We start from the raw sequence: 72,089 nt of genomic DNA on the forward strand, positions 1-72,089 counted from the left end.
CAGACCTCTACCAGAGATACTTCAAACTTGTAACTTCCCAACACATGGTGACGTGCACTAGCTGATGCTACCAGACAAGCTGAGCCCCCGTTGGTACTGGATATATTTTGTATTACATACGTAAAGTACATACTCAAACTGTTTGATTTGCAATAAATAGGTATAAAATTCAAATTTGATTGCTTCCAGCATAGAAAAAATGAATTTTCCCTGTAAATGAATGAGACAGTTTAAGCTTAGCTCAACACGTCTAGAGTTCAAATCCTATAACTTATTTATCACCAACCTTGAAAAAAAGTATTTTTTTATAAGTGCCAGCTCAAACTCAGCTTGGTTGACCCAAGCTTGAATACCTATTGTACAGCTCGTTTAGCAGCCCTAACACTGCCGTCATATCTACTCCTATTTGAATTTAGATGAATCATCCAATTTAGGCATTGATAATGGAAAAATGACTTGTATGGCTAATTTGATGTGTTTTCTTGAAAACCTTACATTTTTTTATATTCTCCCCATATTCAAAATCACAAATATATGAATTTAAAAAGATATTTTTACCCTTCACATATGCAAACTTTCTCCCAAATATGTTATTGTTTTTTGCATAATAGTATTTGTTCTCAAATTTGTATCTCTCTGATCCGACGTCAAAAACTTGTATTTTTACGATCATTGAAAAGCTGCGATGCAACCTTATAACTTTCATGTTTTAAGTCAAAACCGAAAACCTCTCTAGGGTTCCTGTTTTTGAGTTCCAATACAAGAATACAATCATGCTCTAAAGACTTAGTAGTTTAAAAAGACGTTTAACCTAAAAAAATGAAAGATTTTGAAAAAATATAGAAAAAACAAAGAAACTAGACAAAAATACATTTTCAATGACACCTGATTTCTTGAAAAATGATGAATGACCAAAATACAACCTTGACAACATTCTTAAAACTTGAGAAAGTTTGCATAAAATATATGTTGACTTAAGAAAGTCTATATAAAATATATGCAAAATTTCTCAAGTTTGCATATATTTTATGCAGACTTAAGAAAGTTTGAACATATTTTATGCAAACTTTCTCAAGTTCGCATATATTTTATGCAAACTTTCTTAATTTTTAAAAACATTGTCAAGGTTGTATCTCAACATCCATTCATCATTTTTTAACAAATCAAGTGTTGTTGAAAAAATAATTTTTTTTTTATTTTTTCTAAAATCCTTCATTTTTTTGGGTCAAAACGTCATCTAAAGCTACCTATTATTCAATTGTTCTGTTTTGCAAAGCATGTTTTTATTTTGGTTTTGAAACTTAGAAACAAGAACAATAGAAGGGTTTACGATTCTGACTCAAAACATGAAATTTATAAAATTATGTCTCAACTTTTCAATGCCTATAAAAACATAAGTTTTTTATTTTAGACCAGATAGATACAGATCTAAGAACAAAGTTTATTCTGCAAAAAAAGTCATATATTTAAGAGGAAGCACGTCTTTTTAAATCTAGATATTTGTGATTTAGACAGACAGAATATAAAAAATTATAAAATTTTTAGAAAACACATCAAATTAGTTGTGCAATACGGTCATTTTCTACTAGTAATGGTTACTTTAAGGGTGTGTTTTAAATGTGTGTTTGAATCACTCAGATCCAATGGCTGGATTAGAGATCCTCGGTTCTCTAGTCCGATCACCAGAGGATCGCCCTTATTCTAACTTTGTTTCAAGGATCTCAAACCCTGAAATAAAGGGATTTCAGATCCAGCTGATCCCTAGCATGGGTTCCACACAACATCAGCCAGCCCCATGCCAGCTCAGATCCTTGGATCTGAGATCCAGATCCGAGGCATTCAAACACACCCCAAGGGTCATGCAAGTTGATCCAAATACCAATTGGAAAGGCATAGCCAAGTCCGCACCATGTTTTAAAGATAATACAGAGGATGCACAACATTCCGTTTCAGTCCTTCCTAGAAAGCCAGAGTCTTGATCCGCGAGTCCGTTTGCTTTACAAACAAATTAAGCATATAAAACAGGAACATCTAGTATGGAGATACTGGAAATAGAAACGTTGAGCTGCATAAGAAGAAAATATGAGCGCTGAACAAGTAGCATGATTAACCTTGAGGTGATCAACATAACTGTAACCTAAGAATATAAACATTGAGATGGTCATTTCCAAAGCATTGTTTGATTTAACATTTGAATATAGACAACCATCAATAGAGGAGGTCATATGTCACAGAAACTTTGAAATAAAAGATAAAATGAGATGAAGAATTAAATGCACAAGACATCAAACATGCCGGGGAGGACACGGTCTCCACCTATTCTTGTTCTGTGAGAAAGATCAGCTTTAATGGTCCTCACTGCTGTAGATGGAACAAGTTAACTGACCATTTCTATGCGTAGAGGAATCCCTTCTCTTCCAGGTATGCTACCACTTGTTTTGCCATGGAATTAGGAGGACAAAGCCCATCTTTCTGATGTATCACAATCTGGGAAAACAATTACATCTTCAAATAAGAAGAATAAAGAGAGGATTTAGTTGAGATTTTGAATTACTAATGAATTTCGTAACGGCTAATAGCATTATGATTACATGCATGCATGGACATGTGACATGAAGCAAAGCAGTCAATCATGCATTCTTCCACCTATGAACCAATACTAATGTTCAAATGGCAACCAAGTGAATGACAATAAACAAATATCCCCATCGTTTTCTTTAGTGCAAACATGCACAATGTTCAAGCAAACAAATGCAAAAAGCAATCTGCACATCCGTACAGAGATAATGAGCATAGGAGCATCCAGGAGGCAACAGAATAGCAAGCAAAAATAAATGCGAAAGCATCTATACTTCTTGCAAGACACAGATGCACCGACTTAGACACAGAACCAACATTAGAAACTTTAGGAAAAAGGGTAGATCCCCTAGGCTAAAGAATTGAAAAGACAAACTAATTGAGACAACAAATCACGCAGCATACTGGTCCACAAATTTATTGGGAAACATTGTCATAACTAAAGGTTTGGAAAGGCAATTTAGACTTAGAAATGGCAAAAACATCTTAATCAATCTATTCAAATAGTGCAAGATAGATAGTTACACATGAACCGGTGAAGCACCGGGAAGACATGGACTCTACACACTTTGCAATTAGTGATTGTGATAAAATGTCTAAGTCCCGAATGTTTAGCTTCAAGCAACATACGAAACACTATGCAAAGAGGCATCTCACAAGTCTTTTGCCAAGGGTGCATGCCACCGGGTACCAATTTCATCTCAAACCTGCGTCAATATGCATATGCATTTATCTCCATGTAGTACGTACCTCACAATTCAAGGGTGGCTCATATGGGTCATCTATACCAGTAAAACCTGCAAAATAATAGAAAAAAAACTTAAGCAATTGACGAAATGATTCTACATCTTCCAAAAAAGAAGGTTGTGGTTCAAATACTGAAAATCCACTAAAACTCTAGTTGCTGAAATTTTTCCTAGCTGCTGAACCAAACATGACACATTACAGTTTGCTACATGGTGGAAAAGAAATTTCCTCTTTCACTTTTGAACTGATTGATGTAGCAAGGCTACCTCCCTGGTCAATTTTCAGAAAAATTATGCTGCCAGAGGACAGAGAAAAGGCTGATTAGAATATAACAGTAGCATAAACCATGATGCGGATCCAATTTTTGATAATTCGGATCAGGTCAATCTGGATCCAAGACCCATTCAGCAGGAAGCAGCTGGCCTGTGGGGGCCCACCTGTAGATCTCCCCCTCCTGAAGTAGAGCTCAAGGCCAAGTTGGGCCCACCCTAAGGGGCGTCCCCTCCCCTAATTCTGGAATCCTCTAAAAAACGTGTATAGGGCTTTGATGGCTGTCTAAGGAAAATGTGCAATTCAAAGGGAGGAATAATTTTAGAGAAAACCCCCATTTTCTGGCTTGGTCCAGGTAGGGTCAACTAGATTTAGTTTTTGGGTATTTATGTTGTATCTAGTTTTATGTTCCTATTTATTTATGCTTTGTAAATTGGTATGCCAATAAGTGCCCGTATTGGACTATATATAGGCCCTTGTTCTATGCTGGAGATTATCAATGACATGAATGAAAATAAATTATTCTCTCTCTCTCTCTCTCTCTCTCTCAGGGCGTGGCCCACTCTCTCTCTTCTCTCCTCTACCCCCAAGGACGTCTCTCTCTCTAACCAACCTTAGTGAGTTGGCCCTTGTGGTCTAGCCCATTAAGTGGACCAAGGCTGCAGCCAAGGTCCTCCTGCAACCCATGACTATATCGACCCTGCAACTTTTTTTGTTCCCAAGACCAATTTCGTGGAGCTCAGACCTTCCCAAGCTGACCTAGACTATGTAGCAGACCTTAGACGACTCAGTCTAAGTCAAGTAAGTCGAACCAACCGTTTCATTAACCCAAACCCAACCTAAAACCCACCTGACCCAAATCTGCCTAACTTGAAACCTGACAAACCTTGAAAATTAGCCTAACTCCCAAAAATCACCCAACCCAAACCATAAAATATCTCAGTCTACAAATTAGACCTCGTATACTTTAGGATGTCTAGTGTCTACCCTCCAGATCACCAAAAGTGGATACTCAAAAGAGTTTCACCAAAATAACAAAAGTGGATACAAAAAAGAGTTTCACCAAAATAACAAAATGAACATACAAAGAACCACAAATATGTTCACTCACAAACACCCACAAAGGAGGACAAGAACAAAAAATAAATATTTTTATTGATCTCAACACATATAAGTGTTAAAATGTAACATATATAATATATATAATAATAATATAATATAATAATATAATAATATTATTATTTTTATTTTCTTTTTCTTTCTTTTTTATTTTTGATTTATTATCTAGTTCATTTTGAACTAGATATTATAATCTAGTCAAGTCCCAACTAGGACTTGACTAGGATATAGTCGTTGAACCTAGTCCAACGACTCTCTTCATCTCTCTCCAACTTGTATAAATAGGGATGATCCCCCTCAATAATGTATCAATGCTTTTTAAGCATTTCTTGTGAAGAAATAAATATTTTTTATTTTAGTGTATTATTCTATTTTTACCCTTTTATGGGTCGTGTTTGAGGTGTCTCCAATAGACACTCCTTAAGGTTTCTCATGCTTTTGTGGAAGACCACCATTTCATTACATGGTATCAGAGCCTTGAAGACTTTTAGATCTTGAAGATTCTCATCTTGTTTTTCGTGCCTCTTTTGCAAAGAGTGATTTATTCTCTTGTTCGTGACTCAAGAGACCTTTTTTGAAGGAAAGCATTTAGAGGAAGCTTGGCTACAAAATTTTGTGATTGTACTCATTCTTCTTATCTCTTATCTTTTTTCTCTTTTTTTTCCTTCTCTCATCTATTCTCTCTTTTTCTCACCCTTGTAAAAGATGGATGACAATGATAAGATCACCATCATACCCATGAAATTAAATAACACCAACTATATGATGTGGGCTTCAATCATGAAGCACCACATTTGGGAAAAAGGGTTGTGGGGTATAGTGGATGATTCCGATTTGGAACCAAAACTAATTCTCACAAAAGTTGAGAATGACAAAGAAGTACCTCTTACGGATGAAGAGAAGAATAAGGCATTGGTGACCTATGAGAAAAAATTGAAAGAGTGGAGGATAAGGCAGGCCAAAATTATGTCATGGCTAATTAATAGCATTGACATTAAGAAATGTTTTATCCTTGCTAAATTTGATCATGACGATAAAGCTTGGAAATATCTTAGAAATATGTATTCCCTTAAAGATATTGCAAATATGTGCAATTTGCAAGACAAAGTTTGGACGATGACTCAAAAAGACAAAACTATTAGAGAATATTACAATGAGTTATCCGAACTTTGGGAGGAATTGGCTCTTCTTGAGCCAAAATGGCATTGTTCCGAAGATATCGAGCTTCGCCATAAGCAACTCGATATGGAACACTTTTATCAATTTCTAACGGTTTAAGACCGAAATTTGAGTCGACCAAATCGACTCTTTTACATCGAGGAAAGGTTCCATTTATCATTGATACTATAGAAGAACTGACTATGGAAGAAAACAAACTTAAAAAGAATACTCCAAAACCTGAAGATGATTCCATTATAGTTGTGTCTAAACAGGGTAACTATGTGCGCACTTATAGGCTACCTCATTTTGATAGACAAAATGGTGATTTTGACAAAAGAAAAGTCATTTACCAGTATTGTCATGAGCCCACTATAAGCCTCAATGTCCTAAGCTAAAAAGAAAAGAAAAAAAAGTTGCATATGTCGGATCGGAATCAAAAGATCAAGATGCACTAGTATCTATAGCTTAATTAATGGAGATTCTTCAACCTCTTCTAGCCTCAATTGAAGCAGATGTTTCATCATTCTCCGATCCCGGTAACTTTCTTTGGCTTCTTGACTCTAGTGCTTTTTTTAATATGACTCCAAATGTCAATACCTTATCCGAATGTCTTAAAAATAACTCAAATATGGCAAAAGTTTTCACAACTGATGGTACCTCTCTTGAAATAGAAGAAATGAATTTTTTTGAAAAACTTTATAAAATAAAGGAATTTTTTATCGCAAAAGTTAGATATATTCTTAAACTAAATTTAAACCTTTTATCTATTTTTCAAAAAGCTATGAAGGCAAAATTGAACGCATTAGAAAAGGCTAACACTTGAACTATTCAAGATATTCCTCTAGGTAAGAAACCTATAGGTTGTCGATGGGTTTATAAAGTCTAAACCAAGAGTGATGAAACTCTTAAAAAGTATAAAGCTCGATTAGTGGCTAAAGGATATGCCCAAGAGTATGACATCGATTATGAAAAAACTTTTGCCTCAGTTGCTCGTATGACCACTGTTAGAACATTAATAACCTTGACCTTCATTAGAAAATGACTCATATTTCAGATAGATGTCAAAAATGCTTTTTTCAATGAAAATCTAGTTAAAAAAGTATACAAGGAAGCCCCACCTGGTATTAGTATCCCTAAGGGTAAAGCTATTCGTTTAGAAAAAACTCTTTATGGTCTTAAACAGACACCAAAAGCCTGGTATGACAGATTTAGTCATGTTATGCTTGATATTGGTTTTCAAACTTGCTTGACTGACACTGCTTTATTTATTAAGAATTCGGATGCAGAAATTATTGTTCTCATTCTCTTTGTGAATGATATGATCATCACCGGAGGCGACAAACAGAAAGTTGAAAACATAAAAAAACTTCTTAAAACTCATTTTGAAATGATTGACTTAGGTTTATTAAGATATGTTTTTAGAAATTGAAGTTGCTTATTCCCCTCATGGGTATTTAATATCTCAATATAAATTTGCCTTTGATATTGTTTTCATGTCTGAAATTACAAATGATAAGAAAGTGGACACTCCAGAAGTTGTCAACATTAAAATGAGAATTGATGATGGAGAACCTCTTGATGATCCCACTCTTTACAGACAGCTTATCGGAGCACTTTCCTATCTCTCTATTACTAGGCCAGATATATCACACGCTGTACGCACAACTAGCTAATTTCAACATGCTCCCACATCTGTTCATATGTGAGCAGTTTTGTGTATTATTAGATACATAAACTTCTCTCTTTCACGAGGCCTCTTCTTGTCTGATTCATCGTCATTAGATTTAATTGTCGATACTGATGCTGACTGGAAGGTGATCCCAATAATAGACAGTCAACTACTGGTTTTTGTGTTTTCTTAGGTGAATCCTTAATTTCATAGAGATGCAAAAAGAGCAAAAGGTCTCTCTCTCTTCTACCGAAGCTGAATATAAAGTCATGGCCACCACGACAATAAAAGTAGTTTGGCTCAGACGTATGCTAGCTGACATGGGAGCTAAAGCAACAGAAGCTTCAAGAATGTGCTGTGACAACAAGAGTGCGATCTATATTGCTAGCAACTGGATATTTCATGAACGCAACAAACATATTGAGATTGACTGTCACTATGTTAAAGAAGAATATCTACATGGAATCATTGATCTACCATATGTTACATCAGAATATCAATTAGCAGACTTCTTCACCAAACCTTTTGTTGCTCCCAAATTTCACTTTTTCTTAAACAAACTTTCGCTTATTGTACTGTAAGTTTGAGGGAAAGTGTTAAAATGTAAAATGTAACATATATAATATATATAATAATAATATAATATAATATAATTATTATATTTTTATTTTTTTCTTTCCTTTTTATTTTTAATTTATTATCTAGTTCATTTTGAACTAGATATTATAATCTAGTCAAGTCCCAACTAGGACTTGACTAGGATATAGTTGTTGGACCTAGTCCAACAGTTATATTTAGAGCCGTTAGACTAAGTCCAACGACTCTCAAGGAGAGCTCATCTCTCTCCCACTTGTATAAATAGAGGTGATCCCCCTCAATAATGTATCAATGCTTTTTAAGCATTTCTTGTGAAGAAATAAAGATTTATTATTTTAGTGTGTTCTTCCATTTTTACCTTTTTATGGGTTGTGTTTGAGGTGTTTTCAATAGACACTCTTGGAAAGATTCTCATGCTTTTGTGGAAGACCACCATTTTATTATAGTAAGAAGCATACATTTGTAGTGGGGTTGTGCCCCATATTTATACACAAGTGAAGGAGGCCCCATAGGGAGTCGTTGGGACCCCAACAGTTCCTTATGTTGACTAGTTGTTCGTATGGTGTTGGATTTTCAAATGGTTCATCATCATCAATCTTCATTTTGATATTGTCAACTTCAGGAGTGTCAACCTTCTTATCGTCTGAGATACCAGACCCGTCAATAATATCTAAAGCAAATTTAGATTAAGCAGATAACCTCTAGAAGAATGAGCAACTTTTATACCAAGATTTTTTAAAAAAAACCCAAATCAGTCATTTCAAAATGTGTTTTTAAAAGCCTTTTAATGTGTTCAATTCCTTGTTTGTCACTACTAGTGACAATCATATCGTCCACGTAGATGAGAAGGATAATAATACCTGCATCAGAAATCTTAGAAAATAAAGTTGTATCAGTCAGACAATATTGAAATCCAATATCAAGTATAATTTGACTAAACCTGTCATACCAATCCTTTGATGCATGTTTAAGACCATCCAGGGTCTTGTCCAAGCGAAGAGCTTTTCCTTTAAATATAACTATGTCAGGTGGTGTTTCCATATAAACTTCTTCAGCCAAACTTCCATTGAGAAAAACATTTTTAACGTTCATTTGATATATCGGCCATCTTTTCACAGAGGCAAGAGCTACTAAAGTCATAGTTGTGGTCATTCTAGCAACTAGAGCAAAGGTTCTCTCATAATTTATTCCATACTCTTGAGAATATACCTTTGCAACTAATCTGGCTTTGTACCTTTTAAGAGTTCTATCAATCTTGGTTTTAACATTATACACCCATCGACAACCTATAGGTTTCTTTTCTAGAAGAATATCTTGAACAGTCCAAGTATTTGCCTTTTCTAAGGCATTTAATTTTACTCTCATAGCTTCTATCCATTCAGGCTGTTCCTTTGCTTCAACATAATTAGAAGGTTTTATATAGGAATGTATTAATGCAATGTAAGCTTGATACTTAGGTGAAAATGACTCATAGGACACATTTTTCAGGGATTTTTTATACTCTAGATGATTTGGTTTGTATCTCTACTTATTTTTCATTATTGGTATACTTTTCAAGAGCATATGGATGTTCTAAATTACCACGCCTGGAATATTGGATACAATCTTGATCTTTATGAGATTGTTCTTTACTTATCACATCACTTTTAACTTCTTAATTTTCATCAATATCACAATCACCAATCTTTGGAATTAAATCCAACAGAAAAGAATACTCATTTATTTTCTTAGCTTTCTCAATTAAAAAAAAACACTTTCTTTTTCTAAAAATGATACATTCCTTGAAATATATAGCCTTTTAGTTTTAAAGTCAAAACATCTATAGCCTTTTTTATTATTTGTATATCCTAAAAAAATACAAAGAATAGCATGAGAGAGTTTGTCATTTTTGCCAGTAAAAACAAAACACTTACATCCAAAACTCTCAATTTAGAATAATCACAGATTTGTTTGAAAAGTTTTTCAATAGGAGATACATTTTTTAAGGAAGAATATGACATTCCGTTAATAAGATAAACTGTAGTTAATGTGGCTTCAACCAAAAAATCTTTAGGAACTTGGTTTATAATAAATCAAGTCCTTGTTGTTTCTATAATATGCCTGTGCTTCATTTAAGCTAAACCATTTTGTTGAGGGGTATAAGGACAAGATTTTTATGTGTGACACCGTATAGGTCTAGGTAATCTTTAAATTCTTTTGATAAAAAACTCGCCTCCTGAATAAATGCGAAAGATGAAAATATCATTCTTGAATTGATTTTTGACTAAATTGTGAAATATTTGAAAATATGAGAAAACTTCAGACTTGTGTTTAAGAAAATAAATCCAAGTGTGTCTCATAAAATCATCCATAAAAATTACATAATACATAAAACTACCCTTCGATATAACAGGTGCAGGTCCCCACACATCCGAATGTATTAACTCAAGTGGTCGAGAAGAAACAAAGGTTCTTTCTTAAAATGGTAATCTCTTCATTTTACTAAGAATACAATTTTCACATGTAAAATTTTTAAAATTACAAAAAAAATCATCTTTAAAAAAAACTGAATCTTGGATATACTAAGATGGCCAAGTCTCTTATACAATAGATTCAAATCTAATTTCTGAACATTGCAACAAAATGTATTTTTGGGTATTTCCAAAAATTCCATATAATACAAGCCTCTTTCTCTATGGCCTTCCCCAATCAGCTTCTCTGATTGGCGATCTTGCACTCGACAACCACGAGAGGAGAAGAAAACATTATATCCATGGTCAGATAATTAAGAAGCATATAAAAGATTTAAGTTTAGTTCTGTCACATGGGTGCGGGTGCGACACGGGTGCGGCGTAATTTTAAAAATTTTGGACACGAGGACTCGGCTATATATATATATCCAGTGTGTGCATATATCTATATAAATTTTGGACACAGGGACTCTGCTCGTGACTCTTCCGAGTTGTCTCAGATCCTGAACTAACCGAGTTAAAATAGTAGTATAACTGGGTTATAACCAAACTCGACTGAGTTTATCATTGACTCGGCAGAGTCTTAGCTACCATGGGAATAAAACATCAAAGTATTAATTAAAAGCATTAACTAAAAGCATGTTCTGGTAAATACATTAAACATCTTTTGCAGTTTTGCTAAAATTCATAACATTAATTAAAAGCATTAAAAGCTTTTAATTTTTCAAAGCTAGATTTGAAAAAGACAGAGAGAGAGAGAGAGATCTCGGTGGATGAGAAAGTGTTGTTACTCATGGATGAGAATTTATTAGCTTTTATAAGAGAGAAAACGGGGTGGATGAAAAGTGTTGGTAGTCGTGGATGAGAATTTATTAGCTTTTAAGATTGAGAGAGAGAATTAAATGCTAATATTTAAGAATAAAGTTTTTTTTCTGGGGCTTATATTTGAGACTCATGCTATATATATATATATATATTTTAAAAAAATATATAAAAATATCAATTTTTTTTTGTTTTTTGCCCTAAAAATGGATATTTTTGGACTCAGTCAATGTTGACCAAGTCCAAAACAAGGACGGACTCGGCCTCGACTCGTTGACCGAGTCTGACTCGGCGTTGATTGAGTCCGGGCCGTGTCCGAGGCTGCACCCGTGTCCGCACCCGTGTCGGGGCGTGTCGACTCGGGTGCAGCGCCTCTCTAGCCGAGTCCGTGTGACATAGGTTTAGTTTAAGAATATCTCTAATTTTTGGAATACAAAATCTTTTTGAGTTTTGAGAAATGTTTTCAAAATTTCCTATTCCTTTTATCTCAAGAGATGTTCCATCAACAATAAAAACATTTGACCCACTTGAGTTATTGACATTCGGATAACATATCATTATTTGGTGTCATATGAAAAGCGGCACCTGAGTCAAGAAGCCAAAGAGATTTACCCGGAACGAAAAGGCCGAACAAAGATACCACGGCTCCAGTGGATGGTGATGCTCCTTTGAGTAGAGGTTGAAGAGCCTCCATTAATTGTGTTAAGGACATGTTTCCAATAGATAGTTCATTTGACTTTTGTGGAGGTCCAACAGAGGCAACCTTCTTCTCATAAGGTTTTTGCAATTTAGAACAATATGTTCTTATATGTTCCGGTTCATGACAATAGTAGCAAATAATTTTCTTTCTTTCATACTCATTGCCTTGCTTCTCATCATTTGGCTTTCTATAATGTGGGGGTTTGTAGGTACAAACATAGTTTCTCGGTCTAGATACAGCTACAAGCGAGTCATCATCACTCTTAAAGATTCACTTTTTAAGCCTATTTTCCTTCATATTTAATTCTTTTATCGTATCTTCTATCGAAGGGACTTTCCCTCGACAAAGAAGAGTGGATTTGGTGGATTCAAACTCTGATTTCAATCCATTAATAAATTGGTAAAAGTGCTCTGCATCTATTTGATTTTGACAAAGTTCTATGTCCTCCAGACAATACCACTTTGGTTCAAGAAGAGCCAACTCTTCCCATAGTTCGGACAAACCATTATAGTATTCTTTAATGCTTTTATCTCCTTGAACCATATTCTGAATCTTATTTTGCAAGTTGAACACATGTGAAATATCTTTAAGAGAATATATTCTCTTAAGATAATCCCATGAATTATTTTCATGTTCGAATTTAGCAAGACTTGAACACTTCTTAATGTCGACGCTACTAATGAGCCTCCATTTCTTCCAATTTTTCTCATAAGTGGTCATTGTCTTCTATAAGAGGTACCTCTTTCTCACCTTCTAGTTTGATAAGGATTAGTTTGGGTTTCAGATTAGTCCCATCCACTAATCCCCACAACCCTTTTCCCCATATAAGGTGCTTCATAATTGAAGCCTATGTTACATAGTTTGAATCATTGAGCTTAATGGGTTTTATGGAAACATTTTCATTGTCAACCATTTTTACAAGGGTAAGACAAAAGAAAAGAATAGAGAAAGAGGAGAGAAAAGAACGAGAGTAAAGGTAGAAGTTACGAGCACTCTACCACCAAGAAAATGTTACCAATCACGAGCACTTCGAATGAAAATTGCAAGAGAGCTTCGACACTTTCAAATTTGGAGTGGCACGCTTCCCAATGTACCAACAACAATTTCAGCTTGATCAACAAGCTCTAATACCATGTAAGGAAATGAGTTCCTCCAAAAATATTCACTAAATCACCAAAAGTGGATACTCAAAAGAGTTCCACCAAAATACCAAAATGCACACATAAAGAACCACAAATAGGTTCACTCACAAACACCCACAAAGGAGGATAAGAACAAAAAATAAATATTTTTATTGATCTCAACACATGCAAGAAGCATACATTTGTTGTGGGGCTTTGCCCCATATTTATACACAAGTAAAGGAGGCCATAGGGAGTCGTTGGGACCCCAACGGTTCCCTATGTTGACTAGTCAACATGTGTTTGATTAGTTCAAATGCAACAAAAAAAAATCCTAAAGAGACTATTCCTAGTTACATTATATATATATATATGTGTGTGTGTGTGTGTGTGTGTGTGTGTGTACATTTACATTTTTTAACAAAACCCAGTCTGACCTAGTCCTGTTTGTCCGTCCACTACCAAAATTGTACCGCCCTATCCCAGTGTCGCCTGCCCCTGAAATTTTGACCGTACCTAGTCCAAGGTGTCCCAAACCATCCCTTAAAATTTGGGATTTATCTGTGGTGTCGTTTGGGCACACTGAGTTTTCTACTGAAACCAAACCCCCTATTACCCGAATTTGATTGTTGACCTAGACCCTGATCTAACCGAGCCTACCCACTGCCTAAAATCCCTAACTCAGACCCAGGAACGCATCAGACTGTTACCATTTCATGGACATAGACTGTAATCATTCACAAATATCTGTGATATTTTGAAAATATTGCAATAATACTGCTGTATTTGACAAAAGCCACAAAACACTATTAAAGGCAAAGTCGCGATATTTTGAAAACATCAAAATTATATATATATCGCAATATTATCAGTTAGTTTTACTTTTTTACTTATTTTCTATATCTTAAATATGTTTTTTATTCTTTCTTTTATATTTTTACTTATTTCTTTTATTATATGTGTATTTTACTAAGTATGTTATTTTTTACTTATTTATACTATTTTTATGTTCTAAAAAATTGTAAGCACCGAGATTTTTCCAAGATTTTCTTGAGATTTATAAACTAAACCTATATTATTGTGAGAAATTTCCTTGCTGATATTCAGTGACTATGGTTCTAAATTAATGATTCTTTAGTTCAAAGAGCAGTTGAGCTATACCTTCCCTGTTCATTACATCAGAATGTCTATAAAGGCCCTTTTATAATAGTTTGATGTGAATACCCAACAATGGGTTGTGTCTTCATATAATTCACATCCCATGAGATACCTTTAATTTTACCAGCACGAGCAAGCTTGTAAAGGCCTTTCGAATCCCTTGCCTCACATACTCCCAAGGGTACATCCATGTACACCTGTTAAGACATACAATCAATACTAGCTTAGTTTTCAATGTAAATATTAATATAGAGTGCCAACCTCAATGAAATTCGCATCTGGCAGCAGAGCACGACATGCATCCCGGTCTCTCCTATATGGAGATATCAAACTTGCAATACAGATAACACCAGCATCAGCGAAAAGCTTAGCCACTTCCCCTGAAATAAGATATATCGGAATCTAGAAACCATGAATACAAAATATAAGGCGAATATAGTGCAATACAACACCAAGTGTAGTGTGTTGGATTGCCATTTTAGTGCATGCAAGAGCCATGCTAACATGCTGCCAAGTGCATTAAATTCAAAAAACAAACCATCATAACAAATAGGGGCTGAACCATCTAGGAAACTTACCAACTCTGCGTATGTTTTCAGCACGGTCCTCTGCATTAAAACTAAGATCTTTATTCAGACCATGCCGAACATTGTCACCATCAAGTATATAAGTAAGCTTTCCTCTAGCATGCAATTCTAGACTTACAGAGCATGCCAAGGTGCTCTTACCTGAAATTTGTTTAACCAGCAACATGGAAACAAAAATATCAGAACGCTCAATAATGAGAACATGGAGCAAGTCTTATAAGACTTGGTTGACATAGGTGCAAATGTTCTGCATGAATGATCTTTAATGCTCTTGAAAGATGAACTGAAAAAAGAAAAAAGCAGCACACAAACAATTTATATCAACAGTTATAGACTTATAGTCTTATAGACCCGCACTAGAATGCTCTAATGGAAAACATAAATCATCAAGCTCTTTTAAAGTAAAAAGAAAAATGAGAGTAGATTATCATGTGTATGAGGCAAGTTTAAGTCATTAATCTGAATTTTACTATATTATTTTGTGGGAAGACCTTTACCACAGTTTGAACATGTGTTTCTATGTTTAACAAATTTTAGAAACCACAATAACATCTCATTCAAATATAAAATGAGGCAGTGCATCAAAAAACTAGGGCTGCATTCAAGCTTTACTATATGAGAACTAGCCATTTTCGAAGTTTTTTTTTTGGCAAATCTGACCCTGCAGAGATGTGTTCAACATGGTCCATTTGCAAGAAATTGACTGTTGGATCATGCTTTTTTGAAATAAAACATGATTTTGGATGTTTGAATATTTATGAAAATTCTGAGCCATTCATTTTCAAGCCTTAAAAAATCCTATTTATGCATCAAACTTGGATGATTCAAGATCCTGTCCCTCTGCACAGTCAGAATAACAAAAAAAACCATAAAAATCTTGGTTCACACTAGTTCTCATATTCTAGTGCTCATAGATCTAGAGTAGAGCGTAGGTGCTTGTGATACGTGCTCGATGGGTTTTTCTGCTCTTCCGGTGCTTTTTTTCGCAGTTCTGACCCCATAAATGTGTTGGGCATGGTCGATTTATGAGGAATCCACACCTGGATCATGTGTTTTTGATGAAAAAATGATATTTGGAGCCTCAAAATTTTATAAAGATTTTGGACCATTGATTTTTCGAACCTTATAAAAACCCACCCATATGTCGGAATCGAACACTTCAAGAGTTGTTCCCTATAAAATCAAGTACATAGATCACATCTGTACGGTTAGAATTTAAAAATAAAGCGAAAAAACCCTGAAAAACCCATCAAGCACATAGCGCAAGCACCTAATGTTCAAGCACCTACTCTCTCTCTCTCTCTCTCTCTCTATATATATATATATATATATATATATATATATATAGGAGAATGAAAACCTACCCACTAGAAAACCTACCAAACCTACCCACTAAGAAACATTTTATTGGATTTTTGGTGTTTTTTTCGAAATTCTGACCTTACTGATGTGATTTATGTGCTTGTTTTTATAGTAATCAGTTCTTGGAGCATTTGATCTGATGCATGTATAGGTTTTCTATAAGGTTTCAAAAATCAATGGCCTACAATTTTTATAAATTTTTGAGGCTTCAATACCATTTTTTCCATCTAAAATGCATGATTCAAGTGTCCATTTCTAGTAAATCAATCATGTTGAACACATCTGTAAGGTCAGAATTTCGAAAAAAACAACGAAAATCCAATAAAAATATTTCTTAGTGAGTAGGTTTTCATTTCCCTATATATATATAGGTGCTTGTGATACGTGCTTGATGGGTTTTTCAGGTTTTTATTGTTTTCCTTTTAAATTTTGACTGTACAGATGTGATCTATGTACTTGATTTTATAGGGATCAATTCTTGAAGTGTTCGATTCCGACACATGGGGTTTTTATAAGGTTCAAAAAATCAACGGTCCAAAATCTTTGTAAATTGTCGAGGCTCCAAATATAATTTTTTCATCGAAAACACATAATCCAGGTATGAATTCCTTGTAAATTGATCATGCCCAACACATTTATGGGGTCAGAACTGCGAAAAAAATACCAGAAGAGCAGAAAAACCCATCAAGCACGTAATCAAGAACCTACACTGCTATATATATGAATGAAAACCTGCCCACTAAAAAACATGTCAAACCTACCTACTAGAACCTGGACCTACCTGTGATCAAATGCACCTCTTCGCACGGGTCTGCCAGATAGTCTGCTAGTTGACTAGATGAGCGCCTGGAGGATCTGGGCTCACGATACGGTAGGAATGCTAAAGATAGTTAGCGCATCACCAGAGGTTGCTGAACGATGCCGAAAAACAATGACAAAGTTGGCCGGAAAACCAGATCTCTGTAACTACCCACTAAAACCTAGACCCACCTATGATCAAATGCACCATTTCGCATGGGGCTGCGGGATAGTCTTCCGGTTGAATGGACGAGCGCCTGGAGGTTATTGTCTAAATGTGCGTTAGGGATGCCAATGATAGTTGATGTATCACCAGAGGTTGCTGGACGATGCTGGAAAATGGCGACAAAGTCTGCCAAAATATCAGATGTCTATAACTATGCAGGGCTTGAGCACGATAAAACGGATCACATCCCGAAGTATCTCCGATCGTCGATCCGAATCGTCGTTGGAAAGATCTTGACATATAGTATGCCAAAAAGTACTTGGCGTGCCCGGATTTTGTCGGAATCTTCGCCGGAAGTTGCAACTGCACCACTAGTGGGTAGGTTTGGCATGCTTTTTAGTGGCCAGGTTTTTATATATATATAGCAATGAGCTTGATAGTTTCTACAAGCATTTTAGGAAACCACATGTTACACACATTTTGAAGTGCATGTAATGGCTGTTCACATAGTGAACATAGGCCAACTTACTTAATCAGAAGGGGATTTGTACTCAATCATATCTGACTATGTCTAACCAGCATCCAGGTGTGAATCGTATAAGATCCACAAACATCATAATAGATGGGTTGAGTCCTGGTAACAAATTAATTAACAGCATCATGTGCACACACAATGCTAAGGGACAGTTTAACTGAGTTATTCATGTGTCAGCTTGTTTGCTAATGTGCCATCACATTCAATGTTCCAATCCAAGAATGGAAAGCCATAGACTGCATTCTATCAATATCAAAAAGTAAAAATAACAACAAAAAAGTTGTTCCATCATCTAGGCAAAGCATGAACACTGACATGCCATAACTTCAGCATTATATTTTTAAGCACAAAATGCATCGAATGGCAGGAATTTGAAGATTAATGGAGATTTTTCAATAGGCAACAGATGATATCCCACAAACTTTGATTTGGAATGCACATGCCAATTTTGATACTGGAATCCTCTCAGTGTGAAAGTTCAGTCAACGAACCTGAGCCACTCAGGCCTGTAATCCATATCACACACCCTTTTTGATTAAGTAATTGCTGCCTTTCAGATTTGCCAACTGAGCATTCTTGCCAGACAATGTTCCTTGACTTCCCAACAGTAGACATCAAAGGTCTACTATTTCCTGTTAAAGTGGGGAAAAAAATTGTCAGAACTTCAGATATAAATACAGAAAAAGCATAGGAAGCAATTTGCTGAGTAGCTCAATACTCAGTGATGGATAGTACAGTTCCTTGCAGTTATTAGTATAACTGTGCCATCTACCTTACCAAATGAAAGATGCCAACACCCAATATAATAGACCAAGTCGTTCCTTTTATAGATAAGGAAATTACTGATCATATTGTGGTAAATCAAGGTTTCTAAGGTCCACAAACTTTCTGGAAAAGATCACTGTGGCAAAGAACAGATTGAAACAACTAAAAATTGGTAGATTCTTTATGACAGTAAACATGTATTTGGTGGCAGAGAAGCTTGAAAATATCTGATTAATAACGAAGAATTTCAATCATATATGTAGGTTCATTCACTTCTTACTGACTGCTTGAAAAAAGTGATGGCACAAGATGAATGAAATAAATCTTAAGTCTCACCATCAGGAGGTTATGAACCTATAGACTGAACTTTAAAAAAGATTATGCATAAACATTTCTCTGGCGTCGCAGGTAGAACATCTCAGTAGCTTGAATGAGCAGAATGCCTAAGTAAGTTTGGTTCATTAGTTTGCACATTCAATATTTGGATATTTTTCAATTACAATCAACACAATGGACCTAGGAAGCCTTTACCTTTCATAATCCATAGCTTCTATGAAATTTGTCTTTAACCCAGAAAGTTCTTCCTGACAAATTCTGATATAGTGTTGTATCTTGCCCATCCCATCTTCCAATTAGCACTAGTGTTCTGTATAATGATCACATCATATCTACTAGTCTTTGGCATGTCCAACTCATACATGGAGCAAATACATTGATTGTGTGTGTGTGTGTTACATGCTTTAACATTACATCTAATTTAGAACATGTTATTGTTCAAGTATCTATTCCAGATAACCACTAGCATACCATGGCAATTTCACTAGTTTTCTATTTTTTGCCCGTGCTTCAAGGCCAGCAAACTCTCAATATTTGATAAAATGCAACAAAGTTAACGGTTTAGTTTTTCGCATCCAAACACAGATGGCACTAAAATGAATATCCTTGATAAAAAGTTCCGAAATAACTATTTTGTTAACCCTTCAGCATTTTGGGGGACAACCTTCATGTCAGATGAAGTTCCTCCAGATTGAACCCTTTGGCAAAATGAGTCCACCACTTTTGCCACAATCTGCAAGAATTTCTAATAACTGTTATAAAAGCTCGATTTCTGCATATGTCATCATATTCTTGGCCTCTCCAATAAGCCTAGATTAAAAAAGAAAAAAATAGTTATTCTTATTGATTTAAGTGAAGTCCAAGCTTCTATACCAATAATGAAGAGAGCATGCATTAACCATATCATATTGAGGCAAAGAAGCATTGTTAAGGGCTATGTCACATGAGTGCGGGTGAGGGGGTGTGGCACTTTCAAAAAACTTGGGTGCGGGGGTGCGGCAAAAAAAAATTATATATATATATATATATATATATATATATATATATATATATATATATATATATATATATATATATATATATATATATATATATATATAAAATTTGTGCAGAGGAGGGGTCGAGCCCCCTCCCTGTGCTCTCTGTTGGCAGGGGAGGGGCCGAGCCCCTCCCTGCGCTTTCTGTTGGCAGCGGAGGGGCTAAGCCCCTCCCTACGCCCTCTTTGTGCAGGGGAGGGGTCGAAGAGGAGAGCAGAGGGAGTCAGAGAGGAGAGAGCGTACATGAGGAGGAGAGCAAAGGCAGAGCGGTTGGCAACGGCGTCGGGGTCTAGTGGAGGCTTCAGAAGGAGAGGAAGGGAGAATTAGGGCAAAAAAAATTGCCGTAATCCTCCCTCAGCAGCATATTTCATCGGGCGTAAATTTTTGTTTTTCTAAAGTCTAAAAATTAGACACAAATGACCCTAGGTGCGTTGACTGCACCCATTGTCGGGTTGACCACACCGGGTGCCGCACCCGCACGCGCACCCGCATCGAGTCACATCGATGCAGATGCGGCACCCGGTTTGCCGAGTCCCTGCGACATAGGTTAGGGGTGTCCTACCCAATAGAGACATATGTCAATTGATGCTAAGGGTCATCACTAGGTTCAAAGGAAAAATACCCCCGAGTCTCTAAAGTTGGTGGGATCGATTCCAGTCGTTTTGAGTTAGAAAGTGATTGAAATCATCTTGGGTGTGTTTCTTGTGCATTCTGTTGGGTTCTTATTGCATTTGAAAACAGTTCTTGCTGGCGGTAACTTGGTTAGAGTTGTAGAACTCGAGTTCTTTGGTGTTTATGCTCTAGTTTGATTATGCAGTTGGTTGTTACTTCTGGGTTATGAATCTTGCCATTCATTTTCAGTTGTGTGGTGTTTCTTGCATACGTGTAGTGATCTATGAGTGATTGTCTTGGTATACTCCTTGGGATTTTACCGTTGTGGGATTCACATTGTGACTTGTGTAGTTGAGGCCTTGTCATCTAGTATACAACATATTGGAGTTGGTTTTGTTGTGTTGCATATTGTCTCTTGTGCAAGCATTGAATTTGTAGTTTAGGGGTTCAGAGAGTCTAAAGGAGATTATTCAAGCCATTCTCGTGAAATTTGACAAGACTAATTTCACATTTTGGGGCTGATATTGTGCATACCATTGTATTTGGGGTGTATCAAGTGTAGACACAAATCCTTTGGTGTTGATATAGATTTGTGACTTGCATGGTGGCGATTGGTTGTCCCTTGCATTGTTTTTGGCTATTTTGTTGTGTTATTGTCGGTTTTGTGCAAGAAATTTATTGTGTAGTTGGGGGTTGTTGTTGTGATGGAGAAGGAGGAATTGATTTGGTTTGACCCAATGAAGTTTGATGGGATCGGTAGATTCACTAATGAGAGGATTACTATATCAAGAGCATCTAGAGGTGACATGAGTGGTACAAGATGCTACTATTGCAAAGAAATGGGGCATATGAAGTGATCATGCCCTGCATTGAAAAAGAAGAATAGAAGTTCTACGACAGTCCAATGGAAAGAGTTTTAGGGAGAAAAATGGGCAAATGGATGGTATTAAAAATACTCAGCCTTCTGACTTATTTGTGGGAGGTTCTTTTGAGCATTCTAGTGAGAGTCGGCTACGAATTTTGGAGTTGATGCGGTAGATATAACAACAAATTCTCCAGTTGTAGATCTTAACTCAGCCACTCCTTTTTGTTTCTTCTCTTGCAATCTCTTATGTTCCCACTTCTTCTGACATTGCTTGTACAGGTATTTCTGGTAGTCTTCTTGGATGACTGATAGATTTAGGAGCATCATGTCACATGATTGCTCATGAGTCCAACTTAGCTAATTGTCAGACTTGCAGTGGTACCTTTCGCACTGCAGATGACTCCTCCATAGTTGCATCCAAAGTTGGCTCCATTACTCTCAATTCATGTCCCAAGAGTAAGTTGAATATTTCATAAGTTTATCATGTCCCTTTTCTTGCAATGAATTTTATTTTTGTTTGGGAAAATTACCAAGTTTAATTGTATCATTACCTTCTCTTCTATTGATTGTGTTGTGTAGGATCAACTGCCACGAAGAAGGATTGGGGTTAGCCATAGGCGAGGAAACTTGTATTACCTGGTCAGGTTGGATATCAGTTCACAAAGGAGACATGGGGTTAGTCTAAGAGTTGCAGTTGTGGATGAGTGTCTTGTGGCATCAAAGATTAAGTTATATTTCTATCTTTAGGTTGCAATATTTGGTGCTTGTTGGTAGTTTAGGTGGGTCAAAGTTAGTTATGTCAAGGCATGTGCAGGAGTGCAAGAGATATATGTTACTATTCCTTCCCTGTCCACGTCCACCTCGAAAGCCTCCACGTCCTCGTCCTGACATCATCCCTGTAATCGATACATCATGGTGACTGGAGTGCATCTCTTCTCCTCGAATAGTAACTTCATATTGTAATAGCTTCGCGCAAAGATCCTCAAAACTTGGTAAAGAAGGAAGACATAAGAGGGATGTGACCAACATGTGATAATCAAATCCAAGACCATTTAGTGCCTGTTGAACTTTCTCTTTGTCAGGAATTTCACAGCCCACCATGGCGAGTTGATCAGTGATGGTCTTGACTTTATTCATGTACTCTGTGACTGACAAGTTTTCCTTCTTTAAGAGCTGAAATTCTTTCTTCAAATGTAGGATTCTGGCCTCTGAAATCTGTGAATAGGTTTGCGCCAACCTCTGCCATAGCTCCATAGTGGAGCATTCATCGGGAATGCCCACTAATACCTCTTGGGAAAGAGTAGAAGTAATATATGCCACAACCGCCTGATCCTTTCTCCTCCATACTGTGAATTCTGAATTACGAACCGATATGTCTCTTCCAAGTCAGGAAATTGAAATTATTTAATTTTTTAGAAACAAGTTGGCCAAGGAAGTTTGATGACAAACCAGACTGGGTTGAGGAAGAATCCATGATTATGAGACACGTGAATATAAAGTAGAAAATACTCTAAGAGGGGATCAATGGAATGACTAATCAAACTGCAAGATAATGTGATTGTTTAAGTTCAGTCCAGAAGAGAACCGATCATAACAGAATTCAGATCTTTTTTTTTTTGACAGATATCAGATCACGTAAATATTCAAAATATCAATTCGATATTCATGAATCAAGCCACCTGATCATGTCGTGCTCGATTAGCATTAATAGGCTTAAAAAAAATTTTGCCGTGTTCGATTAGCATGAACCAAGATCACGATGAATCATGTTTTTAGATGAATCAGCGATCAGTTTTGAAATGAGGGAATAGGAGAACAGACTCTAAGAAAAGGAAATCACGAGTTTTGTTTGGAACATAGTATCGATTCAAGAAAATGGGTCACGATGAGGATTTAAAAAGAAAACAGAATTGATGAGTTTCAAGATGGGTCACGATTAGGGTTTCAAGATGAAAATGCAATAGATAACATGCCTTTAAAGAGAAAACACGTGTTTCAGATGAAAACAAGAAAGAAGTTTTAAGAAGGGATGGGGACGAGAAAAAGGGATTGTCGTCCTTTTGGAAGAAAACACGATAGCATAGATTGTAGAAGAGAGGAAAAATAAAAAACAGAGAGAAGAATACTTTCCTGACCGAAATCAGATATTCTCTATGGTCATACCTTTTGGAAGCAATGCCGAGCCCTAGATCCAACCTTGCTTTGATACCATGTTAGAACTTGAGTTTGCACCAAACCTGATCTTCAACAGAGGAAAGAGAGAGAAGAAAAAAGGTAGAAGAAGAAGAATACGCAGAGTCGTTGGGGCTACACAGGTTCATGATTTTTCTTAACATTTTCGTGACATGCTGTAATATATTTATGTATTAGGTTACAAGGTAATTCAGTTATGGGCATGATTGTCCTACAACAAAATACAATATTACAGTTGTGCCCCAGTAAGCACGTTAATACGCAATCACAGTTTGGGTCTGGATCAGAACCAAACTGATCCAGCACTACACGACAATACTATTATCTCATTCTTAAAAAAAAGAAAGGTGGTGTATATGCAGTTTCTACTGAGAGTGAGGGTGTAATGCCTAAGGATGGGCAATTGGGCGATTCATTATAAGTTGGCAGTGAAGTGATAGATAGTGGGCTGATTTAGAGACTAGAGCTGGTGCAACAGGAGATTGAACATCAGGTCCAGCAATTACAGCTTCTTGCTCAGTCAGTCGTTGACCCTTCTACCTCTGTCACTCCTGCCTCCTCCTCTGGTACTGCTTTCTCAGTTATATATGGTCTTTCCTTTGGTTTGCTAATAGACTCTGAGGCTTCATGTCATACGACCCCTCATGAGTCTATCTTAGACAACAATCATCCCTGTAGTGACATTTTTTGCACTGCAGATGGTTTTTCTATATCTGTTTCCAAAGTAGGTTCAATTACTTGTGACTCCTATTCTGGTAGTAAAATTAATCTTGCTATGAACCTTATTTTTGTGGGTCAAATTATCAAATTTAATTATAGTGTTATCTTCTCCTCTATTGGTTGTGTTGTGCAAGATCAATTGTCAAGGAAGAAGATTAGTTATAGAAAAAGAGATTTGTACTACCTGGATTAGAATCGGATATAGAGCTTCAGTTTTGGATAAGTCTGTTTTATAGCACCAAAGACTGTGGCATACTTTCAGCTCTAGGTTACAAAGTTTAGTGTCCTAAAAAACTTTTGAAAATCCAAGCTAGTTGTGTCAAATTATGTTAAAGATTATGTGAGTTGTAGATTGGCCAAAAGTCATGTTCTGTCATTCAAGTCTAGTGATAGGGAGTCAGAAAGTCATTTTGATTTTGTGCATTCAAATGTATGGGGCCCTTCTCCTGTTGTGTCAAAAGGAGGGTCATCCTATTTTGCGACTTTCATAGAAGATTGTATAAGGTTTACTTGGATATACTTTATAAAAAATAGAAGTGCTCTTTTTGAAATTTTTAAGAGCTTTCTGCCATGGTTGAAAGTCAATTTGCAGCTAAGATTAAAACTTTGTGTACTGAATCTGGTGGTGAATACATTAGTTATGTGTTTGAAAGATTCTTGCAAGAGAGAGGTGTAGTTCACCAAAAGTCATGTCCATACACTCCTCAGCAAACTGGTGTAGCTGAGAGGAAAATAGGCATATTTTGGAAACAACAAGAGTTCTTCTGTTTGGAGGAGAAGTACCTCAAGTGTTTTGGGCAGGTGCAGTCCAATTAAACATTTATCAGATAAATCGTATGCCTTTTGGAGTACTTAAAGGCATATCTCCCATTAAAAATTGTATGAAAAAGTTTTAAACTATAATATATTGAAGGTGTTTGGTTGTGCATGCTTTGTTTTGCTAGCTGACAAATAAAGAGACACATTATCTCTTAAGTTGTCAAATGTTGCTTTCTTGTTTTTTTCGAGAGCCAAAAATGATACAAGTGCTATGATCTAGTTGGAAAGAAAGTGTGGATATCCAGGCACATTGTGTTTTGGGAAAATGTACTATACTTGAGTCAATTTAGAGAAAAGTCAAAAAATGAGCCTGACTTGTCTTTTTTGGTTCCTTTTGAAGAAATGGAAGATGAGAGAGAGAGGATAGAGAGTCAAGGGGAACAAGTTCTAGTTTGAGGAGACAGGTTTGGTCAGACCTACTCAAGAAGACATGAATGTGTGATTGAAATTTCATTTTTAGATTAAGTGGAAGAGCAGGGAAGTGAAGGGGTTAATCTACAACTCATTCCTGTGACAACTAATCCTGCACAACAACAACAAAATCTAGAGTTATCATTCTCTTCTTCGTCTGGTCAGTTACGTAAAAGTCTTAGATCCTCTGTACTTCCGTCTCATTTTGTGTCCTATGAGTCTTTTGCACCTCATCATCGTGGTGTTTTCAGCCTTGATTCATTCCTATGTTGAGCCTGAGTCCTATGCAAAAACAACAAGAAAGGAAGAGTGGCAAAGAGCCATGGTTGATAAAATGAATGCACTTGAAATAATACAGGCATGGGATCTAGTAAAACCTCTTCCAAAGAAAAATATTATTGCCAACAAATGGGTGTACAAGGTAAAGACAAAGGCAAATGGGTGTACAAGGTAAAGACAAAGGCAAATGAGTATGTGGAGAGTTATAAAGTCAGATTGGTAGCTAAGGGGTACAATCTGCATTTTGAAATTGATTTTGCGAAAACTTTTGTTCCTGTGACTCACATGACCACAATTCATACAATGCTAGCAGTAGCAACCATGTAGCAATGGGACATTTGGTAGTTAGATGTCAAGAATGCATTCTTGAATGGGGATTTACAAGATGAAGTGTATATGGAATTACCACAAGGATACTCAGATGAGAAAGTCATAGTGTGTAGGCTTCGCAGAGCTCTATATGGTCTCAAACAAGCACCTCGAACTTGGTTTGAGAAGTTCAGTTTAGCAGTGAGGTCACTTGGTTTTGAGTAGAGCCACTATAATCTTGCTTTGTCTGTATCTTCCTCTGCTTTTGAAAGATGTATATTGCTTCTTTATATAAATGATATGATTCTCACTAGGAATGACATAAAAAAGACTAAAGAGACCAAAAAGAAGTTGGCCAATATGTTTGAAATGAAAGATTTGGGACAATTGAAGTATTTTCTTGGGCTAGAGATAGTCTACTCTAAAAGGGGATTGTACTTGTCCCAACATAAGTATGCTTCATATTTGGTTGTGAAAGCAAAATTGGTAGATGACTAAAAACAAATAAATTCCCCCATGGAGGTGAACTTGAAGATAAGGGCAACAATAGTGTTGAGTTAGAGGATCCTGTAGTATATAGACAGTTAGTTAGAAGCCTTATATATTTGACTATAATAAGACCAGATATGACTTATGCAGTTCTTGTAGTGAGTCAATTTATGAGTGCTCTCAGATCGGTTCACTTGGCAGCCATACTCTGAATCATCAGGTATGTCAGAGATTATATGAATTATGGCATGTTTTTCTCGTCTTCGTCTGACAAAAAGTTGAGAGCCTTCTGTGATGTTGATTTTGGAAGCTCTACTAGAGATCGTCTTTCCACTACAGTTTTTTTTCCTTAAAAGCTTCTTGATCTCGTGAAAGAGCAAGAAGCAGCAAAGGATTGCCTTGTCCACTACAGAAGCCGAATACAGGACAATAGCTCAAGTTTTAGCTGAGATTATTTGGATTTGATGGCTATTAAAGGAATTGGGAATTCCATGTGAAAAGAAAACTCAACTATATTGTGACAATATGAGTGCTATTCATATTACAAAGAATCCAGAGTTTTATGAATGCACTAAGCACATTGAAATAAACTGTCATTGTACAAGAAGGGCTTATGAATATAGGATTATAGCTTTGTAGCATGCCAGCTCAAAGAATCAGATTACAGATGTGTTTACAAAAAGTGTTTCTCGTTTGCATTTCAGTTCTTTCCTTTTCAAACTTGGAATGATTTCTTTACAACCTTCCAAGTTTAAAAGGGAGTATTGAAAGTCTATGTAATATTATGTAGCATAAAGTTATGTAATGTACCTTTATTAGGATATTATGTATATACCCTATAATAAAAGGGGTATACTAGTCTTTTTAGGCTTTTTGTTTTGAAGTCTCAAGGTAGTCAACCCTTTTAAAGTGTATTAGGCTCCTCATTCACGATATTGAACATACGAACATTTGTTTCTCTCCCTCTTTTGTTGAGTCTCCTCTAACCCTAACCTCTCTCACTCTTATTTTATAGGATTTCAAACAAGCCCACGCCCATGTGTATATATTATCGTCACCGATATTGCCGATAATTTGAAAATATTGTGGTATTATCGGCTATTTCAAGGTAGCCTATAATATCATGATATTTTTTAGAATTTTGTTTATTTATTTAAAGTTTATATTTCCTATTTTTTTGTTTCTTTTATATTTTAAAACCTTAAAACATGTTTTTTTATATTTTGAAAGATAAATAATCCAAAACTTATTATTTTTTTAGCTTTTTTATTGTTATTTATATTATTTTCAATTTTTTAAACTCCAGAGATTTTCCCAAGATTTATCAACCTTTGAAAATCTCTTCGAGAAATTACCTTTAATGATATTGGTGACTATGGTATATATATATATATATATATATATATCTTGTGTAAAAAAAGGAAAAATATAATAATATATAGCAGGAAAGATAGAAATGCACTTACAACCATAGTGACAAACGTTTTTTTTTGGCAAAATCTCATTTTTCAAAAACTCATGAGAAATTAAAAAAAATTCATAAATCACGCATTTTTTTGGCAAAATCTTGGCAATAAAAAAATACAACAACTACGCCTTCATCCCAAAACAATTGGGGTCGGCCTTGGCAATAAAAAAATAAATTTTAAAATATAAAAATTATTTTTTATAAGAAAACATTAATAAAAATTATTTAAAAATAAAAATACTACATGGTTTTTTCACGATAAATAGCCGTTTAAAACGTAAGCATCACATTTAAATTGCGATATTTATGTTTTTTTCATAAATCTCATGATATTTTGAAAATCTTGCGAGAAATTGTCGTTTTAAACTTTCAGGCAATTTCTCGCGATATTTGTCACTATGCTTACAATATATTACATATTCTTAACACATATTACTCCCATATGTTGATGATATGATTATTACAAGAGACGATTTGCAAAATGTGGATGATACCGGGAAGAAACTGGCAGATATTTTTGAAATGATCTAGAAAATCTAAAGTATTTCCTTGATTTAGAGATTGCATACTCGAAGAGTGGACTATACCTGTCTCAACATAAATATGCAACTGATTTGGTTGTGTAGGCAAGATTGATAAATGATTCAAAGAGAGTTAGTTATCCCATAGAAGCAAATTTAAAGTTAAGGGCTTCAGATGGAGTGAAATTAGAAGATCCAGTGGTATATATGAAATTATTGGGAGTTTGATATACTTGACTATATCTAGACCAGATATCACTTATGCAATCCATGTAGTTAGTTAGTTTATGAGCTCCCCTAAGACAATCTACCTTGATGCAGTTCTTATGATCATTAGATATGTAAGAAACACCATACACTATGGAATGTTTTTTTCGTATCTTCTTCTATAAAGTTGAGAGCTTATTGTGATGCTGATTTGCTCTACTTTCGACTAGTAGATTTTGTATTTTTCTTGAGAGCGCCTTAATATCTTAGAAAAGTAAGAAACAACAAAGAGTGGACTTGACTCAGGTTACAGTTGAGATTGTTTAGATAAAGTAGCAATTGGGAGAGTTAGGTATTTTTATTGATGACCGAACTTCCTTATATTGTGACAATATGAATGCCATTTATATTACAAAGAATCTGGAGTTTTATTAAAGAACTAAGCATATTGAGATAGATTGTCACTTTACAAGGATTGCAGATGTGTCCACTAAGAGTCTTGCTCCTTTACATTTTAGTTCATTCCTTTCCAAACTTGGGATGATTCCACCTACATCATTTCAAGTTTGAGGGAGAGTGTTGAGACATGTATCATATGTATATTACCATTCTTGTGTGTGGCCCTTTTATCTATTTATATGTACATAGCAATCATTTTAGGGATATTATTGTACTTTCAGGTAGTACAGAGTCAACCGTTTTTTATCCTGTAGTAGGGTAGAGGGGACGTCCCCTTATATGGTTGTATTCTTCTCATTTCAAGGTTAATGAAGTTGCTCTTCTCGTCTTTTTCTTTGTTATCGCTCTCATGGTTAGAACTCTATTGCTTTGATACTGAATACATGTTCATGGCTGCCCAACATCATGTCATATAGACAAATAGACAAAAGATACTGACCACTTTCTGGTTGTCACCATGGTTAGCATCTCCAACATCCAATAGAATCCACTCAATCAGTGTCACAACAATCACCTCTACACTAAAAACAATGAGGACCACATATTGGCTAACAACCACCATCCCACAATAATCTTCAACAGTTACCAAAACTAATGGCGTCTTTCTAGATTTGTCAAACTTGGATCAGGTGGGAGCTAGTCTTCTAACAGCTGTTACTCTCCACAGTTAGCATTATTGAACACTTGCGGCCAAGTCCAGACCTTCACCCTTTAAACTACAATCTAGAATACCATAAAAACCACTTCACAAACTCAAAACATTATTTCATGACCTTTTACCACAATCACACAATTTTTTTTTCTGTTTTCTCTACAAAGGAAACAGTTAACGCCATCAAACTTATCAGAAACCCAAGAAGATTTTTTACTAAACATAAGGTCTGCTTGGATTTAAGGTTATAAATGACACAATCTATCAAGTTGGAATGATCTCCAAATTCAAGGTTGATATACTAGATGAGCAACCGACAGTGGCTGTTACATGTACATGCAGCAATTGATAAAAATCCGTTAGGATTCTCCAATACTTTGGCTAAATCATCATCAATTCTTTGTTGCTAACACTTGGAAGAATGAAAGGATACAGATATTGTAAGTTACATGACACTTCCTATGTAGAGGACATAAACTCAACAATAAGGTCAAGAAGAGAAGTATTCAAAGGAACATGTTAGGACCAACAGGAGACCATTTGGAGAAAAAGCTTGCGAAAAGGAAATGAGAGCAAAGGCAAGTTGATGAATGGATGAGGAATTGGGCATTTAAGTGGCAGAGGGAACTGATGGAACAGTAAAAGGAAAAGAGAACGGGTAAAAGAGGGAGGCATGGGCTACAAAGAATCCAATAGAGGATGGGCGAGTGCAACTTGCTGCAACAGGATTCATGATCAGTATTGCAATATCATCTCACTACCAACACAGAGATTTAGAAGTTAGGCCCTACTTTTACTTATTCCCAAAAGTTCATCATCGATGATAGCCATGAATTGATGAAAAAGAAAAGAAGGAATCAGAGAGAGAGAGAGAGAGAGAGCTGAACGTTTTTTCATTCAACAAAACAAAACATAGTGTGGGAGGTCAACAGAACATTGAACCCTTCCCCCGCAGACATCAGCGTACAAGTAACAACAGCAACATCATAATAGAAAAAACAACCAAACAACATAAATAAGAAAGTATAAACAGCAGTAGCAGTCAGTGAGGAACAGTTCAGGAATCCGACTCTATATCTTGTGGCACCACCAACAGAATAGGCAAATCTTTGATGCATATGTGCAGAATTGCATATACATCACTCAAAACCTTATGCACCAGATTAATAAGTCTAAATAGCCATACTTGCCAGATGATTCGCCACCTTCTAGCATGCCTATCGGTCCCAAAATAAGGTCCAACGCAAAAGATTCCTCCTTAACATCTACCACAGGACACCTCCAAGTTTTATTGAATAACTCTCAAAACATTGAGAGTGACTGGAACAAATGAAATGTTGCTTCTTCGGCCCGACAACAAAGCACGCAACAACTCGGTAACTGTAGACCTATCCTCTTTAGGTTACTCTGTGTTTGGACCCTGTCATGTAGAATCATCCATGCTAAAACCCGTACCCTAGGTGACAGCCCACCAAAAGAACATGAAAACACGTGAGGGCGACGTGCTTATCATCCAACTCATATCCTTTAGAAGTTGCAAGACAGAGACTTTGGAGGCTTGGAAACCACGGATAACGTAGAGCCAGTTGTCATCCTAATCAACTGTTTGGAAAAGATAAAGGAATAAAAAAGAAAAAACTTCGCTATGTTTGAAAAAGAAAAAAAGACATTATCAATCTCTGCAGTGATTAAAACGGAGTTACCGTCATTCCTAAACAGAACAAACAAACACCATCCACAGAACATCTAGACTTATTCCCAAACGAACAAATACAAATTGCATTCAACATCCCACATTCCCAACCACCACCAAGAAACACAAAAACAATCATTAAAACACCGAAATGCATAAGAAAACTCACACCACCAAATCCAATATTCTACACGCAAAATCACCCAAAAACACCCAAAAAATAAAAAAGAAATTGAAAAAAGCAAAAAAAAAAACTGTAATCATGGAATTATCACCATTATCTTCGAACGCGCCTGAATTCGAACCTGCGATCCCCGAGCTCCCAACGCTGCTCGACGGATCGGAATTTCCACAGCAAATATCGCTGTCCTCCCCGTTCACGTTCACCATCTTCGGCACCGACTCCCGGCCGCGCCTCCCCTGGACGCAGAAACAAACTGTCCCAATCTCCCTCTGGTGAGCCGAAAGCCCCAATTTCAGCGTCAAAGGAATCCCCCACCCCAGGAAACCCCTCTCCCCGAACGCAATCGAACCAGAAGGCACCCTAAGCCCAGAGCGCCAACTCCTCGCGGACGCGCATTCGCAGACCCAAACCCCGATGCTTCTCCGCGGAACCGCCAACATCTCCGGTCACAAAATCGGAATTGAACGGAATTCAGAGGCTCCGAGAAGCATGGTGGAGAGGAATCCTTGCCGAATAACTCGCTATTTAAAGAGAGGAAAGAGCGAAGAAGAAAAAGGAGGGATTTTTTTCCTTGTTTAGAGGGAATTAGAAAATGGGTGCGCTAGAAAAGGAGAGAAGGGTGGGAGTAAATGGGGGACCGCCATTGTTGCCATAAGTTTGGAGCTGAGATTTCTGAGGGGTTTACAATGGATGACGATGACGATGACGATGATGATGATGATGATGACGACGACGATGATGGTGGTGGTGGTGAAACGAGATATTTTAAAATACGAGATTTTCTGTGATCACGTCACTTGGTGTGGTATGGAGATCAATGGAAAAACGCGTTTTTTTATAAAGTTGGGGACGAGAGAGAGAGATGATGAATTGATGAGGTTGAATCCTATTTTGGAATCAGGATCTTTTAAGTTAAGAGATTATCACAGGTGATGTTGCATGGACATTGGGAAGTAGTAGTTTTCTAAGTCGAGGCAAGCTGGTTAGGCAGACCCTATCAGTTAAGCAATTATATCATTGGGTTTTGAACCTGCAACGTCCCAACCGAGCCCCCATTAAGAGGACGAGCATAAGTTCACAGGACATCATCACGAGTTACACAAGTTATATACCTACTCTTACTTCAAGAGTTTCCCCACACGAAGGTGATGGGAGGGTTTTTTCTCTTGGTTTTATTCAAAAAAGAAAAAAAATGTTACATGTAACTCCAAATCAAATTTGATTTAGCTGTACTACGTTCACATGTTCTGATTATTCATGTTATGTCTGTTGGGTAACAACTGTACTATGTTCACGAGTTCTAATTAACACATGAACAAGAAAACAACTCATTCGCAGGGGGCAAATGATAGTCGGTTTCTCACAGCATTTCCTGATATTTGTTGCCACGCTAATGCGATTCATTGTCTCATTTTCATGCGTTGGAGTCTCGTAAGATGTTACCAGGCATGCCCTAAATCTCGATCTGAATGGATCAGATAAAACAAGACTGAAATCCACTTTTTACATGTAAGATGTTCAAGTAAATTGGATTGAATCTCAATTTGGACATAAAAATATAGATCCAAATCTGAAAATAATTGTAATGTATAATTTTAATGATTCATGCTTGGATATAAACTGAGATTCAGATAGGAGATCAACCAAACCCAACTCGTTGCACTCCAAGTTGGCGTGTTATTTTTGTAGTTAATTTAGTGATTCTGGAAAAGTAAGATAAGTTGGAAAACTGCATCATGGTTTGCTGTGCAAACTCTGGAGTTGTAAGTGCATAGAGACAGGATCAGGTGCACTTTCAAGTGTGTCCGATGCCCTTCATTAGGAATCTAAACTAGGGTGGGCACAAATGTACAACACAAAGAACTTAAAACCTAATTAAATATTCATACTATAAAAAACTTAAATTCTAACAAACATTATTTATATACAATAAAAAAAACTAAACTTCTAAAATTTTAAGTTTATAACTAAAATCAAGCATATGAAATCAAGTTTAATGTTGATTGAAAAGAAAAAATACATAAATATCAAAACACAAATTCGAAAAAAGCATAAAAAATCTAAAACCTAATGAAATATTCCTGGTTCATGCTATTTAAAAAATAAAAAATAAATCGAAAACCTAAATCTTAAACAAACATCATTCACATATATATGCTTAATAAAAAAAAACAAAAATTCTAAGGTTTTAACTAAAATTAAGCATGTAAAATCATGCTTAATAATGATTAAAAATAAAAATACTAAAATACCTAATTAAATATTCACCTCATTTAAAAAACAAAAACCAAACACCTAAATGGTAACTAAAAAAAAACTAAAACCTAATTAAATGTTCATGCTATTCAAAAAAGCTAAATATAAAACCTAAATCCTAACAAACATCATTTATATATAATGATTAAAAAACCTTAAAATTCTAAGTTTATAACTAAATTCAAGTTTAATGTTGATTGCCATGAAAAAACATAAAAATACATAAATGCTAATTGAAATAAAAAAACACAGAAAATACTAAAAACATTCGTGGTTCTTGCTATTAAAAAACTAAAAACTAAATCAAAATCCTAAATCCTAAATCCTAAACAAACATCATTTATATATATATATATATATATAGTAATTGAAAAGAACACTAAAATATCAACCATAGAATCAAGTTTAATGTTGATAGAAATAAAAAAATACAAAAATACCTAAATGCTAATTTAAAAAAAGCACAAAAAACCCTAAAACCTAATAAAATATTCATGGCTTGTGCTATTTAAAAAAATAAAACTAAACATAAAACTTAAATCATAAACAAACATCACACACACACACACATATATATGCTAATTAAAAAACTAACCTATTTTTTTTGTTTCTAACTAAAATCAACTATGTGGACTCATCAATCATATTTAATGTTGATTGAAAATAAAAACACAAAAACTAATGTAGCATTCGTCTCATTTGCAAAAACAAAATAAAAACCTAATTGATAATTGAAAAAAACCTTAAAGTCCAAAAGCCTAAAAACAAAATATAAAAAAGATGAAGATGGAATGTCCACCACTCCATGCCTAATGGAGAGCCCGAACTTCATGCTTTAGAGAGAGAGAGAGAGAGAGAGAGAGAGAGAGATGTGGGTAGGGGGCATTTTGTGACCCCTAGTGGTTTAGGCCCAGGTGGCCCCCACCATGACTCAAGCATCTCTTTAGTGTTTCGGGTTACCCACCGTGACCCAACACTCCCTAAGGGTTTATTCATGTCAAGGTGGGCGCCCATCCTGGCCCACATGTGGCTCCGCCACTGCCTCCATCTTTGGCAGATGGTATGTCAGTTTGTTCTGGTTGGATTTCATTAGACCCAAGTTTTAATGGGTCTAAAAGTTACCTAAATACAAACTGATGTGAATCCAGTCTGGATTTGGTCTTGGGTATAATATTTGGCTTTTTTCTTATTTTTCTCTTTTTTGGGGTATAATATTTGTTTTATTCTCTTAAGGGTCATCATGTTCAAGTTGAAAGTGTTGCACGCCAAAGTTCTGGTTTGGTCTAAGTTCGGTGTCAACAGGGTAGGTTGTTAGTAGTGTTTGATTAAAACTGGTTTAAGAAGGCTGAACTTGTAAAACCCACGTAAAAAAAAAAAGCTATCGGACCCGGGTCGGGTCAGGACCTGACCCAGGCCCGCCCTCGATAGGGTTTTAAAACCCGATGCAGGGTGAGGGTTTTTAAAACAAAACCCTCCCCTGTGTGCCGCACCCTGCCCATGCCGCTCCACCCCCTCGGCAGGATAAGGAAACCCCTTTAGGGTTTCCCCCGAAGATCGCCCCTGAGCTCTTTAAGAGCATCCCAGAAGGGGAGGGTGGACGTGCCTCCTTCTTCTCCTCCTCCTCTCCTCCCGACGTCTCTCTCTCTCTCTCTCTCTCTTATTTGCGATTTCCAGCAAGCCCCGACGTTGCTGCCTCCTTTTTCCAATCGTCGCCACCGACGACCGCACAAGGGAGCCGACATTGACGATGGCACCCCCCCTTTCAGGTACGCCCTCTATCTCTTCAGTCTTCTTTCTCCATGTGTTTGGCAGACGCCGTGAAGACCGCGAGAACCCCCCATCTCCGTCGATGCTCCATTCCTTCCACCCTCTTCTTCTATTTGTCGGGACCGATGCAGGCAACCACCTGTCGTCGACCACCATCTCTTCCCTCTTGGTGGTACATCCCAGCCATCGCCGTCACCGACGACCACCATAGGGTGACAACCTCCCTATCCTTGCTCCCTCTCATGAGTCACACGCCCTCTTTCCTCTGCGTTTCTGTAGCGCCGCCACTGTCGCCTGAGATTTCTGGCAGGCAGGGCGACGCCATGCCTTCCTTTGCCCCTGCCGATTTCTTTTTCACTCGCCCTTCGATAGGCTGGCAGGGGCCGAACCCCTGTCACCTGGACCATTCTTTCAATAGCTCGGCAGGGACCGAGCCCCTGCTACCTCTATTTCCTCTGACAGGCTGACAGGGCGATGACCCTGTCGCCTCTTTTCGGTAGACCGGCAGGGGCCAAGCCCCTACCACCTTTACCTTCTCGGCAGGGGCTTCGCCCCTGCCCTTTGTGTCTTTCATTGACAGACAGGGCAAGGCCCCTGTCGCCTTTGGCTTGTCGGCAGAGGTGATGCCTTGCCCCTCTCCGTCTTCCTCTCCTGCCCTTGTTCGTTTTCAATGGGGGGCCCTGTCCCTGTTTCTTTCAGGCTCGCGACAGGGGGCGAGGCTCCCCTGCTATTCCTGTGTTGCTTGGCAGAAGGCTCCACCCCTGCCTCTTATTTGTTTTCCTAGCAGGGGCCGATCTCCCTCCCATATTTTTCTGTTTTAGCATAGGGGTGCTTTGGCACTCTCTCTTATTCGCGCAAGGCGAACGGTCAGCGAGCAGGGAAACACTCCTGTTCCCTGCCTCTTCTTTGGTCACTTTCATACTAACATTGGGTTTCCTGCAGATTGCGCGACAAATTTCCACCCGTGCCCCGAGCCCCCGCATCGCCTACACTCTCAAATGCTCGCAACGACGCAACCTCACGAGGTAGGGTAAAGTCACACAAAAGGGCAATGGATGAACCTAATTAAGTTTCCCATGCTAGACATGCTTAGAGTTATATTGCTTCTGCATTGCGTATTTTCTTGTTTGCATGCTCATGGGTCGAGGTACAATTTTATTCTTCGATTATTATTTTGCATAGTTGTTTATGAGTTTGAGGTGGGGTTTCGTACTTCCTGAAATAAATATGCCTTTGTTTGCTTGCATACATTTTTGCCTGCACGTTTCCTTTGATTGAGGTAAAACTTCGTGTCTTATGTATTACTTATGACCTTATGTGTTTGCCTATCTAAGTGGCCAAGGTATGGTTTTGGCACCTCGTGTATTACTTATGTGCTTTTCCCTCGATGTGCGGCATCGCAAGGCGAGAGTTGCTTGTTGTTATGTTATAACCTACATATGCTCACATTTATGGTAAATATGTACTTATATGAATGTAGTCTTGTGTCTATCCTGATTTCACTTGTTTTCAAAACACTAGAAGTTGTGCTTGTGCATTGCAATTCTTGAAAAAAGGGTTTCCTTCTGCGAACTCGGTGCTCTTCAAAATGCATAACTTTTGCAAAGTTAAGTTTAAGTCTTGCAGGATTGCGAAGTCACATTTGGGCCCTCCCATGTCCACACACTTGGGAGAAATGTTTTATAACCTCGATTCAAGTTGCAGCTCAATTTGAATAACCCTGATTGGGGGCAGGAGCCTATGATCGAGTGGGGTTCTGTTGAAGGACCCATTCTTCATTTATTAAACCCAGTGCCGCGTGTCGTGCGGATCATGTCAATATTAAGATAAATTTTGGATGCAAGATTGATAGTGATGTGCCTTGTATGAATGACTCAATGTGGCATTGTGGCTTTTAAGGATGAATCGTGCCAAATGAGCACTCCTATATTCTTTGGATCGTTATGAAGTTGTGTGTTGGGTGTTCCTTTTGAGAAGCCTACGCACTTCCCTTTTTCAGTGTAGCATACTTTTAGACATGCATGACATGTTAAGTACTTTGTTGATCAAACGAGAGATCCGAGACGACCTTGTATCATGAAATATGCAAAATATTGTTGAAATGAATTCAAGACTTATCTTGCCAAATTATGTTGTATTACTTCTTTTGCAGATAATATCTGTTGGGATTTCTTTGGTGAAACCATATCCCTTTCATCGTAGTCGTACTTTTGACAAGTACGACCATACTTTTTGACAAGTATGTCTTCTTACGTTGTGATGATTGGATGAGTAGGTTGTGACAACCTCAATGAGTGCAAATAACAAAATGTTGTGATCACCTAAATAAGTGATGATTCCACCTTCACCGGCAAGATACTCGAGTTGGGTTGAAAGACCAGAGTATGTAGAATGGGTCTTCAGTTAACTAACCTTGATGTACTCATTCGAACCGCTGACTCCTGTCTGGAGAGAGGATGGGAAGGTACAAAAACTTTGATGAAAAAGCCATTAATGGCAGTTACGAGCAAAAGACTCGGCTACCCCAATCATCAGAGTTAGGGGAAGGAGACTACCATAATTATCCTAGGTGGTAGCTCTCTATGACCGGGATGCATCCATTGTTTATGCTGCTTTGGGGGCTTCTCTCTTGGTCACCGACCGTCCCCTTAGGTGCGGACTGAGTCAGCTATCCGGGTTATCATAAAATACATAGCATAATAAACCCCCGGATCAGTCTAGGCTGTTTCTAGAGTTGTGCCTTGTGCGTACCCACTTGGCCAGTTAATATCGAAACATAATTTAAATCCGATTACACAATTTGTTGAGTTATGCATGTATGAAAGTTATAGTGTGTAACGGGTTAAATACTTATGGAATTGTGTGTGTGGTTGATGTATCATTGTATTTTGCTAGTTAAATTGCTTATGCAGTTCTTCGTTTGTAATAGTTAGCCTATTTGTGCCAGTGAAATACTTGTGATAATTTTAGCATTGTGCTCATGATAGTTTGCTCCAGGACTCTGTTAAAATTAAAGTGCTATTTAATTGCCTGTCTACTGGCCATATTAAATTATTCTGCTTAATTATGTTCTATATCGTCCTTTATGTGCACCTACCAGTTTTTTTGTGAAACTGACCCATTTTATGGGCAGGTGATGTATAGATGATACAGTCTGCGATGACACGATGGAGTGATGAGATCAAGATATAGCTTTTTCCCTGACGTTTTGCTCCTGAGGACATGTTGATCAATTTGGTATAAAGTGTATTTCAAAAATTCTCTTTTAATTAAACATTGAGTTACTAAAATTGTTTTAGTAAACTCTTTTTTTTGGTTTCAACAATTATAATGAGTTGTGAAATCCCATGAACAAATTCTCAATTATTGAAACTGTATTTCGAAACCATTTGATTTCAATAGTTGTGTGAAATTCGACAAAGGAAAGTTTACGCTGTAATGCGCTCAAGGTCCATTGACTTGTGGTTTTAAAAATATCATTTTTCGTTGAAGTACTATTTGAACTCGGATAATCGTATGATTTCAAAGCTTTCTAAACTATTCTAAAAGTTACAAGTCCTGGATTTTTGGGGCGTTACAAAACTTGTTTAAAAAAACACTTAAATTAGAGGTAACTAATGTTGATAAAGAATTGGGATAATATTGAATATGCAACTTTATATTTTATAGGATTTTTTTTTAAACACACCCAACTTATTGGTGATAACAAAATGCACACTTAAGTTTTTGATATTGCTAAAAACATACTTAAATTTATGCTTTATTAATTAAAAGCATGCTTCCATTGATTTAACATGGGTTCAGTGGCACCAGAGTGGGCACGTGCCCACCTTGACCTGGAAAAACCCCCTTATGGGGTTATTGGGTCAGGGTGGGTAGTGCCCACCCTGACTTGAAACTCCTAAGAGTGGCCCAGGTCAAGGTGGGCACTATCTGGGCACGACCCACCAGGGGTCATGAAAGTGTCCCCACCCCACTAGACTCTCTCTCTCTCTTTGACTCCCTGGTCGTCCGACGAGTATCTTCTCTCGTCTGGCGACTTTATTCGGTGCATGTATAACGGTGCAACCTCTGAAAGGTAGCTCTATCTCTCTCTTCCCTAAGTCCCAATCGTATCGTTTGAGTTCGACGTTCGACGGGCTCTCTAGTGGGCTTGGAGCGGTGGGCACTCCATCTTTGTTTTCTTCTTGTGTTTTTTTTAGGGTTTAGGATTTTTAGGCTTTTTGGTTTTGTCTTTCCAATTAGAAATTGGTTTTTTTATTTTGTTTTTGCAAATGAGATGAATGCAACATTAGTTTATGTGTTCTTATTTTTTACCAACATTAAATATGATTGATGATTCCACATGCTTAATTTTAGTTAGAAGCTTAGAATCTAGGGATTTTTTTTTCAATTAGCATATATATATATATATATTTGTTTAAGATTTAGGTTTTTTGCTTAATTTTAATTTTTTGAATAGTATGGACCATGAATATTTCATTAGGTTTTAAGATTTTTTATGCATTTTTCAATTAGCATTTAGGCATTTTTGTTTTTTAACAATTCGATCAACATTAAACTTGATTTCACATACTTGATTTTAGTTATAAACTTAGAATATTAGTTTTTTTTAATTATTGTATATATGAATGGCATTTGTCAAGATTTAGGGTCTAGGATTTAGGTTTTTATTTAGCTTTTTTAAATGACATGAATATTTAATTATGTTTTAGTTTTTTTTTTTGAATTTTTCTTTCAATTAGCGTTTAGGTGTTTAATTTTTGGTTTTTAAATGAGGTGAATACTTAATTAGGCATTTTAGTATTTTATTTTTAATCATCATTAAACATGATTTGACATGCTTAATTTTATTTAGAAACTTAGAATTTTAGTTTTTGTTTTTCAATTAACATATATATGTGAATGGTGCCTTTTTAGGATTTAGGTTTTTGATTTAGTTTTTATCTTTTAAATAGCATGAACCATGAATATTTCATTAGGTTTCATAATTTTTTGTGTTTTTTTTTTAGTTAGCATTTAGGCATCTTTGTGTTTTTACATTTCAATCAACATTAAACTTTCCACATGCTTGATTTTAGTTATAAACATATAATTTTAAGGTTTTTAATTATTATATATATAAATGGTGTTTCTAGGATTTATGGGTTAGGCTCTAAGTTGTATATTTATTTTTTTTAAATAACATGAATATTTAATTAATTTTTAGGTATTTTGTGTTTCTTTTCAATTAGCATTTATGTTTTTTATTTATTTTTTTAAATAAGGTGAATAGTCAATTAGGTATTTTAGTATTTTTATTTTTAATCAACACTAAACATGATTTCACATGCTTATAAAAAACTTAGAATTTTAGTTTTTTTTTCAATTAGCTTATATATGTGAATGGTGTTTGTTTAGGATTTAGGTTTTTCATTTAGTTTTTTTTTTAAATAAAATGAACCATGATATTTCATTAGGTTATAAAGTTTTTTGTATTTTTTTCAAATTAACATTTAGTTACTTATGTATTTTTTTTTTCAATCAACATTGAACTTGATTCCACATGTTTGATTTTAGTTATAAACTTAGAATTTTAGTGTTTTTTTAATTATTATATATATGAAAAATAATTGTTAGAATTTAGGAGTTGGAATATAGGTTGTTTATTTAGTTTTTTATAACATGAATAATCAATCAAGTTTTAGGTTTTTGTATTTTTTCCCTCTTCGGTGTGCATTTATGCCCACCCTAGTTTAGATTCCTAACTCTGCCACTGCTTGGGTTATCACTTACCAAGTTGAGTTAGTAGGATAATGTTCACAATATTTTTGTTTAGAATTTTTTTCAAAAACACTCCTAAAGTTTTGGTAATTGTAGGACACATTGAATGGAAACTTCGATGGAAGTAAAACCTAGACTGACTTAATTAACTATGATAAAATGTAGTTGTGTTATCTATCATCGCTCAAAGTTTTAGAGTGTTTTTGAAATTTTCCTTATTTTATATCACCCAAAAGTACATTTATATACGATTTAAATAGCTTCATGTATTTGATTGTTTTTTATTCATTTGGGAATGAATTTGTTCGGGTCGTTATGGGCAACCAACTTGTTTTTTAAGTGGATCTATGTTTCGGACCCGATTTGACCAATCAGCCTACTAAAATCAAGTCAATTAGAGCCTAATCAGTGAGTTCTTCAGGTTGGATCGAGTTCACCAAATCCAGTTTCACCCGTAGGCCGTATCTAACGCCTAATTTGTCTTGGTTATTAGTGTCAGTGTATCCAAACACAACCAAAAGTCCAGCAAATGCCTAATTTACAAGCCTATCACAAGCTGGCTCGCTATCTAAAAAGCTTGTTTTTAAGTATTTTTTAAAGCTTGACAATATATAAAATACATGTATAAATCATATATAATATGCATTTTAAGGATATAATATATAATATGTATTATTTAAATATATAATATATACAACAAGCTTATATGAGCTGAGCTGAGTCGAGACTCATTTACCTAAACAGGCTGGCTTGTAACTCAGCTTGCTGAGCTCAATTTCTAAGCCAAGCCGAGCTGAATGGCGAGCTGTTGGTTTACCAGCCCTACATGGAAGAATTAAAACAATCTCTTCTACTGGGAACAATCATGTATAAAATTACTGAGACAAATCTTTATCCCAATTAGCAACCACCATCATCATTATCAATATCATCATCAGAAGTTTTAGAATCTATGCAGGGCTTACCTCATCTGGCAATTAAGGCACAATTTTTATTGGATAATAACTGAGATGTAAAGCCCTTCTAGAGTAACTTCCTCAAAAGGCTATTTTGTTCTTAATTGATTTTCATGACAAAGATGTCCCTCCAAAAAAGTGGTGCTACAGTTGACGCCCCTCTATGAGCACATTTGGAAGCAAGAAAAATTCTAATAAGAAAAGAAAATTTTGTCTATGAGAAGTTTTGATATTATAATTTGTTCAAATAAAAACTTTTAGCTTTCGCCTGTTTGTGTAGCATGAAAAAAACAAAAATAGAAAAATGTGAGAAAAATGAGAGAAAGAGAACTGAAAATGGTGGTGGGTGTGAAGAAGATGAAGATGAAGATGAAGATGAAGATGAAGATGAAAATGAAGATGAAGATGAAGATGAAAATGAAGATGAAGATGAAGACGAAGATGAAGGAAGATCTTGTTGTGGCTGCTTATGGAATGAGATGTGTTGTGGAATGAGATTCTTAATGCAAAAAAAAAAAATTGATAGAAAGAATTTCTTCATCCCTAGGTGTAAGAATTCTTTCTATAAAAAATCATATTTTGAAAAAAAAAAATCTTTTAAAAAAGTTCTCTCGTTTAGAAAGGTTAGAAAAGTTATAGTTTTTTCTTTTATACTCACATTTTCTACTGTTTTCTCACTTCCAAACGTTCCCTGTGAGTTTGATTGACTTTTTATGATCTGTCTGTGCAACAAATATCATTCATGGAAAATTTCTTATGAGGAAAATTTCACAAATAATTTTTTTTTTACAAAAAATCTCTGAAAAATATTGCTACATAGGAAAACCTAAAATATGTAAAAATTATGAAAAACATGCATTTTAAATATTACATAATTTTACCACAATATATATATTTTTTGAAAGGCAAGCTGACCCCTACCGCAACAACAAACATGTGGCAGAGGGATGGGCCTTTAGATTGACACAAGACCCCGCTTACCACATGGGATACCACCTCGGTGGTAATTTTACCACAATATTCTTGAGATAAATACATAACATTTTAAAAAGTGTTATTTACAAAAACATACAAATGCATATCCGTCATAAATGTCTCAACTTAAACTTAGGGATGGCAGTGGAGTGGACATGGAGAAAATGGGGCCCTGCCTTACCATGCCCCCATTTGGAACGGGGATGAAGGTTAAAATCAAAACACATGTGGGGATGGACTTAAGCTTTTTCCCACCCCGTCTCATCCCCATTTTCAATCCCCACCTTGCCCCGCCCCGTCCCCGATCCTTCTTTAGGAATGACAGTGAATCGAGAGGAAACGGGGCCTGCCCTGCCTCGCTTCGTTTGGACCGGGGATGGAGGACATGAGGCGGAGATGGAGGTTAAAATTAAGAGCCGTGCAGGGATGGAGGGCAGAATTTTGAAACAGGATAGGAGTGGAGACCTTTTCCCCTGCCCCAGCCCGGTCCACTGCCATCCCTACTTTAACTATGGTTGCCTGTTAACAACATTTAGGCTATACCAATTCTACCCTCATTTATTTTCTTTACTCATGTTAAAATCTCTCTCTCTCTACACACGCGCATCGGGTTGAATATTCAACCTATCGAGGTGCATTCCTTCCCATGAAAATCATTGTTTAAACCTGGCCTGTTTATTACTTGGGTTAGATCTGGGTTGACCAAAATAGTACTTGGGTCTGCATTTTGATGCCCATACACGGAATTGAGTTGAGTCAAATACTCAACATAGACCTGGCCTCTTGGCAGATCAAATCCAATCCATTTATAGTTTTTTACATACATAATGACTTTACCAGAATTAGTAGAACCATTTCAAAAGTTGATCCTGACGTGATAGTTTTAAAAGGGTTATTTACATATTCATACCCAATTATTTTTTTTATTTCAAATTCATTCTCAAAAAGATTATAATTGAAAATCATGCTTCATGTTTTTCATGGCTAACCAAAATACCACCTGCAGTTAGTTCTTTGGATAGCAGCTTCTCTTTTTTATCAAAACCTTAATTTCACCATCATATTTATTATTAAAAAGTCAATTTTACCCTTTAAAGTAATATTCTCTGTCTTTTCTTCTTCCTTCCATCTTGTTTCCTTTCACTACAAGAAAAATGCGTATTAGCGATGGACTCTATCCGTCACTAACGTGTTTAGCGACGGATTAGCGATGGCTTAACAATGGATAGCGTCCGTCGCATAACCCTAGTCGTTAAACTGTGACAAAATTTATCTGTCACAAATCCGTCACTACTTAGCAACAGATCATGTCCATCGTTAATCCATCGCTAAAAAGAGACTAATTTGGTTATGTGATGAAATTTAATTCATCGCTAAGCTGTAACGAGGGATACATATCCGTCGCTAATGTCTGTTACCAATTTGGCGATAAACATTAGCGATAACTTAAATTCCGTCGCAAGCCATCAACTGATTTAAATTGGCAACGAATAATATCCGTCGCTAATTTTAAATTTTTTTTTTGAAATATGAAACTCGAGAAAAAATTCTTGTTATACAATTCATATAACCTGCTTATAAAAAATAAAGTACACATAAAAAATACATATACAGGTGAAACAAATTTAACACAAGTTCTAAGTTAAACAATTTTAACAACCAAATACATTCCTTGCCAAGTTATAATTAGTTATAAGTACGTCAAACAAATTAAACATATGAATCTAATCCTCGCCAAGATTCTGGGCATCATCTTCTTCATTTTCTCGATCTGCCCCTCCTTTCATGCCTCCATCATCTCCTCTACGCTGATCATCTCCAGCATCCTACAAGAGAACCAAAATGTTAGTATTTATAAACAAAATATAATGAAATAAATTATATGCAATGCACCTAATCTAATGCAACAAAGTAAATGGCTGAATGACACATAGACTAGCAATAAGCTGAAGGACATTAACAGAATTCAGATATGTGTTCTAAGACTGAAAAAAAAATTATAATGATTCAATCATGCAGATATGTGTTCTAAGGTTGTCAAATAATGTCATAGTGATTCACACATGCATATATGGTTTATAAGGCTGTCAAATAAATGTGTTATGTATCACAATCATACATATATGTATTACAATGCAGTCAAAAAACTTCTATAGTGATGAAATAATGCTTATATGTGTTCTAAGGTTGTTAAAAAACTTTTATAGTGATTCAATCATGCTCATGTGTGTTCTAAGGCAGTAAAAAAACTTTCATATTGATTCAATCATGCATATATGTGTTCTAAGAAAATTTTTATAGTAATTCAATTATGCATATGTGTGTTCTAAGGCAGTAAAACAATTTCATAGTGATGAAAGCATGCTTGTATGTATTCTAAGGTTGTCAAAAAACTTTTATAGTGATTCAATCATGCATATATGTGTTCTAAGGTTGTAAAAAAACTTTCATATTGATTCAATCATGCATATATGTGTTCTAAGGTTGTTAAAAAACTTTCATATTGATTCAATCATGCATATATGTGTTATAAGGTAGTAAAAAAACTTTCATATATGCTAATATCATGCTCATATGTGTTATAAGGCAGTAAAAAACTTTTACAGTGATTCAATTATGATCATATGCGTTCTAAGGCAGTAAAAAAACTTTATATGTGATTCAATCATGCATATCATGTTCTAAGGCAGTCAAAATTTTTTATAGTGATTCAATCATGCATATATGTGTTATAAGGCATTAAAAAACTTTCATATATGCTAATATCAGGCTCATATGCGTTCTAAGGTTGTCATAGTGATGAAAGCATGCTTGTATGCATTCTAAGGTTGTCAAAAAACTTTCATAGTGATTCAATCATGCATATATGTGTTATAAGGCACTAAGAAAATTTTATAGTGATGCAATCATGCATATATGTGTTGTAAGGTTGTAACAAAACTTTCATAGTGATTCAATCATGCGTATATGTGTTATAAGGGTATCATAAAAATTGTATAGTAAATCAATCATGCATATATGTGTTCTAAAGGTGTCAAAAAAATTTATAGTGAGGCAATCATGTATATATGTATTCAATCATGCATATACTAGCTTGAAATCTAACGACATGAAACAAATGACATGAATCTTTATACCTGACGGGCATCAGAGCTCATGTTGAATGTAGACGAAGTTTCTCTGTACCGAAAAAAGTTGCACAACTCATTATGGACAATGTTGAGAATGACTTCATTTAAAAAGTACTGCATTTTATCCTCAAGACGCTGACAAACACCATCCCAAGACATAGCACGGTCAATCGGACGTTGGGAGTTGATGCTGGTGGGAGAACTCTGTGAGCCATGGCTGCATGAAGCAACGACTACTGTGGTGTTCATGTTACTCCCAAACCCGAACACATGACCCTTTTTGGGTTCATCGGTTGCAGTCACCCATGCTGCAGGATCAAAAGGAGGATGCTGAGTGGAGTCATCGCCATATCGCTTTACCATTTGTTGCTCGTATGACTCCTACAAAGTAATAATTACCATATGAATTAATAATTAAGAATTATAATGTTTATGATAACATAATTCACAGTAACTTGTATATGATAATGTTTATTAATACAATAAATACATACCAATGTCGCTCCCGCCTTCTCTAATACAAAATCTCTCGTGCTCTTACGTTTATGTGTTTCAACAAACACATCCTTATAAGGCACAATGTCTCATTTTTCTGCTTTCTGTAATGTTAAATGATAAAAAAATCAATTAATAAGTATGTAGAAATACTTATAAATTTGATAATATATATATATATATATATATTGATGAGTTACCATTTTCTTTTGGTGGCTCCTAAAAGTCTTAGATCCACCTGTGTGTAGATGGGCATCGAGTATCTTCGCTCGGTTTTGTGCATCCTTTGTTGAGCGGTTTCAAAATTCATTGCTCGCCCACTTGTCGCACATGCCCTCCCAATAATCTCTCCTGATAGTAGAAGGCCCATGGCCCTTCCACTGCAGTGGATCATCTATTCCACCAGCTGCTTTTTTTGTTGCAGTTTTCATATTGTGCAGCATGTCGGCAAATCAATTGCCAGTCACCTTCTGCCACACTACTCTCGCATCTTTCTCCTCGTTCGCAGTCGCGAAGCGATGAAAAGCCTACAAATACTTTCAGAAAGTTAGCACACATGAGTATAACAAAAAATTAAATACGAAACACATTAGTTATGATAAATGATTGCATACCATGAATGAGGATATTAATCTGTCCAATACCTCCGTCGGGTACTCTTTCCATTGCGCGATCGGTCCTGAAAGATGCTGCAATAGTGACTTCCTAATTTCTCTTGCATTGCATATGAATTGATAGACATTAACAATGGACTGTCGATATACACTATTTATAACATAAGTATTGGACAAGTGACAATGAAATACTTACGGTCGACTATCGATATACACTATTTCAATGAGTCATCATGTGTCACACTGAGAAGACCCTGTATCCGACGTTGTCTCGTGATGTGTATGAGTAACTGGTATAGGTGGGTCATGTGTAGGCGAAACATCACCTACAAAACAATGAGTTAGAAATTCACACAATGCATATTTAAACTAATCAAGTATACAATTATTTAAATGATATACCTATCGAAGCATTGCGTGAAGACGAAGGCTGACTCTGCCTATCACTGAGCTGGGATCCTATAAAGACGATTAACAAGTAATAATGTTTATATCAACATATAAGCAAAAACATAATGAACGCCTATATTTAAATATAACACAAAGACATTTACCTAATGATGTCCCACGACCTCCACTTGGTCCTCGACCACTGTGACCTCCAAGAACCATATTCTAACAAATAAAAATGTTATTTGGATCAATTACATGATATGCAATTTCATAGATACATATTTAAATAAAAAATAACTTCATGCAAGCATAAATACAGTCACATTAAATGTGGCAATACATTTAAATCATTCATAGCATATCAATGTCAAATATGTACCTGCAACAAACACACTCCAATATTCCGCTAACTAGTACCTCATAACTACTACCTCATCAAACATGGCAATACATTCAAATCATTCATAGCACTCAAACATTTATTTCACTAGATCGAGTATGCTTCATCGTCACTTATTTCACTTTCATATTCTTCTTCTTCCTCCTCCTCTTCATCCTCTTCGTCCTCTTCGTCTTCTTCTATATTGGGCGTCCATCCACTTGGTATATCATTTGGATCACATTCTTCCATATGTGTGCCATCAGACAATAGAGATGTGACATGCAGACTATGTGTGACACCCTGACCATAAGAGAAGTCATACATATCATCTGATTAATAGTAATCACTCTCTTCAGTTAACTTGTGTTCCTATAACTGATCATACTCGGGGTATAATTTAGACTTCACCTTGCAAACTGCCCACCATTCATTTCTATCTGACTTCCTTGTACTTGAATATGAAATATAGTAAACTTGTTGAGCTTGCGAGGCTAATATGAATGGTTCATATATTTCAAACCTTGATTTATGATTTACCTCCACAATGCATGAGGTTTTGTCGACTCTTGTTGTTGTGGGATCAAACCAATGACACTTAAATAGAGTTAACCTGTTATTTATGCCTAAGTAAGTGAACTCCAATATTTCTTCTATAACACCGTAGTAGTCAAGTTCATTTTCACCGTAACTGCTACCCTGGACACACACGCCACTATTCATCATTAATTTGTTTGCACCGTAGTCTTTTGTATGGAATCAATAACCATTTACGATGTATCCATTATAACATTGCATAACTTTGGACGAACCATTTTGTAAATCACATATTCTTTGGTCATTAACACCACCATGGCGTACCTACAAGCATAAACAATGATTGCAAACACGACCAATTAAGTAACATATTGTTGTTCACATGGAAAGAATGCATGTCATCATCCTTACCAACTCTTTCATCCATGCCACAAACTTATTTTCACATTTTTTTTATAATTCTGAAACAGTTAGATGTGAAAGTTCCCTTCGCGACTCCAGATCAAATCGTCTGCATTTAACAAATAATTATATTACGAAAACATGTACGTAGAGAACTAAGTGTAACATATTATGTATACTTACTCGATATAGGGGTCGATCTCTAAGCAATTAAAAATGATATAGATTTGTGATGCATCTTGCTCTCGATCTTTCAAGAGTCTTGATCGGCAACTGCCAAAGGCCTTCCCAAGTGGTTTAAATATCGATAGTTTGTCAGTCACAATAACTTGTTCTTCATCATCATTACGAGGTGGGCAAGTATAACATATTGGAATGTGAGACTCAAAGTACATAGATGAGAAATTTAAAATCTCTTCTAAAGTGTATGCCTCACAAATTGAATCCTCCACTCTTGCTTTATTCCAAACCTTTTTTTTAGGTCAAACATGCACCTGTCAACAATATACATCTTGTAATACAATAAATTTTGAATAGCATTAGGGAGAAAAATATAAAATAAATTTTACCTTTCAAATGGATACATCCATTGATATTGCACAGGACCACCAACCCTAAGTTCATATGGAAAGTGTATGATCACATGTTCCATAACGTCAAAAAATGCTAGAGGAAATATCTTCTCTAGCTGACAAATAGTAGTGACGACAGAATCTTTGAGATTCTTTACCTCAGATACTACAACTTCCAATACACACAATGTTCTAAAAAATCGACTCAACTAGGATAATACCCTCCATATAGGTTTGTCTAACAAATCATGAAATGCTAGGGGAATCAACCGTTGAATGATAACATGACAATCATGACTCTTCAACCCATACAATTGGCCCTCGTCTATCTTCACAACTCGAACAATGTTAGAGACGTATCCATTCGAAAATCTCAATTGTCTTAACTACTGACATACTTGCTTTACTTGATCTGGTCCAAGTACGTACCTTGCCTTTGGTTTCAATAATTTGCCATTATACTCTTGGAGTTCCAATTCTGGTATTTTATATATTACTTTTAAATCCATACGGGCCTTTGGATTATCCTTCATTTTTTTTTCGACATTCATTACCGTATTGAACACATTATCAAACACATTTTTCTCCACATGCATCACATCCAGATTATGTCGTATCAATAAGGTCAACTAATATGGTAGTTCCCAAAATATAGATTTCTTTGTCTAATTATGATCCTTCCTAAATCCAAAAAAGGGCCTCGTACTACGAGCATCTGTCAGTCCATATGGAAAGTATCACAATCGTCTTAAAATCTCTATGCTCGATAACCGTGTAGGTGAACCTTCTATTTCAACTGTGCTTGCTCAGAATGCATTTCTTTATCGTCGGAATGCATGATCGTTGAGTAAAAATCGACGATGACAATCAAATCAACACGACTTCCTTTCATGCGTCAATCTAAAAGATTTTGTATCCTTCATGCAGTACGGACAAGCCAACCTCCCATGTGTGCTCCAACCAGATAACATACCATATGTAGGAAAGTCACTAATTGTCCATAGAACAACAACCTTCAAATTAAAGTTTTGTTTTTTGTAGGCATTGTACGTGAGAACACCGTTATCTCACAATATTTTCAATTCATCAATCAATGACCTTAAATATACATCAAGATTTTGGCCCAGAGAAGTCGGATCAGGGATCAATAGAGACAAGAAAAGATTTTGATGCTTCATACACAAGCTTGGAGGAAGGTTGTATGAGGTGACAAATACCGGCCAACACGAGTATGGGGTTGATCTACCCCCAAATGGATTAAATCCATCTATACATAAACCAAGCCTAACATTTCTCACTTCTATTGCGAAGTTCTGATGAGTACGATCAAAGTGACTCCAAGCTTTCGTGTCAATAGGATATGTGATCTTGTCTTTATCATGTCGAACTTTATTTACATACCATATCATGTGTTTAGCTATCCTCGAAGACATATACAGTCGTTGCAATCTAGGGGTGAGAGAGAAGTAGCAGAGTGACTTGTATGACACTTCTTTTGACCTCGTGCTACCATTTTCCCTTTTCTTTGGCTTGAACTGAGGATGCCCACATGACAGACATGATCTGCTATTTTCTTGATCTTTGAAATACAACATGCAGTGATTTGGACAAGCATCTATATTTTGATACCCCATACCTAGAGCGTCTACCATAACTTTCGCACAGTAGAGATTTTCTAGCAATTTCTCATCTTTGGGTACCATACTCTTCACAATAGAGCACATACAGTCAAAACATGATTTGCTCAAATTATACTCTGACTTCAAATTCAGTAGTTGAAGAACTACAGACAAGATAGTGTGACTCTCGCAACCATTCCACAGTGGCTCATTAGCATCTCTAAGTAAGTCATAAAATCTACTAGTTGCATCGTTTATTGCTTCTTCCTCTACCCGAGTTGGTACATCACTAGGTCCCATAGCAGAACCCATTTTTCGTCCTGCTGCATCAAATATCAAATCCACATATGGATTATCGTGCACTACACCCACCCGTGCGTCAAAATTATTCTAAAATTCTTCACTATGAAGCATCCAATTCTGATAACCACTAACAAAACCCTTCCTGTATAGGTGATGTCTAATGCCATAAGATTCTACAAATCGATTGTTCTTATACATCGTGCAGAGGCATCTGATCCGACCGGTGGGATCCACTGTACTGACACTTGCCATTGCGAATTCAATAAAACTGTCAACACCATCCATATATTCATGCAACACCTCATTATCAACTATCCTACGGTACATTAATTCACAGTTTGCAGCCATTTTGTCCTATAATGTTACGGATATTATCATCACCAGTTAAAAAAGAATCATAATAATGCTATGATGAAAAAAATATCTAATTAATCTATTAATTCTTGTTTGGTGATTGTTTGTGAGCAATTTTTTTGTTTCAGTTAATGCGTAATTTTTCTTTCTCTCTATACCACAAACATGCTTAACATAAAATGCAATTCCATGAACTATTATGCATGCATTGATAATTCAATATTTTTGTGTGTAACACCATCACATCATATTTATATATATCACGAGGATATTTATAAATATGAAATCATATTCCATAAAATGATATATTCATTTGAAGCATGTTTTCATGATACAATTTCACATGGAAGGCATAATCAAATGGAAAATAACTTCATGCAAGCATGAATATAGACACATCAAACATTGCAATACATTCAAATCATTCATATCAAAACAATGTCAAACATGTACCTGCAACAAACATACTCCAATATCTAGCTAACTACTACCATGCCTAGCATGAAATCCGAACTCTAAAAATACGAACACTTCTATTTTCATATATTAAAATCATGCTCAGCATGATCTCTAAACTCCATTAAAGCAGTCCTAGATATCTACAACTAAGTGAGTGTGCGAATAGAAAAGTGTTGCATCCAAGAAATTAAATAACATGTGATGCACTTGCATCACTTACTCACCACTGGTATTTACCCAATTTGCATTGCTTTTGCCTTTGCACTTTTTTCTTATTTATTTTTGCATTACATTTTTAGCCGCATGCGATACTTAGCACTAAGCATTGCACAATTAGCTCAGCAACGTACCTGCGAAGCACAAATATACAAAACAATACAGGGAGGAGGCTCGACCCCACCTTGGCGAAAAAAAAAACTGGGAGGGGTCGGAGTCCCTCCCTCTCATCTCGTAAGACAGGGAGACAGGGAGAGGGCTCGACCCCTCCCTAACAAAAAAAAAAAAAAACCAGGGAGGGGGCTTTGCCCCCTGCCGGAAAAAAAAGGAGCAAAGGGAGCTCCACCCCTGTCGAAAGTCATACGAAGGCAGGGGCCGAAAGACAAAACTGAAGGCAGGGGGGCTCACCCCTTGCTGGGAAAAACAAAAGGAGACAGGGAGGCGACATAGCTCGACCCTTGCCCACATGCCGAGAAAAAGAAGGAGAGGCAGTAAGGGCTTTTCCCCAGCCGGCTTACCAACCAGAGGCAGGCAGGGGGCCCCTGCCACCCTGACAACCAAAACACAAGGGCCCCTCGGGAGCCCTTCCCCAAGCCAGATGAAGAAAACGGAGGTATGGGCCGAGGCCCCTGCCAACGAAAAAGAGAAGGGGCAGCAGAGGCTTGGCCCCTACCGGCCATTCGACCCAACACATGCGACAACCGTGCCACCTGCCGAAGGAAGAAGGACGAAGAAGACGAATGATAAGAAGGCCGAAAGAAAAAAGGGAGAAGGAGTTACCAGAGGAGAGGAACAAAATGAGAGGTGTGGTGATGCTCGCCGGAGCAACGCCGACGACGGTTGGCAGTCGGATGGGGCTCGGGGTTATGTCGATGACAACCAGGAGGGTTTGAGGGAGGTGTCACCGGGGAAAAGCGGTCGTCGACCGAGAGAGGCTCATAGAGAGCCAGGTTAGAGAGGGACGACGATGGGGAGATCGTCGGCGCAGTCGCCGACGACTCTAGTCACCGGTGGCCGCTGAAGAAACAAGAGGAGACACAAAGAGGGGGTGTTCTCGGGGTCATCGGGGTGTCTGTCAGACACAAGGAGGAGGAGGTGGCCGGGGCGATCGCCGGAGAGCGGTAGGTGACCGGGGTGAGCAGCGCGCGCACGAGAGAGAGAGAGAGAGAGAGAGAGAGAGAGAGAGAGAGAGAGAGAGAGAGAGAGAGAGAGAGAGAGAGAGAGCAGAGTTAATTTCGTGCCCTAGATGGGTGTTTTACATCGAAACTTAGTGACGGATTCATGACGAAACAATTTCATCGCCAAATCCGTCGCTACTAAGCGACAGATTCGCGACGAAAATATTTTGTCGCAAACACCATCACTAATTAGCGATAGAGTAGCGACGGGAAAAAGTCATCGCTAATCCGTCGCTAAGTTATGACATAGTTTGCGACGGATGTAATTCCGTCGTTAATTAGCGACGGAATTGTTTCGTCGCAAATTCCGCAACTAAATCAAATTTTAGGGACGACTCATTTTCTCTCGCTAATCCATCACAAAATTGCGACGGATTATTTTCGTCGTAAATTTCCGTCGCTAATTGATATTTTTCTTGTAGTGTTTTCATATTTCTCACCTTCATATTCTAATATAACCTATCTTCGTTCTCTTATTACATGACCCACCATTACTCCATGTCCGCTGGTAGATACAGATGCAAACGGATCAGAAACGAGTGTCATCATAGTTGAATTGAACTCCAATCCAAAATGGGTCTAATGTATATCGAAATTTGAGTTTAGTCCGATTCGATACTAACCTGAATCCACTAATTTTAATAAATGTAAAAAATGCTTAAAATTAAAATTTTAATAGTTTTAACACATGTCACGTCTGATTGACACCAAATATTTTTTTGATAGCACAACATTGGGTCCCACCATAGTTTAATTTTATTATTTACCATTTTACCACATTTTTTTACCTCTCCTAGCTTTATGCAAGCCAAAGACTAGACACGGCTAATCAAGTTCAACATATGGCCTTACGTGGACATTTACCTTTACATTAGATATCCATGTCCAAGAACCCAAACAGTAGGTTAATGTTAAAAGAAGGAAGCGGAATCCTAAACTAATATTGGTACATGATCCGCTCAATTTTGAGATTACAATATTTTAAGGCTTACATTATTGAGCATATCTTTGGTAACTTTTAGCTTTTCTTATTCAATGATCTACAAAAAGTAGACCGGATAACTTCAACGTGCAAACGTGCAATATGTTGTCAATGCCACCACGCTATGTGGGTAGTAAGGATGTCCTGCACAATGATTTCATTTTTCTTGTGTCCAATGAGATATCTGGATGGTTAGGTCACGTTATCATAATCCATTGGTTTAGTGATAGTTGTCCTTTTTCTTCTTGCCTACAAATAAAAGAAAAATAAACTGAGTTGGAACCCAGAGAGCAAAGTGCAAGGTCCTTTTTTTTCGACAGAGAAGGCTGGGGTCCGGCAGACCCATACCTGTTTTATTAAATCATGAGATAAAAAAAAACACTTTACAAGGGGTTCATATTGGTCCAAGACCTGTCCTTCGCATGGGTTGGAGTGTAGTGAAGAGAGGGTGGCGCTATTTGGAACCCATGAACATGAGATCTCAGTACCGGCCCTGTTGGGGGGGGGGGACATATAACCTGCTTTGGTAATTAAGACATTCGATCTAAAACGAAACGTTCTTTGGAGTGGGTGTGGTTATCCATGTCCAAAAGACTATCAGCCCGACGTGCTTATATACGTGGCGCTCATTCGGACCCTGAACATGCAGTGTATCAAACAGTGTCTTGGGGGAAGAACACACTTCCCCAAAAGACTGCCTTGAAGGTAGGACGCTATGCTCTTGAAAATGTCCTTTGTCCAGTGGACAATCTAGGGAGTCAAATCCAATGTTTGACACGATTCGATGCGTGGAGATTAAGTTCCATGCCCGGGGTCCATTGGTGTGCCACCAGCATGCACCCCACTACCCTTCCATGGACCAGACCGGAGGATACGCTACATCTCTTCCATGTTGTTAAAATGTATCAGAAACAGTCCCTGGTTGAAGAACTCAAACTTGACCGGCGATGCAAACTTTCATTGGCTCTCCTGAAACACATATTGATATTCAATATGCTTGCCAGGGTTGCCCCTGAGAAACCCACTAACAAAGTTCACTTGGTGCCTGTTTGGGATGGGCGTTTATGGAGTTTATGCATTGGAGGAAGTGACAGCTGCTTTTTCAGCTACCACCTCTAGAGGTGGTAGCTGCCAAATCCATCCTTTAGTGTAATTACAAAGGAGAAAGGAACTCACTTCCCATCCCAAATGCATAAACGCCCATCCTAACGCCGAGATTGCAAACAGGATGGCCATGGGCATTTGACCAATAATTTGCCTTGGGAACACCAAATGCATAAACGCCAATCCCAGCGCCGAGATTCCAAACAGGCCCTGAGGACTTTTCCGACGTGCTCCGTGTCGGGATATTGGCCCACGAACGCACAGCAGAGGGACGGTGTTGTGGCCCCGGGAAGACTGAGTCCTCAGACATCACTCGCTTAATCAAATTGCAAAGTGGTAGGTCTTGTCATGCACTACTTGGAGGTAGGCAAATATTTCGAAATTGGTAATGAACCATCTAACAAGTCATTTTAAGCATTCAAAGATTCCCCATTTGAGAGAGAACATAATATGAGGTCGCAAGTGCAAGTCGAATAATTCCACAATAAGGGTTACATGTATGATGAATCGGCACAACAATATGGACTACATTCATGATCAATAAAGATAGACGCTCCTTTGTTTGTTTGTCGTCATTTGTCAAGGTCATTGTCCTTTTCGTAATGTCGTAGCTTTATTATTACGGTAATCGAAGTTTTCTTTTTTGAAAGAATATTACGATAATTGAAGTTAATACGATGGTTATACGACGAACTCTCTGTAGCGAAGATTATTAGTTTTCAATGCCTTCATTCTTTTTAATAGATAGAAATTAAAAAAATACGTGGCTTTTGGATGACAGATCAAAGCGTGAGTTGGTCAAAACTTAAATTTTTGTCTGTTGATATGACAAAATTTCATAGAAAATTCTGTTTGATGGTTTTTTTTTCCCAACCATTTTCTACCACCTAATAGATAGAAAATGGTTAAAATGCCACCACCACATTAGACAATATCTCCCGACTTTTTTTTTCACTTGAAAAATGATAAAAAGCACGTAAAAAATTGGCATTTCTTTTGTTTTCCATTGGTCTTCAAGTGGTTAAGCCGCCATACCTTGTAACATGTATGGTACCATCCCAGCTATTTTCTAATAGTTAGGTGGCTGAAAGATAATTGAGAAAAAAAATCCGATCATGACAGGCCAAAAAAATTGAAGGATGTAATTCTAATCATGAGATGGCACCACGCTTAAATAAACTCGTTTTCAATGTTAAAAATGCTTTTTTAAAAGCAAAAAAAAAAGAAGCCCAAGTTTACTAATTACCAAGAAAAAGCTGAAAACCTAGTTTTCATCTCATCTATATATAACACCGATTGCTTAGGTTCCCTCAAATCCTATTGCACTCGTAAATGTGAGATATCTTCAAGTAGAAATATTATGGTTTCCAAAATAATAATTAAAAAAATACTTTTTGCTTAATACATTAAACAACAAAAGTAACAGTGAATAGAGGTATTGCTTTAATGTTGTATGCAGAAGACTAACATATTTTGCAATGAAAAGCAAATCAATCAATTTAGTAACTTTTGAATAATTAATGCTTTAGAAACTTTCTTCTACCGTGCAAAAACACAACGTTTTAAAAGTATTATACTTTATTGATTTGGTGCATCATTATCCTATTTTTAAAAAGAAAATGGTGCATCATTACAGCCTATGGATAATATATGCTTATACTAGTAGTGTCCAATCCTAACTGGGCGCAGTGAGAGGCAGTGGGCTATGACAATGCAGCCAACTTCCAGCAGCAAATGTCTAGTTGGAAACCAACTAAATTGTGGCCTAAAGGCGCACTATAAGGTGATCGTGGTTTATGTCATTATCGTGGTAACTAATTGTCAAAGTTGGGGGGTAGGGCTGTCAATGGATCGGATCCTTTCTTAATTAGCAGTTACTATAGAAAAGTGTGTTTTAGCTATTGTAAAATGTAACTTCTGTAAATATGGTTGTATAGCTGCAGATAGATTTCTTTTGCTAAATCTTAGGTGATCAGTTTAGCTAACCAAGGGAAGTTGTGTTGCTTAGCCTAAGGAGATTAGTGTCGCTAGAATCAAGGGAGAAAGTTACGCCAACTACATTGTGTAATTTATGTAGATATATTTTCATTATCAATTGAAACCGAGTAAGTCGATTTACCTAGAGCTCTTACCACTTTACATGGTATCAGAGCTTGATCTTTGATCTCATCCATGGCTTCCGAACCACCTAAGTTTGACAAAATGACTCTTTGAATGAGTCAATGTCCAATCCGTATTACCTTACACGAAATAGGGTCTTTACTGGCGAAATTTCTGCACCAGTGAAAGTCCAGCCGGTAACGCTTTCACTGGCATGCATTCACCAATGAAAAGAAGTATCATTGGCGCCGTTTTTCGCCAGTGAAAATATTTTCATTGGCGCAAAACTCCGCCAGAGATACTCTTTTCAGAAGCGAAAAGAGTCTTTAATGGAGCAAAACTGCTCCAGCGAAAAGTTTTCAATGAAAAGGATTTTACTGGCGTATCAATAAGTTGAGCCAGTGAAATATTTATTTATTTTTTGTAGATTATATTTCCTGTCACAAATATATACACTAAAGTGCTATTGTTGTTTTAGTATCAACAAGTGCAAAATCAGCTTCTGCTACTTCAGGGTCCTGTTTTTCAAGAAATGTCAAAAGGAAAGAACATCAATAGAGAAACACTTTGACCATATGAAATCAATGAACTCAAAATGCAAGACAAGCACAAGCCATCTTAAATGATAATGCTGCAGATGATGGTTATGACCATGAACTGGAGGTGATGAAAACAAGATGTTTGACCATGGCTGCAATTTCAAGGGCCTCCTACAAAGAAACTTTTATAGTCTAGTCAAGCACTTCTCACCTCAATGAAGTGAAAGTAAGTGGAAGATATTGCTGCGGCTTCAGGAAGGTTACAGATGGATTCAAGGTTAGATAACATATTGAATGGATAGAACTAAGGCCAGCGTATGATTTAGTCTGTCTTCATGTCATCAGTCACAGCAGTGCAGAAAAACTATCGTACTTGAAAAACAGGTTTTCAATATTCACAGGATTTACACCGGCTAACACTTGTCGACCAAATTCGTGATTGGGTAACCATGCAAATCTGTCTCCTGAAACATTTGATATGAATATAAATGCCTGGAATTATACATGAAACTTGTAAACAGTTTTACCAGTGAAATGTTCAGAGAAAAAAATACTAATCAATCAAGTCCTCATACAATTACCTCAAACTTTTCATCTCTGGGACATATATTTCTGAATGACGACCATCCACCCTGCTCTCAGAGTAAGAATCTGTCATGCAACAAGAGAGGTAAAAAAAATCACCTTCTTCAAGATGTTTTACTCCCTCTACAAATTAGAAGAACTCATTAAATTCTATATGCATCTTCAATATGAAAAGCACAATCAACTCCACATAAAATTTTAAATTTTCAAGAATCAAGATGATAAACATACTCGAAAGTTTGTTGACATTCTAAAATTGATTAAGTCTATCAGCTCTATGATTCCTTGAAGACGAAAACCACAGCATGGCATATACTTTCTCCAAATGCAAAGAAAAGAAACAAGAAAGAAGAACTACCTTGTTTTTGAAGGCACTATCCATGAATACAAGAACAAATTTACTAGCTATTGTGGCCCTGCGGATAGCCATTTGATAAACAAATTTAAGAAGTGAAATATAAGTTAATAGATGACTCGCACAAGAAAAGAAATAACATTAGTAAACATGACGATCAATATCATTAACTTATAATTGAGATGAAAAATCTCAAGCATGAGCCTCAATTAGGTATGCATCAGCTAACATAAACCACCACATTTTGAGATTGATAGAGTAACTTAATCATATCCATTGTTATGACACTTTGCAACACATAAACATGAAGCAAAGCTATATGATCATGCATACATTTTGCATTTTATTTATACTATTTTATGCATGATCCAGTAAAAAATTTATATTGAAAACTCATTTTTATCATTAGTTTTGAGAAACCACATTGAAATAGAAATTATCAAAAAATCATGTATTTCAAAGCTTGCCTTATATTTTTAGTGTTTTTATTAGTTTAGGACTTTCTTAATTATAGTTTAGTTAGATTATATTGTAATTAGCTAATTTTAATTAGTTTAGGGAGTTTTGATTTTTAGAGAAATGCATTTTTAATAATAGACCGCTTTTTAGAAATTATTGAAAATTGATTGGACCCTTTTTGAAAAACTTGTTTTAACCTAATTAGAGTAGTATAAATAGTATGTTTTCATTAGGAGAGGACATTTTTTCCAGCCTATACCCTGCGCCCCTCTCTCTCTCTGTTCCCTGCCTTCCCTTCTTTCTCGTTTTCGATTGACCGGTTGCCTACCTTCTTCCTTTCTTGATTCTTATGCTTTTCACTCTTTCTTCTAAACCCCATCATCGTCGGTTCCTCGCATCCCCTCTGTCGGAGAGAGAACTAAAGTATGTTTGGGTGCAGCATGGTAAAAACCATATTCTTCTCCCTTGTTTCACCGCAGTTTAGTTTTGCATAGGATAAAGCATAGCATTGCATGTAATTTTAGTTGATCTTTGCATATTTATGTGATTGAGTTAGTTTAGTTAAGTTTTCTCGTATCTGAAAAATAAAAAAAGAAAAAATATATAGATTTTGTTTTAATCCAGTTAGCCATTTTCTTGATTTAAGCATTGAATAGTCTTGATTTAGGTAGATCGATAGCTTTAATATAGTTTTTTTCGTATCTTTCTTGATTCTTGATTAGTTTTAGATTAGTGTTAGGTTAGATCTAGTTAGAATAGCCTGTATCACTTTTTTATGTATTCCATTTCTTTATATCCATTAAATAAAGTTTTTTTTTTATCATTGGCCGATATGCCTTCCTTTATCAAATTGTCATTTTCTTTAGAATAGCCTAGATTGAATTTTGTTTGTCTTCCTTTATCAGTCAAATAGTTAGTTTTTTTTATTCCAGAAATTTTCTATTCATTAGTTAGATTAGAGGTAGTTGTTTAAATTCTCATTCATCATTTTAGTTGAATAGAATAATTTAGCCGGTTTAGATAGTTTTAATTATTCGTTTAATCAATCATTTGGATTCATGTTTTATTTTTGTTTTACAGTAATTAGATTAGCAACTAGTTCAATTTCATTAGATTAACTTAGATTAGTGTGTTAAAGAATTAGTTTAGAATTAATTAGTTTAGCCGGTTTCCATCTTTTCACGATTCTTGGTTTTGCTTAATAGTTAATATTGTTTTTTTTGTGTGTATCGTGTTTGGCTGTAGCTTAGCATAGTTCTTGATTACTTTATTTAGTTTAAATCGTATTGAGTTCACATTAATTGTTTTAGAGTTATTAATTCTTAGTTATCATGCATATTTAGTTAAATTAGGATAGCCGATTTTCACTTTTCTTATTGCATTTGATTTTTAGCATAGATTAGGTTAAGTTTATTTTCTAGTTTTATTTGTTAATTCTAAAAAAAACCATGCAACATATAGTTCATGTTAATTTAGTTTAATTTTTTATTAGTTAGTTTCTTTAATTAGTTGTTGCAAGTTAGTTCTTGATTATTAGTTAGGTTGTTTTGTTATTTTGTCTTTTAGTGTTAGTTGTTTATAATTATTTTATGTTATTAGTTGTTTCATGTTAGTCATGTTCATATTTTTTTGATATTTTTCTTATATTTACCTTTGATTCCCTCGTAGTTTCTTTTCTCTGTTTTGTGTTTTGTGTTTGTGTTTTTGCAGGGAAGCGATCGGACGTGCGGTGAGCCCCTTTTCATACCCTTGAAGTGCCCTCAAAAGGCTCTTCAGGCCCTCAAAAGTGCCCTCAGAGAGCAAAAGTGTTCAACTTAGCAAACCAAAGCTCAAGGGAGGGACAAAAGACTCAAGCGCTGAAGACTTTTTCTCTTATTTTTAGATTAGGTTTATTTTATTTAATTTATTTGGGTCTGTAATAAAATCATTTATTTATTTGTTTAAGCCTTTTGCAGGGGAAGCACTCTTATGTTTATTTAGTTAATTAATCTTTTATTTTTCAAGGCAATAAAGCGTAGTTTAGATTGTGTGCTTGAATACAAAGTATTTTCCTTTCTCTAAGATCGACACAGACTCCACCACTCATTTGAACTGGTTTTTATGATTTGATGCATGGTTTGCACAAATATTTTTATTGAAAATATATTTTTAGAAATATTTATTTAAAAAGTTGCATCACTATATGTGCTACAACACAAAAACAACTTATGCTCAAGCTATCTCAAAAAATGACATTGAAAAGCAAAGCAGAAAAAATATGCAAAAGGATGAGAAGGAAAACTTATAAACCCCATAATACTAGGAGATATTGGTTCATCATTGAGAAAAGCTTCAACTAGTTTATCATCCACTTCATATGTAAGACATACAAAATTTCAATAATTTAAACAAGAATTTTTGGTGTTCAATGTGAAATATTTCATTTCTCTTGTATTGATCTATATGTTTGATTTGTGTTAAATACCTAAGATTGGGTGTTTTAGGGTACTGTAACTATGTAAGTTAATTAAACTATAGTTAATGAAAAATAAATACTAAGTATTAAATAAATAAAATTAATTAGGTTTTGGGTTTGGATCAAACCCAATTGGATTTGAATCCAATTGAGGATCCAATATGGAATTGACTTATGTTGAGAATTTCTAAGAAAAAATAAAGGAATAAAGGAATTTAAAATAAAAATATAATAAAATATATTGGTTGGTTAGTTCTAGTTGGGATTGAACCAACTATCCAACCAAGTGGGAGGCAATTTTCCATGTGGGTCCTCCCTGGAAACTGCATGAAGGTGTGGGACCCAAGGGGCCCTCCTCTAATTGGAATCCCAAGGAAGGATCTTCCCCTTTCCCATGAATTGACCTAATATGGACGTCTGAGCTTTCTATAAACTTTCATTTCTAGTAAAATTTGTAAAAGACATTTTTGACTTTTATAAAAAAGTAGTTAACTTGAAAACTCAATTTTTGGAGTGGAGGGCTAGACTCCATCTCAGCCCTCCATCTCCCTTCATGTGTGCTCCACCACACATCTCATCCTAGCTTAAAAAGTCTCTATAAATACACCTCAAAAAGGTGTTCAGGCTCATATCTCCTCTCCTCTTGGATTTTCAAAAATCCTTGTTTCCTCTCTTCTCTTCTCTCCTTCCTCCACTTAATTTCCTTGATGAACCTTGGTGTTGGCTCTCCACCTCTTTCCACTTAAGTGTAGTGTGGGGTACCACAGTGAGACTTCACCCTACATGATTTTTTGGTAGAGATTTTATTGTGTTTAGTTCCTTAGTGGTGATTTTTCTCTAAAAGGTTAAGTTAAATCTACATTTATAGTGTTTGTTCATGCCTTGATCTTTTTATCTTTCTCCATACGTGTATTCATGTGATACATGTAGGTATGGGTATGGATTTGCATGAGACATACTCATGTATACATGTCGTAGATGCACTCACTAATCTTTATTATAGTAATTTTACATTTTTAACTAATATTCATGGTTAAAAATCTTGTATTTGAACTTTTAATGGTGTCTTTCTATTTTTATATCATGTTTTTGGTTAAATCCCTAGTAAATAGATTTTTGATGGTGGTTCTTTATATTTTTATCATGTCCATAGTTAAAAATCTTGTATTTAGGTTTTTATAATGGTTTTCTATATTTAGATTATGATCTTGGTTAAATATCTTGTAAATAGATTTTTATGATGGTTTTTTATATTTTTGTCATGTCCATAGTTAAAAATCATGTATTTAGCTTTTTAATAATTGTTTACTATTTTTAGATCATGATCTTAGTTAAATCCCTTCTAGATAGATTTTTTATAGTGGTTCTCTATATTTCTATCATGTCCATGTTAAAAATCCTGTATTTGGATTTTTAATAATGGTTTGAGATCATGTTCCTGGTTAAACCTCCTGTAGATAGTTTTTTTATGGTGGTTCTCTATATTTCTATCATATTCATGTTTAAAATCTTGTATTTGGATTTTTAATAATGGTTTAGATCATGTTCTTGGTTAAATCTCTTATAGACATTTTTTATGGAGGTTCACTATTTTTTTATTATGTTCATGATTAAAAATCTTGTATTTGGACTCTTAATGTTAGTTCTTTATTTATAGATCATGATCATGGTAAAATCTCTTGTAGATAGGTTGTAGATGATGGTTCTCTATTTCTTTTCATCATGTTCATAGTTGAATCATGTGTATCGGATTTCAATATTGGTATTCTATTTATTTGAAATACCTATTCGGGCTAGTGAGAAACCTAATCATGTACGGTTTCAAAATCTAAGCTTGTATGACTTTATAATATTAGCTTGCATGGTTTGGAAATCTAAGCTTACATGGTTCAGAATCTAACCCTGTATGTTTTTGAAATCTATGTTTCTATTTTATAAAATATACACATATAGGGTTTTGAAATCTAAGCTTGTAACGGTTCTAAAATCTAAGCTCCTATGGTTATAAAATATGAGCTTGTATAGTTTTGAAATCTAAGCTTGTAGAGTTTCAAAATATAAGTTGGTAAAGTTTTGAAATCTGAGTTTGTTTGGTTTTAAAATCTGAGCTTGCATGTCTTTCTGATCTGTATGTTGAAACCGCTCAAAAAAAAGATTAGAAAGGAGAAATAGATTGCCTCTTCTTGGACTGGCTCAATTAAACCCAGCCTGAACCACCTATTGGTTCAGACTAGGTCTGAACCCAGGCGGGTCAGACCTGACCTGAACCACTCGTTGGTTCAATCCAGGTCTGAACCTAGGCGGGTTAGACCAGGTCTGAACCCAGTCATGTCAGACCAAGTTTGAACCCAGTCAGGTCAGACTAGGTCTGAACTCGATTCAGCCCATTCTAGGTTTGAACCCAAGTATGTTCATACCTGACTTGAACCGGCGCTCACCTTGTGAGCATTCAAAAAAAAATTAAGAGAGAGTGAAAAAAAAGAGAAAATATATATATGTATAGTGTTGCCATTTGTTTTCAAGAAAAAGTCTGTATATATATATATATATATATATACGAAGAGCAGAGGAGGGAGAAAACCCGCACCAGCGACTGGGTGCAGAGACCAGTAGAGGGGCGTCTGACATCTGATAAAGAAGCTAGCATTTTCGAGAGAGAGATAAAGTTGTTTAGGGATGAAAGAAAAAGTGCGGGAGTTCTTTAGCAAAATGAAAATAAAGTAAAACCCTTTATTGGTGCATTTTGTGGCTGTGCCAAAGATAATGGGATTTACTGGAGCAATTTGGCATTGCACCAATGAAACCTTATATATGTTCTTTGGGAGCAACTCAAAGCTATGCCAAAGAAAGTTCATTTTTTTGGCACAGGTAATAGATGTGCCAGATAAACATGTTTTACTGGCACAATCTCTTTTTGCGTTAGTAAAAGGCATTTTACAATGACCCTATCGTAGGGTGTGCCAATAAAACACAAATTTCTTGTAGTGCCAAGAGTGTGTTTAGTATCTCTTCATCTTGTTGGAGATAACTATTCAATATGGCATCGTGGCATGCGTACAATGCTGAATGCTAAAAACAAACTGGGTTTTGTAGATGGTTTTCTCCCAAAGCCCGATAGTCTCTCATCAATGGTGTTTCTATAGGAGAGGTGCAACAACATTATCTTGTTATGGATTACGAACTCTCCCAATAAAAATCTTGCATCTACCATCATTTATGCCAAAACCATAACTAAAGTATGGAAAGAATTGCATGATAGTTTTTATCATCAAATGACCACCAAATATTCCAAATCCAACACAATATTATCAACCATTAGCAAATGCATCTTCAGCTGTTGTCTATTTATGAAGCTCAAAGGGATATGGGATGAGTTGTCTACATATGTCACACTACAAAAAAATACATTGTTAGCGACGGACTTTAGCGACGAAATATTTCCATCGCTCGTTAGCGACGGATTAACGAGCGAAAAACATTCGTCGCTATAATTAACGAACCTTACGAAAATAGCGACGAAATATAGTCCGTCGCCAATGCCGTCGCTACTTAGCAACGACTTTGGCGACATATTGTTTTGTCGATACGGCCGCACCATTTGGCGACGACGTTAGCGACAAAAGTTGTTCCGTTGCTAATTAGCGACAGACTATATTCCGTCGCTCGTTTCATAAATTTGATTTACGTTGGCTTAGCGACAGAATTAATCCGTCGCTAAGCCGTCGCTAATTTTCGAATAACTCTAATCCCAAACAACTTTTCCTTTTCTTCTTTCGCTGCTCCTGCCGCCGCTCCCGCCGTTCGCCGCTCCTGCCGTTTGCCGGTCCCACTCCCGTCGTTCGCCGGTCCCACCGTCCGCTGACCCCGCCGCCCGGAGACAGGTAAACGACGATCGACCCCTACGTTTTTCGGTAGGGGGGTCGACCCCCTGCCGGAAACGCAGAGGGGGTTAACCCCCTGCCTTTTCGGCAGGGGGTCGACCCCCTGCTGTTCTGGCAGGGGGTTAACCCCCTACCTTTCCGGCAGGGGGTCGACCCCGGCAGGGGCTTAACCCCTTACCGGAACAGGCAGGGGGTTAACCTCCTACCGGAACAACAGAGAGTTAACCTCCTGCCTGTTCCGACAGGGGGTCGACCCCGACAGAGGGTCGACCCCCTGCCTTTCTGGCAGGCAGGCGACCCCCTGCTGTTCCGGCAGGGGGTCGACTCACTAGCGGAAAGGCTGGGGGTCGACCCCCTGCCCGAACAGGGTCAGTTAACCCCCTATGTTCCGTAAGGGGGTTAACCCCCTATGTTCCATAAGGGGGTCGACCTTCTGCCGGAATAGCAGGGGAGTCGACCCCTTGCTAGAATAGCTCCTTTTTTTTGTGTGTGGTGACTTCATTTTAAAACAGTATTTTTTTGTGCAGATTTTTCAACGAAACCAGCTCGTGCTCAGCCACCTGTGGTAAGTGACAAAAACAATGCAAATCGGGTAAATACCCGTGGTGAGTAAGTGATGCAAGCTTATTACATGTTATTTAATTTATTAGATGTAACACTTTATTGTTCATACACTCACTTAGTTGTTGATATTTAGGGTTGTTTTGTTGGAGTTCAGAGATCATGCTGAACATGATTTTAATGTATGAATATGGAAGTGTTCTTATTTTTGGAGTACGGAGTCCATGCTAGGCATGGTAGTAGTTAGTGAAATATTGAAGTGTGTTTGCTGCAAGTACATGTTTGTAATTTGTTTGATATGAATGATTACGATGTATTGCAATGTTTAATGTAATTGTATCCATGCTTGCATGTATTTACTTTCAATTTGATTATGACTTCCATGTGAAATTGTATAATGAAAGCATGCTTCAAATGATTGTATCGTGTCATTAATAGTTTGCACATGAAAATATTAAGTTATCAATGCATGCATCAAAATTCTTGTTATTGTATGACATCATATATTGCATGATAAATTTGATATTTTCTTCATCGTAACATTCTAATTGTTCTCTTTTTATTCTTCGTAATATCATAGGATAAAATGGCTATAAACCGTGAATGGATGTACCGTAGGATAGTTGACAATGAGGTATCGCTTGAATATATGGATGGTGTTGACAGTTTTATTGAATTTGCAATGGCAAGTGTCAGTACAGTGGATCCCACAGGTCGGATTAGGTGTCCCTGCAAGATTTGTAAGAATAATCGATTTGTAGAACCTTATGACGTTAGACATCACCTATACAAGAAGAGTTTTGTGAGTGATTATCAGAACTGGACGTTTCATGAAGAAGAATTTAGAAACGATTTTGATGCACGGGTGAATGTGGTGCACAATAATCCATATACAGATTTGATATTTGATGCCACAGGAACAAAACTCGGTTCTGCTATGAGTTCCAGTAATGTAAGAACTGCCGTAGATAAAGAATCACCAAACGATGCAGCTAGTAGATTTTATGATTTACTTAGAGATGCTGATGAGCCACTTTGGAACGGTTGCGAGAGTCACACTATCTTGTCTGCAGTTCTTCAACTAATGAATTTGAAGTTCGAGTATAATTTGAGTCAATCATGTTTTGACCGTTTGTGCATGATTGTGAAGAGTATGTTGCCCAAAGATGAGAAATTGCCATAAAATTTCTATCGTGTGAAAGTTATGGTCAATGCTCTAGGTATGGGTTACAAAAATATTAATGCTTGTCCAAGACACTGCATGTTGTATTTCAAGGAGCAGGAAAACAACATATCATGCCCGTCATGTGGGCATCCTCGGTTCAAGCCAAAGACAAGAGGCAATGGTAGCACGAGATCAAAGGAAGTTTCATACAAGTCGCTCCGCTACTTTCCTATCACTCCTAGATTGCAGCGATTGTATATGTCTTCAAGAACAGCTGAACACATGAGATGGCATGCAAATAAAGTTCGACACGATGAAAACAAGATCACGCATCCTGTTGACGTTGAAGCTTGAAAGCACTTTGATCGTACTCATCAGAACTTTGCGATGGAAGTGCGAAATGTTAAACTTGGTCTATGTACAGATGGATTTAATCCATTTGGGGGTAGATCAACTCCATACTCATGCTGGTCAGTATTTTTAACTCCATACAACCTTCCACCAAGCTTGTGTATGAAACATCCAAATCTTTTCTTGTCTCTGTTGATCCTTGGTCCGACCTCACCTGGCCAAAATCTTGATGTATATTTAAGGCCATTGATTAATGAACTAAAAGTACTGTGGGATGACGGTGTTACCACGTATGATGCACACAAAAAACAAAATTTCAACATGAAGGCCGCTATTCTATGGACAATCAGTGACTTCCCTGCATATGGTATGCTATCTGGTTAGAGCACACATGGGATGTTGGCATATCCGTACTGTATGGAGGATTCCAAAGCTTTTAGATTGAGGCATGGAAGAAAGCCTTGCTGGTTTGAGTGCCATCGTCGATTTCTACCCAGCGACCATCCGTTCCGACGACAAAAAAATGCGTTTAAAGCAGGCACAACTGAAACAGAAGGTCCATCCTCAAGATTGTCTGGCATAGAGATTCTAAGAAGATTGCGATACTTTCCAGATGTATTAACAGATGCCCGCAGTCCTACACCCTTCCGTGGATTTGGGAAAGATCGCAATTGGATGAAGAAATCTATTTTTTGGGAACTATCATATTGGTCGACCCTATTGATACGACATAATTTGGATGTGATGCATGTGAAGAAAAATGTGTTTGATAATGTGTTCAATACAGTAATTTAAAGAAAAAATGAAGGATAATCCGAAGGCCCGTATGAATTTAAAATTAATATGTAAAAGACCAGAATTGAAACTCAAAGAGTATAATGGCAAAGTACTGAAACCAAAGGCAAAGTATGTGCTCGGACCTGATCAAATACAACATGTATGTCAATGGGTGAGACAATTGAGATTTTCAGATGGATATGTCTCTAACATTGCTCGGGCCGTGAAGATTGACGATGGACAGTTATATGGGTTGAAGAGCCATGATTGTCATATCTTTATGCAACGATTGATACCCCTAGCATTCCATGATATGTTAGACAAACCTATATGGGGAGTATTGTCTGAGTTGAGCAGATTTTTTTGAACATTGTGCGCATCGGAGGTCGTAGTATGAGATATAAAGAATCTCGAGGACTCTGTCATCACCACTGTTTGTCTGCTAGAAAAGATATTTCTGCCAGCATTTTTCGATGTTATGGAACATTTGATCATATATTTGCCATATGAACTAAGGGTTGGTGGCCCTGTGCAATATCGATGGATGTACCCATTTGAAAGATATATGTTTTTTTATATTTGTCTCTTTAATGACAGATATTTAAAATTTGAAATGTATATTTTTGCCAGATGCATGTTCGACCTCAAAAATTGTAATAAAGCAAGAGTAGAAGGCTCTATTTGTGAGGTGTACACTTTAGAAGAGATTTCAAATTTCTCATCTATGTACTTTTAACCTCACATTCCAACACGTTACACATGCCCGCCCCGTAACAATGATAGAGAACAAGTAACTGTAGCTGACAAGCTGTCGATATTTCAACCACTTGGGCATGCATTTGGTAGTTTCCGATCAAGGCTCTTGACAGATCAAGAGCAAGGCGCAACACACATCTATATTCTTTTTAATTGCTCAGCGATCGACCCATACATCGAGTAAGTATATGTAGACGCAACACAATTATAAATCCTTTTATGTTCTATATGTGGATACATGACTTGGTAATATAAGTATTTGTGGTTTGCAGATAATTTGATCTGGAGTTGCAAAGAGAAGTTTCACATCTCACAAATGCAGAAGTACAAAAAGAGCGTGAAACTAAGTTTGTGGAGTGGTTGAAACAGTTGGTAAAGAAGCTAACATAAATTTTGTACTTATAAACAACACTAAGTTACTTAATTAATTTTTGGATCACAATCATTGTTTATGTCTGTGCGTAGGTCCGCCATGGTGATGTTAAAGATCAAGGAATATGTGATTTAGAAAATGGTCCGACCAAAGTTGTGCAATGCTACAACAGGTACATCGTAAATGGTTATCAATTCCATACAAAAGATTACGGTATAAACACATCAATGATGAATAGTGGCATGTGTGTAAAGGGTAGCAGCTACGGTGAAAATGAACATGATTACTATGATGTTATAGAGGAAATAATGGAGTTGACTTACTTAGGCATAAATAACACGGTAACTTTATTCAAGTGTCATTGGTTTGATACAACTGCAACAAGACTCAACAAAGCTTCAAGCATTATGGAGGTGAATCATAAATCCAGGTTTGGAATATATGAACCATTCATATTAGCCTCGCAAGCTCAACAAGTTTATTATACTTCATATCCGAGTATAAAAAAGTCAGATAGAAATGAATGGTGGGCAGTTTGCAAGGTGAAGTCCAAACTATACCATGAGTATGATCAGTTACAAGAAGATGAGTTAGCTGAAGACAGCGATTACTATCAATCAGATGATGTCTATGACTTCGCTTATGGTCACGATGTTGCGCATGATATGCATGTCATATCTCCATTGGCCGATGAAACATTCATAGAGGAATGTGATCCAAATGATGTACCGAGTGGATGGGTAAACAATGAAGAAGAAGAAGAAGAAGAAGAAGAAAGTCAAACAAGTGACGAGGAAGAATTCTCAAGCTAGTGAGCAAAATCTTGTAATACAAACCTCTATTTAAATGCATTGTAATACTTGATGTGAATGATTTGAATGTATTGTAATACTTGATGCAAATGAATGAGTTGTATTGCAATACTTGATGTGAATGATTAAAAATTTTATTTGAATGTATTATAATACTTGATACAAATTATTTGAATGCATTGTAATACTTGATGTGAATGATTTAAATTATTTGAATGTATTGTAATACTTGATGCGAATGAATGAGTTGTATTGCAATACTTGATGTAAACGATTTTAATTATTTGAACGTATTGTAATACTTGATACGAATGATTCGAATGCATTGCAATACTTGATGCGAATGATTTGAATTATTTGAATGTATTGTAATACTTGATGCGAATGAATAAGTTGCATTGCAATACTTGATGTGAATGATTAAAAATTTTATTTGAATGTATTGTAATACTTGATACGAATTATTTAAATGCATTGTAATACTTGATGTGAATGATTTGAATTATTTGAATGTATTGTAATACTTGATACGAATGATTCGAATTTATTGCAATACTTGATGTGAATGATTTGAATGTATTGCAATATATTGTAATTTATGCAACGA

General features: G+C 36.3%; 1 protein-coding gene across 5 annotated transcripts; it reads right to left on the bottom strand.

The window, feature by feature from the left end:
• Positions 1-2,169: 2,169 nt before the first annotated feature.
• Positions 2,170-32,929, bottom strand: LOC149837329 (adenylyl-sulfate kinase 3-like). 5 transcript variants are annotated; one of them, XM_090007339.1, is made up of 7 exons: positions 31,950-32,929; positions 18,331-18,471; positions 14,970-15,119; positions 14,653-14,771; positions 14,504-14,588; positions 3,328-3,374; positions 2,170-2,487 (listed from the first exon to the last, which is right to left on the bottom strand). In XM_090007339.1, exons 1-7 carry the CDS (start codon positions 32,296-32,298, stop codon positions 2,392-2,394), a joined length of 987 nt encoding a protein of 328 aa, XP_089863465.1. In that variant the 5' UTR covers positions 32,299-32,929; the 3' UTR covers positions 2,170-2,391. The 5 variants fall into 5 exon arrangements, 3 of the variants coding, with proteins under 3 accessions (XP_089863465.1, XP_089863467.1, XP_089863466.1); XM_090007341.1 differs by lacking the exon at positions 31,950-32,929 and adding an exon at positions 31,168-31,399; XM_090007340.1 differs by having other exon boundaries at positions 2,369-2,505.
• Between the last annotated feature and the right edge of the window lie 39,160 nt (positions 32,930-72,089).

Source organism: Nuphar pumila, chromosome 5 (assembly GCF_984573655.1).
Source record: "Nuphar pumila chromosome 5, dmNupPumi1.hap1.1, whole genome shotgun sequence".
NCBI lineage: Eukaryota > Viridiplantae > Streptophyta > Magnoliopsida > Nymphaeales > Nymphaeaceae > Nuphar > Nuphar pumila.

Coding starts and splice junctions, on each gene's coding strand:
- LOC149837329 (XM_090007339.1), bottom strand. CDS start 32,298: ATGTTGGCGGTTCCGCGGAGAAGCATCGGGGTTTGGGTCTGCGAATGC. Junction 18,472..31,949: donor AGGCGCGTTCGAAGATAATG/GTGATAATTCCA, acceptor CCACTTTAACAG/GAAATAGTAGACCTTTGATG. Junction 14,772..14,969: donor TGAAAACATACGCAGAGTTG/GTAAGTTTCCTA, acceptor ATCTTATTTCAG/GGGAAGTGGCTAAGCTTTTC.